The sequence below is a fragment of the Corylus avellana genome, chromosome 5, assembly GCF_965113065.1.
Source record: "Corylus avellana chromosome 5, dhCorAvel1.hap1.2, whole genome shotgun sequence".
Lineage (NCBI taxonomy): Eukaryota > Viridiplantae > Streptophyta > Magnoliopsida > Fagales > Betulaceae > Corylus > Corylus avellana.
The window spans coordinates 22,817,648-22,889,378 of NC_142494.1; the positions used below are offsets into that span (position 1 = coordinate 22,817,648).

The 71,731-nt window shown below is 36.7% G+C and overlaps 4 protein-coding genes and 4 pseudogenes across 10 annotated transcripts; 7 read left to right on the top strand and 1 right to left on the bottom strand.

Annotated features, from left to right (window-relative positions):
- The first annotated feature begins 10,450 nt into the window (after positions 1-10,450).
- Positions 10,451-13,366, top strand: LOC132181438 (glucan endo-1,3-beta-D-glucosidase-like). Its single transcript, XM_059594651.2, has one exon. It carries the CDS (start codon positions 11,122-11,124, stop codon positions 13,189-13,191), a length of 2,070 nt encoding a protein of 689 aa, XP_059450634.2. The 5' UTR covers positions 10,451-11,121; the 3' UTR covers positions 13,192-13,366.
- Positions 13,367-16,968: 3,602 nt separating this feature from the next.
- Positions 16,969-25,405, top strand: LOC132183247 (eukaryotic translation initiation factor SUI1 family protein). Its single transcript, XM_059596650.2, has 9 exons — positions 16,969-17,179; positions 18,250-18,361; positions 19,025-19,215; positions 19,343-19,437; positions 19,522-19,953; positions 20,736-20,844; positions 23,169-23,817; positions 24,332-24,467; positions 25,140-25,405. The coding sequence occupies exons 1-8, from the start codon at positions 17,045-17,047 to the stop codon at positions 24,451-24,453; spliced, it is 1,845 nt and encodes a 614-aa protein (XP_059452633.2). The 5' UTR covers positions 16,969-17,044; the 3' UTR covers positions 24,454-24,467; positions 25,140-25,405.
- Positions 25,406-27,295: 1,890 nt separating this feature from the next.
- Positions 27,296-28,419, top strand: LOC132182967 (putative carboxylesterase 18 pseudogene; annotated as a pseudogene).
- A 3,260-nt stretch (positions 28,420-31,679) lies between these two features.
- On the top strand, positions 31,680-32,914 carry LOC132182738 (putative carboxylesterase 18 pseudogene; annotated as a pseudogene).
- An 8,651-nt stretch (positions 32,915-41,565) lies between these two features.
- LOC132181305 (putative carboxylesterase 18 pseudogene) lies at positions 41,566-42,976 on the top strand (annotated as a pseudogene).
- A 2,768-nt stretch (positions 42,977-45,744) lies between these two features.
- On the top strand, positions 45,745-48,698 carry LOC132181439 (putative carboxylesterase 18 pseudogene; annotated as a pseudogene). The gene is made up of 2 exons (XR_015912152.1): positions 45,745-47,003; positions 48,589-48,698. The product of XR_015912152.1 is annotated as a putative carboxylesterase 18 pseudogene (transcript).
- Positions 48,699-53,690: 4,992 nt separating this feature from the next.
- Positions 53,691-61,943, top strand: ATSPS4F (Sucrose-phosphate synthase family protein). The gene is made up of 14 exons (XM_059593394.2): positions 53,691-54,101; positions 55,212-55,301; positions 56,645-56,865; positions 56,993-57,056; positions 57,221-57,420; positions 57,524-58,004; positions 58,150-58,281; positions 58,464-58,595; positions 58,683-58,859; positions 59,092-59,145; positions 59,300-59,362; positions 59,776-60,618; positions 60,735-60,862; positions 61,039-61,943. The coding sequence occupies exons 1-14, from the start codon at positions 53,892-53,894 to the stop codon at positions 61,313-61,315; spliced, it is 3,072 nt and encodes a 1,023-aa protein (XP_059449377.2). The 5' UTR covers positions 53,691-53,891; the 3' UTR covers positions 61,316-61,943.
- Positions 57,945-68,898, bottom strand: LOC132180528 (uncharacterized). Of its 6 annotated transcripts, none has more exons than XR_009440173.2 (14): positions 68,800-68,898; positions 68,635-68,683; positions 68,451-68,537; positions 67,658-67,791; positions 66,622-66,680; positions 66,485-66,539; positions 66,343-66,393; positions 65,119-65,158; positions 64,610-64,650; positions 64,434-64,538; positions 63,216-63,263; positions 62,713-62,832; positions 62,107-62,270; positions 57,945-58,028 (listed from the first exon to the last, which is right to left on the bottom strand). XR_009440173.2 is itself a non-coding variant. In XM_059593395.2 (13 exons), the coding sequence occupies exons 2-13, from the start codon at positions 68,681-68,683 to the stop codon at positions 62,187-62,189; spliced, it is 873 nt and encodes a 290-aa protein (XP_059449378.2). In that variant the 5' UTR covers positions 68,800-68,898; the 3' UTR covers positions 62,029-62,186. The 6 variants fall into 6 exon arrangements, 3 of the variants coding, with proteins under 3 accessions (XP_059449378.2, XP_088372347.1, XP_088372346.1); XR_009440174.2 differs by having other exon boundaries at positions 57,958-58,022; XM_059593395.2 differs by lacking the exon at positions 57,945-58,028 and having other exon boundaries at positions 62,029-62,270.
- Between the last annotated feature and the right edge of the window lie 2,833 nt (positions 68,899-71,731).

Below are 71,731 nucleotides of genomic sequence, written 5' to 3' on the forward strand. Positions count from 1 at the left end.
CCCAAAATATAAATATTAGGGATAAATTCACTTTATCCCCCTGAAGTTTCAGGGGTTTTTCAATTCGAACCACAATGTTTAAAAATTGGCAATGTACCCCCCTAATGTTTAAAAAAATTTCAATTCAGACCCTCCATTACTAATTTCCGTCTAATTGAATGAAATCATCTCACGTGCGTCTCACGTGAGATTTTGATGTCCTTTATTCCAATTTTGCCCTTATTAAAACCTATGAAACTACGTAATTACCCTCATTAAAACCTATAAAATTTAGGATAATTACGAAATTTTATAGGTTTTAATGAGGGCAAAATTGGAATAGAAGGCATCAAAATCCCACGCGAGACGCACATGGAATGATTTTCGTCAAATTAGACAGAAATTAGTAACGGAGGGTCTTAATTAAAATTTTTTAAAACATTAGGGGGGCACATTGCTAATTTTTAAACATTGAGGTTCGAATTGAAAAATTCCTAAAACTTCAGGGGGGTAAAGTGAATTTTTCCCTAAATATTAAAAGAGTGTTAATTAATAACATGATGTTATAGAGTTGGTTGGTTTGGTTTGTTCGTTTAAGCCCTCACTCAAGAAAACTATTGAAATATTGTAGTAGTTTCGGGCATATTGTAGCCCAAAATTCTTATACTTACATTATTACAAACCTTATCCTTCCTAGCATTGTGTATTAGTTAAATCGGTGACGGTAAGGGTATTTTCACTCACTGAACCCCTAAATTCCCCTAGAATATCCTAAGAGCATCATTCTTAATTAGATAACATCATAAAATTAACAATTAATTGTCTCGATAAAAATGGAACTGGGCCTCCTTAAATAAAAATAAGGAAAAAAAAAAAAAAAAACTCTCTCAACTAACCGCCATTTTTAAAAAAGCCCAATAATGTTTAAAGTGTGCTAAAGTAATACATCAAACTACTAAGGTGTGCTAAAAAACCACTTTGTTTATTATATTCTTATAATACCCTTATTCTCTTAAAAACTAAAATAAAAACTAAACCAAAACTATTTTTTAAACCAAAAATAAAAAATCAAGGGGTGGATAAATTTTTTGGCAACAAATAAAAAATTAGTCATAGTAGTTAGCCTAAATAACAAATTGCTCGTGCCGTATAAAGAAAAAGGAATAAATAAAAAATTATACCATGTATGTGGTCTAAATTATAAATCGCTCTATGTTGTATGAAAGTAAACTCAAAATTCTTGGACATGCTAAAAAAAAAAGCCTTGGGGTTTGCCCGTGTAATGTATTAATGCAATATAATCTTAAATCCTATGATTTGCTCTGTGTATACAAAGTTTTTCCTCTTTAATTATTAAAAAAATCAGCTTTTCAATATTTGTTATGAACAGATATATATATATTCTCAAGAAAATCTAGAGACTAGAGTAATGTTTAAATATATATATTAATATAGAACAACTCTTATACATGTGACACTCTGAAGAGGTTGTAGATTCCAGACAAAATTAGCATTACAAAGTAAAACATGCATTTGTGATTCAAGAACGTATGCTTTTGTTGAGATCATGTACAATTGACATATTAAAAGGGATGCAAATTCTGTAACTAATCATGGTTTGGCTAGAGAAGCCATAAAATATGTCATAAATAATGTTTGACTTAAGGAAATTCCAACTTATACTACATTATTGTAATTAGTGAACAAATTACTTCTGGTTGATGTTTTTTTTTTTTATCAATGAAGAATATATTTATTAAAAAAAAAATGTACTAAAAGAACGTGAGATACCCCGAACAAATTCCATAACTATGGAGAGGTTGTAGAATCCTTTTAACACCAGACAAAATTAGAATCACGAAGTAAAACATGTGTGATTGGGAATATTGGTAGAACATGAATTTCCTCGTGTATTTTTGACGAGCAATGAAGAACATATATTTATACATATAGAACAAGAAATAACCTACTTTTATTATTATTATTTTTATTTAATTGCGTAGTACTGTGTGACAAACTCTATCCTTCCATACTCCATAGGCTGAGTCTATTTAATTCGGACTTTCTTGACCTAAAAGATTAATTAAGACAATATTCCTAATACAATTATACATGTCTTAGGAAACATTAGAACCATTATTGTCTAATACTGATTGGAGCAGTCCGAATAGCATGAATCGACGTGACTTCCCACCTCATGCGAATCTGTGATCACATGAACACCATAATATGAGATTGTTATTTTATTAAAAAAAAAAAAAAAAAAACCCTAAAGTTTGAGTTCCGATAGAAGTCTAACAATTTAAAAATGAAAAACTCAAACTCAAAAAATGATATATAATTTTAAAAAAGGAAAATAATTTTACGAAAATTAATTAAAAAAACCTTTTAAATCAAATCGAAAATATTTTCGGTTGACTATTATTTACCTTCGCACCAAATTAATATTTTCTACAAACCATTTTACTTACGTTGAAACAAACAAAACAAAGGGTGATATGCATGCATGGGAATGAAAATCTCATATATATATATATATATATATATACCTGCAGGCTTGAAGTTGGCAATCTTTGATTTTGCACAATTGTGAGTACAATCAGAGACATGAGAAGTTGGTAAAAATCTGCATTCTATCATGCACAGATCGAAGCAAACGGCGAAGGGAATAGGAGTGATTTTTAGTTTCAAGACACATTTTGCTCCGCATTTGAGAGCGCAATGACCCGTCTTTTTACCGAAAGGCAAATGGAAATGGAGGGAGGCAGTAGGGTGATCAACGGCTTCCACCGCAACAAGCAAAAGCAATATCATCGCAACCACAGCTTTTTTTGCACTGCTTCCCTCCATTTTCTCCTCTATTTTCTTTATTAATTACTCCCACTCGATCTCTCAAGTTTTTTCGGTTGTCTGACGGCTGAATCTGAAAATTACCGCTATTTATAGAGTAATTCGATCTAATCCGTCTATGTCAACATTAATTACGGCTATCAACTCATTTATTATTATTCTTATTTATTTATGGAAATTTGTTGAGTAATATCTACGCCAGATTTATGTATTTTTTAGATTTGGTAAGTTATTAATTTGATTCCTTTTCCCTAGATTCTTGATTCTTGATTCTTGAAGCTTCATTTATTGGGAGATGGCTGGCTCTCCTCCTATTTCAAATTCTTCCATTTTCTTCTATTTTATATATATATATGTCAAAACAATATAAATGTACACGTTTATATAATATATTTGTTAACCTTAATTTAGGTAACATAATAAATCCAGCCAACCGTATTAGAGTTGCCTTGATTTGAGAATTAGAAAGGGAAAGCAAAATTATATCCTAAACTTAGTTGTCTTGATGAGAAAAGGAAGAGCACATTTACAATATCGTTGCAAGATCGTGTTTAGCTGTTTTTTTTTAAGTCCAATTTCAATGAATTTGTACTTGTTGTACGCATGGTTATAAAGTGCAAGCTAATCATTTTATTTCAAAAATAAAGACCACAAATAAATGTTTTTATTTATAGAAATGGTCATTTGATCAATGCTATGGATCATCTTTTTATCATTTTTTTATTTTTTTAAAGTTGATATGACTTTTAACATTACCATTAAATTTTAGATGAATCATCCAATGATGATTTTGACAGCCACATCAACTTTAGGAGGATAAAAAGATGGTCCCTAGCATTACTCTATTATTATTATTATTATATAAATATTTCCGTCTCCAAGGGTAGCTCAATTGGCAAGGAACCACGCATCATGAAACGAAGGTCATTAGTTGAATTCCCATCTTGTGCGAACATATAAAAAAAAAAAAATATTTCCATATATATGATATCCAAAAATAGCTTGTAATTGAAGCATTCATCCTGTATACATTCTCATTAATTTTTGTCACGAATGTGATAAAACATTCACCAATGAACATACTAAAATTAAACTACTTTTATTATTCTTATAGTTACATCATATATATATAATTACATTATTACAAACTTTATCCTTCCTAGCACTAGGTATCACTTAAATTAGTGACCATAAGAGTATCTTCGCTCACCGAACAAAAAAAATTTAGTTAAGTTGGTTAATCAACCGACTTCATGCCAACAGGAATAAATTTTGCAATTATTTCGGTTAACTCAGTGAAGGTTAAATGTCGGTTGGTTAAGTTGTTTAGTAGTTGCCTTTTTATATTGGGCCAAAATGGATAGTTTGGGGCTCAAATTATTTTATTTCGGGCTAAACAAATGTTTATTTGAAATGTTTTTGGGCATAACAAGTTGAACAAAAAATTATTGAGAGTCAGGGTTAGTTAAGTCGATATGTTTCGGTTAACCCACGAAATAAAAATTATATCGCCTACTAAATCAAAACGACATCAAAACAATTTCTTTTATTCTGACTATCGACTACTGAAAGTCGATAAGCGGTTGGTAGATGCCAATCGAATATTTTGTCCACCCTTAATCCTAGGGGCGGCAAAACAGGTTGGTGTGTCGGGTTTGTGTCAACCCGCTTGATCCGCTAACCTATTAAGGGTCAACCCGAATATGACCCATTAAATAAAGGGTTGACACGACATGACCCGTATAACCTCTTTAGCGAACAAGTCATGCCAGGTTGACCTAACCCAACACTACCCATATGACCATTTAGCCAACAATAGACACAAAACATACAAGACAAATCATATTAGCTTTCTAGGTTATGGTATATTCATCAATAGTGCCTTCTATTAAAAAAATATGGAGTAAGAGATATACATACGAGTGAAAGTTGTCCAACAATGGGGATTGGGTTTGGTTCGAAATCAAGCACCCAAGAATCATTCAATACAAAATTAGTTGTACCATTTGAGATTTGGAGGCAGGCCCCCTTCCATAGCCACGAGGCCGTTGGCGAGAGCGTTTCAGAGATATTTGCATTTCAAATTCAGGATATTTTGATGCCTTTGAGCCTCCTCTACAAAGATCTTTCTATCTTCGGCCTTTCATACAAAACGCCAATGCTTCGTTCACTACGCCAAACAGCTATCTTGAGTTAAACTATGATTTCCCAATTAATCTCATTCTAAAAGCGCCATGTTTGCCTTGGATGCCCCTAAGAAATGATAAAAATCATTTTTCGTTTAATTTTCACTTATTTTCGTAAGGTTCACTATTAAATTTATGTGAAATCTACATAAGTCCACAAATTCAATAATGAATCTATTAAAAAAGAGATGATTAAAAAATGTTAAAAGAATTATATGTAACATGTCTCGAACGCCCCTCTGAGACGTCTCCTCCCGAATCACTCCAAGCCTTGTCTTGATGAGAAAAGGAAGAGCATATTTACAATTTCGTTGCAAGATCGTTTTTTTTTTTTTTTTTTTTTCAGTCCAAGTCCATTGAATTTGTTCTTGTACACGTGAAAGACCACAATAGTATATTAAAAAAAAAAAAAAAATCACAATAGTACTATAGTTACATAATTATGTCGATATAAATGCCTTTTATTTATGAAGATGGTTATCTATCATATGTTTCTCAATTATTATATTCGAATTCAAATATTTCCATATATATATATATATATATATATATATAGGTATCATCAATATGTATCTAGTGAGGAATGACTTGTGATTAAGGCTCTGTTTACTTCGACGTAAAATGGTTTCTAAAAAATGATTTCCGTATTTTACGGTGTTTACTTCGACGTAAAATAATAGTCAACGGAAAATATTTTCCTTTTGACTGAAAATTCTTCTTTAATTTTCGAAAAATTGTTTACGATTTTGAAAACTGTAAACCATTTTCCGACTATGAGCATCTCATTCTTAAATCGATGGACCTTCCCAAGACCCGCCAAGAACCTCGCCGAGACTTGATCAAGACCTGCCCGGGGCCTAACCGAAATTTGCCCGGGACCTGCCAGAGACTTGATCGGGACCTGCTCGGTCCCTGACCAGGACTTGCCTGGGACCCGCCTGGGACTTGCCTAGGACCCTCCCAGGGCTTGACCGGGACCTGCCCGGGACCCTCCCGGGACTTGCCCGGGACCTCGGCGGGACCTGCCCGTTACTTGACCGGGACCTAACCGGGACCTGCCTAAGACTTGACCAGGACCTACCCGAGACTTGCTCGGGACCTCGGCGGGACCCTCCCAGGACTTGATTGGGACCCGCCCGAGACTTGACCGGGACTTGCTCGGGACCCGCCAGGGACCTGCCCGAGACCCGCCCGGGACTTGCCGGGGACTTGCTCAGGACCCGCCCGAGACCTGACCGGGACCTGCCTAGGACTTGCCCGGGAGCCAGGCAGGACCCTCCCAAGACTTGACTGGGACCCTCCCGGGACTTGCCCGGGACCTGCCTGGGACCTACCCTGGACTTGATTGAGACCCGCTCAGGACTTGACCAAACCTCTTGGGACCTAACCGGGACCCGTCGGGACTTGACTGAGACCCGCCCAGGACTTGCCTGGGACCCACCCGAGACTTGACAGGACCTGCCTAAGACCTGCCCGAGACTTGCCTGATCGGGTCCCGGGCCGGTCCTAGTCAAGTCCTGGGCAGGTCCCGAGCAAGTCCTAGGCGGGTCCCAGTCATGTCTTGGCGGGTCCCAACGAGGTTCCAGTCAAGTTCCGGCGGGGTCCTGGGTAAGTCCCGGGAGGGTCCCAGGCAAGTCCCTGGCGGGTCCTGATCAAGTCCTAGCGGGGTCGCGGTCAAATCCTGAGCAAGTCCCGGTTAGGTCCCGGTCAGGTCTTGGCGAGGTCCCGGGCAAGTCCCGAGCGGGTCCCGGTCAATTCCCAGTCAAGTCCTGGGCGGGTTCCGGTCAAGTCCCGGGTAGGTCTTGGCGAGGTCCCGGACAAGTCCCGGTTAAGTTCCGGTGAGGTCCCGGGTAGGTCCCTACGGGGTCTCGAACAAGTCCCGTGCATGTCCCAGCGGGGACCTTATTGGAAAAAAAAAATATATAAAAAGATATTAAAAAAAATTATTTTCCGTGTGCAAGGTAAACGCCGTAAAATGTTTTCGACGAAAAATATTTTTAGGGAAAATGGCTTTCCTGAAAATATTTTACGAAGAAAACCATTTTACGTTGAAGTAAACGGAGCCTAAAGCATTCATCCTGGATACATTTTGATTAAGTTTTGTCACCAATGTGACATAAAACATTCACCAATGAACATATTAAAATTAAATTACGTACTTTTATTATTCTTATACACTACAAAAAACTTATTTTTTACTGACTACCCATTTATTAGTGATATTTTTTAAGGCCCAAAAACGTCACTAATGTTTGGTGACGTGTGAGTAGTGATGTACGAGTGTGGCAGGTCAAAAATCAGGGTGTCACTATTAGGACTTTAATGACGTGTATATGTGTGTGTATATATATATACACGTCACTAAAGTCTAAAGTCTCAGTAATTACACCCTAATTCTTGTAAATCTACGCCTAGGCCTGCGTGTGTATATATATATATATATATATATATATATATATATATATATTGGGGTTCCCCATGCAGCCAATAGTGACGTGCCACTTTGGCATGTCACCAAGTGGTGACGTTTCAGTATAACACGTCACCAAGTAGCGACATGTTAGTATGACACTTCACCAAGTTGTGACATGTCATACCGACACGTATGACACAACGTGCCAACATTTGACACATCATAATTTTTATTTATTATTATTTTTTTTCATTTTTTTGGTTTAATTTTCTCCCTCTTGAAAAAAAAATTTAATGATTTTTTTAAATTGGTGACATGTTAATTTTTAACACATCACTAAATAGTGACGTGTTAAAAAAAAAAAAATGTTGATGTAGACACACGTCACTAAAACATCAAATTTTTTGTAGTGGTTTTGTCATTGTTGCCCTAAGTAAGAGGCTCAACGTTCTCAAAGAACAAGTGATCGTGGAAGCCATGGCAGCCTTGGAAGCTGTGGAATTTAGCTAGGACTTGGGTCTACAGGACATTATTCTAGAGGGAGATTCCATTCGGGTCGTCCAAGCCATAAGGGATCAAGCTATAAATTTGAGATCTTACGGCCAGATTGTGGAATAAAATTATCAATTTCCGAAAAAGAATAAAAAATAAAAATAGTTTAATATTTTTAGTATGTTTGATTTCATTGGTGAATGTTTTATGTCACGTTCGTGACAAAATTCAGTATGTATCCACTATCCAGGATAAATGATGTACAAGCCAATTATATTCCTGGATTGATACATGCATATTGAAGATACATGGAAATGCATGGTTTGAAATAAGCTTGCACTTTATAACCATTGGACTTGGACTGATTTATATAAATGAAGCTTCAAGAATATTCCAGGAGGAAGAAAATAAGAGGAAGCAAATTAAGAAGTTACCAGATCTATAAAATACATAAATCTAGCCTAGATATTATTAGGCAACAAATTTCCATAAACAAAAAATAATAATAAATGGGGCAATATCACTAATGATTTGGATATAGACGGATTAGATCGAATTACACTATAAATAGTGGTAATTTTCAGATTCAACCGTCAGATAGCCGGAAAAACTTTAGAGATCGAGTAGTGGGAGTAATTAATATAATTAAGAAAATAGAGGAGAAAATGGAGGGAAGTGGTGCAAAAAAAGGTGTGGTTGCGATGATATTATTGCTTTTGCTTGTTGCGGTGGAAGCCGTTGATCACCCTACTGCCTCCCTCCATTTCCATTTGCCTTTCTTCGGTAGAAAGACGGGTCATTGCGCTCTCAAGTGCGGAGGAAAATGTGTGCTGAAACTAAAAATCACTCCTATTCCCTTTGCCGTTTGCTTCGATCTGTGCATGATAGAATGCAGATTTTTACCAACTTCTCATGTCTCTGATTGTACTCACAATTGTGCAAAATCAAAGATTGCCAACTTCAAGCCTGCAGGTATATATATATATACACATATGAGATTTTCATTCCCATGCATGCATATTACCCTTTGTTTTGTTTGTTTCAACGCAAGTAAAATGGTTTGTAGAAAATATTTGGTGCAAAGGTAAATAATAGTCGACCGAAAACATTTTTGGTTTGATTGAAAAAGTTTCTTTAATTAATTTTCGTAAAATAATTTTTCTTTTTTAAAATCATATATCATTTTTTTTTTCGTAAAATGATTTCTCTTTTTTTAAAACCGTGTATAATTTTTCGAGTTTTTGAGTTTATCATTTTCAAATCGTCAGAGTTCGTAGGACAGCCATCGCACCTCCGTCGGGCCTCTTACTGTCGGAACTCAAACTTTTAAGTTAATTTTTAAAAATATTTTATATTAATATTTTTTTATGTTGCGAATAAAATTAAATTTTATAGATTAATATAATTTAAATGAAAACATTTTCTTACGAAAAACATTTTACATCAAAATAAACGGATCGAGCTTTAATATATTCTTTTTTCTCTCTCAATGGTTTTTATTTTATCATGTAGGTAATTTATGTGTACAAAATTCATGAAACAATTTCAGTAAAATAAGAATCTCATATTGTGGTGTTCATGTGACAGATTTGCATGAAGTGGGAAGTCACGTGGATTCCTGCTATTCAGACTGCTCCAACAAGTATTAGACAATATTGGGAATTAATATTGTCTTAATTAATAATTGTTAGGAGTATGGAATTGGAAGGATACAGTTTGTTATATAGTAGGTAATTAAATAATAATGATAAAAGTACGTTAATTCTTGTACTATTTATATGTTCATTGCTTGTCAAAAAAGACCCAAACGGGAAATTCGTGTTCTACCAATATAACCAACCACACATGTTTTATTTTGTGATGCTGATTTTGTCCTTCGAATGCAAAGGAATCTATAACCTCCCGAGAGTGTCACATGCACAAGAATTGTCTCACATTAATATACATATTTAGACACTACTTTAAGCATTTAATTATTAGAAATTTTGTTCAAAAAATTACATGTTCACGATAATGTGCAGCTTTAACAGACCCTATCAACCGTTCACAAACTAATATTTATAGCGCCATGTTATTAACACTCTTTTAATATTTATATTTTTTTAAATTAACTTAAAGGCTCTATATATATGTGTGATATAGAGCCTTCTCTTCATGTCCAAAAAAAAAAAAATAGAGCCTTTTATTTTGGAAGGATATAGGTTTATGATGTCTCATTAATTAATTAAAAGAAGAATTTAAAAGTGTAATTTTGCTCAGTATATAATGAATGTTTCAATTTGCTTTGGAATCGCAAAACATTATATTATATAAGACGTGGCACTGTTTGTCTGGTTCTCTTTTCGTGTTCAAAAACGGACGAGCCAAGTCGTAGGTTCACTTTTCTAAACGACAATCGCATGTCGTATCCCAGTCAAACGACAGGTCGTCTGATTAATTAAACGCTGTCGTCTTCCTTTTCAATGTGGTCTCACGACCGTTGAAAGCGCACTCCCGCCGTTGGAGACACCCCGTCACTTTTTGTGAAAGAAAGCACTCTACGGCTCCCAAAGCATCAACCAAAAGTCCAAGCCTTCAGACGGGCCACAAAGGTCCCTAACATCATTTATATTTTTTCGTTAAAGTGAAAAACCCAAATTTGACCCGTCCCAAATTCCCATCCATCCTACTGCGCTCTCACCCACCGGCTCTGTGTTTTCTGTTGCTTCGGTTCCGTAGACGAACTGCTCGACGAAATGCCCAGCTCAATCGGGTCAACCTCAACCACTTGGTTTGCAGCTTTTGAATAAGACAGGGCTGCCATCCATTAATAGTTGAGTTAAAATAGATTTCAATTATTTAGAATTAACTTTATTTGAATATTTTATCAAAAAGAAAAAAAAAAAAAGCTTTATTTGAATATTTGATATGTTATATTGTAGGTGTTATCATGGTATCAATTGTAGTCTATTTATAGACTATTTTATTAATGAAAAATAAGAAAATGAATTAGACTATGTCTTTGTGGTTTGTATTCGGCTCAAATTAGATTCACTTGTGAAATGTTTCCGCCCTAATCGGAGTTCATTATCAATACCATTTCCATTCTCATTTCCACCTTCGTCCACTGTTCATCATTTCATCAGAAATTGCCCATCAATAAAACACCTCCCAAGCACGATATATATAAGTCTTCCATTAGTTAGTTCAAAACCTGCAATCATGGCATTATCAATTTGTTTCTTTCTTTTCTTGTCCCTCTCCTTCTGGTGTAATGCATTAGCAGCATCTCATGGACAGCCATCCACTCCATTTCTCTTCCCTGTAACCAAATCAACAGTAGTTCCAAATCCTCTGCGTTTCTTCTCACCCCGTCTGCTCTCGGCTCCTCTTCCGACCAACTCGTTTTTCCAAAACCTTGTTGTCGGAAAAGGTAACGAACCCGAATACATCCACCCATATCTCATCAAATCTGCCTCCTCCTCTCTTTCCCTTTCCTACCCATCTCGTTTGTCCAACTCCTCCCTCATCAGCCAAGTCTTCGTCCCAGATCTCACCATCACTTCCTTGAACAAAACCAGCCGATCTGCCATTCCAAACACAAGGCATAGAATCTCTTCCTACAGTGATCTCAGTGTCACTTTGGATCTTCCTTCCAATAATCTCCGATTCTTCCTCGTTCGAGGAAGCCCTTTCTTGACCTCTAGTACTATCACTCGCAGGACTACACATCTTTCCATTTCAACCATCCATGCCATCCTCTCGTTATCTTCCGATGATTCTCTCACCAAACACACTGTCAACCTCAACAACACCCAGACTTGGCTCTTCTATACTTCAGCGCCTGTAAGTTTCACTCATAGCATATCTCAGATCATTTCCTCCGAGTTCTCTGGAGTCATACGGTTTGCTATCTTGCCGGATTCCAAGGAAAAACACGAGGCAATACTCGATAAATACAGCTCATGTTATCCAATTTCAGGCCATGTGGAATTGACTAAGCCCTTTCGTTTGGAGTACAAATGGAACAGAAAGGGAAAAGGACAGCTGCTGCTGCTTGCACACCCTCTCCATAGCCAACTATTGTCAAGGAACGCTGTCTTAGAGGGTTTCAAGTACAAAAGCATTGATGGTGATCTAGTGGGTGTTATAGGAGATTCATGGGCGTTGAAACTAGAACCAGTTCCAGTGACTTGGCACTCCATTGGAGGAATTAAGAGGGAACACTTTCCTGAAATTGTTTCCGCGCTTCGCGAAGATGTTGATGCACTGAATTCAACAACAATATCAACATCAGCATCATATTATTATGGCAAATCAGTTGCAAGAGCAGCGAGGTTGGCATTGATTGCAGAGGAAGTGAAGTTTCCCAAGGCAATTCCACTGGTGGCGAAGTTCTTGAGAAATGCAATTCAACCTTGGTTAGATGGAAACTATGGTGGCAATGGGTTTTTGTACGAAAGGCAATGGGGCGGTCTTGTCACTAAACTAGGATCCAATAGTTCCTCTGAGGATTTTGGGTTTGGAATATATAATGATCATCATTTTCATTTGGGGTACTTTGTTTATGCAATTGCAGTGCTTGCAAAGATTGACCCTGCATGGGGGAGGCAATATAAGCCACAAGCTTATTCGCTCGTGGCAGATTACATGAACTTAGGCCTGGGATCATCTTCCTACTCGTATTATCCTCAGCTTAGAAATTTTGATCCCTGGAAATTACACTCCTGGGCTGCAGGGCTGTTTAATTTTTCGGACGGCCGAAATCAAGAGAGCACTAGTGAAGCAGTGAATGCATATTATTCTGCTGCATTGTTGGGATTGGCCTATAAAGACAACCATCTTGAGGGCATTGGGTCAACACTTGCTGCTTTGGAAATTCTGTCTGCCCAAACATGGTGGCATGTGAGAAAGGACGACGACATGTATGGGGAAGAATTTACCAGGAAGAATAGGGTGGTGGGCATTTTGTGGGCTAACATGAGGGATACCAAGCTATGGTTTGCTCCGGCTGAGTGGAAAGCCTGCAGGCTTGGAATTCAGGTTCTTCCTATATCACCAATCACAGAGATTTTGTTTCCTGACGCTGGTTTTGTGAGAGAACTTGTTGAGTGGGCATCCCCGTCTTTGAGCTTGAGTGGAGTGGGAGAAAGCTGGAAGGACTTTGTCTATGCTTTGAATGGTATCTACAACTACACAAGTGCTGTAAACAATATCAGGAAGTTGAAGGTACATGATGATGGGAATTCCCTTTCCAACCTTTTATGGTGGATTCACAGTCGAAGGAGGTGAAAATCTGTCTTTAGAGCCTCAAAACAATTTCTTAATTATCTCTCTCCTCCAGCTCCCCTGGATTGTTGTACTTGAGTTCATCAGGTGAAAAAAATAGGTGTCAGCTTCATTATTCATCATTACTGGTTTAGTCAGTTTAAATTGGTTGGCTGTAATGAGATGGAGTTCAATAAAATTGTAGTCAGTTCAAAGCTACAAGTCTTTGTCTATATTGATTATGCTAATCAATTAATTAGCTTGTTTTAGTATTTCAGATGCATGTTGAGTTTTATCAAATCTTTTAGGCATGAAAATTTATTTGCAAAGAAAAAGAAAGAAAAGAAACAAATAGAACTGCAGAATTGTGGTGCCGGGAAAACTTATGAGATCACTTGCTTGATTAATTTAATTTGTTCTCACCCAATTTTTTTCTCAAATTACTCTATTTCCACAAAACATCTTCATTGACTTTTTCTTGGTTTATAGAAAACATTTTACAAGAAGAACTTTTAAAATTCTTATAGGGGAGATCTATCGAACTATCTTCTTGTCTGAGTGCACGTTCTTGTTCTGTGATTCCCAAGCGTCCACCATCTGGCTATATTATAATTCAACAAAGCACACCTTCCAGAGAGTTGACGTAAATATATAAAAGAAATTAATATAATGCTGGCGTAGATGCACTAACCAGCCGGGAATTCTTATTTTGAAAACCAATGAGATAATAAAGCCTAGCTAGTTGCTTCATAGAGAATTGGTCCTTCAAATTATTATGCAAGTTGAAATTAAATTACAATGAATCTAGAGTTGTTAATATTGACTATTGGAGCTCGTTAGAAGCATTTGACTTCAGATTTTGTTAAAGGAACCCTTATTTGACTATCCATCGTCTTTGACCATAACCTAACCTTTTGCTTAAAGGCAAGGCCATGTCGTGTACTTACCTTTGTCGGACAAAACCCGGACCCGTTTTAGACTTTGACTTTGCCGGTGGACCTAGTCCTAAGAAATTGTTTGCACTCAAAGAGATTCAAATTTTATACCAGATGGAGATGCCACCAAGACTAAATTAAGCTCTTACCGCTTAAGCCAACCCTTATGATTAAATAAACTAAATTCAATTTTCTGCCCAACTATATTCAACCCTTCGAATGACATAAGTTGGCTGATCAAATGAATAACTATTTATGTTAAGAGGCCTGATCAGAACTGGAAAAGTCTATTTTTTATTGATAGAGACCATTGATTTTATTGCTATGAAAATCAAGCTACGCCAGCAGATTGGACAGCATAAACAAAATCAATTTTCTATTTTAAGTTTGAATTTTCATATTGAGTAAAAGTCTGATCCTAACGTCAATACAAGCCAATCAGTGCAATCACCGATTCTTTGAGGTGGGTGGCCAAATAATAGTCTGCACAATATAGCTAGTCAGCGTATCAGCATAATATTTTCGGGTCGAATTCCATCATTTTATTTATTTATTTATCTTATTTATTTTTTTTGTGTCAAGGCAATTTTGTAGCCAATTAATGCTAGCCGTTGGATTGTCATCGAAATGCTAGATAGCTATCAAGACAGGTTTCTTTAATGAAATATAAACTGGACAAGTTTCTTTAATTTAAAAGCTGATGGAGTATTTTCAATATAATATTACTGCTGCTAATCTAAACCATCCCTACAGTGATGAATGTGGAGGGAAATTTTTTATGATACGTTTATTTCCTTGTATATTAAGCATTAAGTTGGCGAACACTACTGCTGGAAGATGTCTCCTCTTTCTCTCGTATGTCTGAAGATGGTTAGGAAATCTATTCTATTTCTTAGAAGCAGTGAGAGGCAAAAATTAATTAAGAAGAATGCCAAAAAAAAAAAGCAATCACAAATACAAGATTTATGTGGTTCACCACTAAGAATTACGTCCACAGAATTTCAGTGAAGTTTTACTATTTTCAAGAGAGACAATACAAGAAACGTCAATAATGCTAGAGTATATTTGAATGGCTTTAAAGATAGGGATTTGATTATGATTTGATCACTATAAATTAGGGGATTTGATTAAGATTACATTTATGTGTAAGCTCTATAAATAGAGCATTTTGTATTGTAAACAAATCATTCAATAAGAGCTTAATGTAGCCCTTTGGGCTTTATCTATGAATGTAGGTCGTTGACTGAACCACGTTAAAATCTGTCTCTTATTTATTTTATTTCCGCAATTTATTTATATTTCTATTTCATTATGAATTCTATCAAATAACACATCCGTACGAAATCTCATAGTTAGAAGTGACCATAACTAAAACCCCCAATTGGGTCAACACAACAAAATGTGCCTTCACTCTATGTACTAAGCCTGAAAAAAAAACCCTATTTAAACTGTATGGCTTCCATGTCGAAGCAAGTTGGGTGCGAACCGGGTCTTATACAAAGTCAGGCTCCACATAGCCTAACAAAGACTCCTCGCCTCTTGATGGGTCCCGGTCAGAGTGTATGAAAGACGATGAAGAGAATAATTCAAATAAATTGATAATCTTAGAATGAGAGTAACCATAATACAAATTTCCACTTGGAGTCGGACAAATACAAGAGTATACGACAAAATAATTTCTTACCTCCCTTCAACTATATATAAAATGTAGTTACATAATAACTACTACAACTAACGCATACCACTAACAAGATAACAACCCTCCACATCTTCTATTACAAATTTACAACTACCACAAAAGAAAAGGGATGCAAAACACTTGGGAGTTTTTGGAATTAGGTGCTAATTTGAACGAGGAAAGTCGTTTGAATGCCGTTCAAATGTGCCATGTTAAACTTGATCTAAATTTGCCATTTGAACAAGACACAAACTGTTCGAAAGAAGACATTCTTCATGTAAATTAGATACATCCAAAACGAAAAGCAACGGGATTTAGGGTAGGAAAACCCTAGCCACACCTCATTTCTCACAACGCATTCATCCATAAACCCTAGGAGAGAGAGAGAGAGAGAGAGAGAGAGGAGGTTTTCCACTTGGAGGGCTGTTAGGTGTCCCAAAGATTCTTTCCAAAATCCTTTCCAAATGATGTGGTAAATACTATTTTTCCTTCAAATATTTTCAAAGGAGAGAGAATAAAAATTTTTTAAGGAAAAAAAAAACTTACCACATCATTTGGGAAGTATTTTGGAAAGAATTCATTAGAATGTCTAACATTATCCTTCCCCTTGAAGGAGGGATTTAAGGCTATAAGAATAATATTCCTAAACTCTTATCTTGATTTCATGAAGCTAGCATGATGCACAAGTTCGTTTTCTTTTCGGAATAGTGTGCGTGGGTGTGTTAAAAAGAAACTCTAGCGTGTTTTGGGTTGGTTTTTAGAAGCTTTTGAGAGAGACTTGTTGGACAGACTGAAACATGCTGATTAAATTGCATCGTCTATCATTGTGTTTTCTTCATAAATGACTTATATATATATATTGTAATCAATAATAGTGGTATGACATAGCCACCAGTAAAAAAATGATGAATATGTGCATTCTAGACTAGTTAATTGTAGCACAATAACTTATAACAACAATAATACTAAAAAAGTATTATTTATATGATTAAAAAATTTAATCGGTTAGGAATCACCACGTATCATGAAGGAGGTCGGATCCTCAATTTTCTTCTCCTTATACGATATGTAAAGAAAAAAAAAAAAAAAAAAAAAAAAAAAACTCAATTTACTATGCTTAAACAGTTACAGAGTTTCTTACCAAAAAAAAAAAAAAAAAAAAAAAATTCTCTCTCTAAATTTACACACCGCCATACTTCTTTCCGGAACTTTCCTATCCCTCAACATCCCTACGCACACACAGAGACTGAGAGAGAGAGAGAGAATGTTCAAGAAGGCAGTGGAGGCGAAGTCACACCAAAGACTGTCGGGGGCAGACAGGAAGAAGCTTAGACGAACCGTCAAAGACCTCTTTCGTAGAGCCTCCGATGCCGATATCGACACCTTGCTTCCTCCCAAGGTTTTTTATTTTTGTGGTTGATTAGAATTTTGAATATCCTCTGGTAGTGAGGTTGCGCTTGTTGGATTTGGCATCAACTTTGTTATCTTTTTGAATGCTTACCGTGACTACAAAATGGGATTATTCTGGTTCTGAATACTCATGTTATTATTCAATGTTCGTGCCCATACGGTATGCTAAGTCCAAAAAATTAGGCTACTTGGTTTTGGGTGTTAGTAGTGTATGTAAATCGGATAATTTTGATTCTGGGGTATTCATGTTATTGTTGTTGTTTGTTTGTGCCATGCCGGTGGGTATGTCCGAGCGGAAGTTCATTTTGTTATGGATATTACCATTTCCGTATATGGTGTAATGGGTTTGGCTCAAATTGTGGCTTGTACATTTCTAATGACAATGGGGCATGTCTGGATATGCCATATGAGTTTTATAATATTATGTTAATGAACTCTTAACATATAATTATATGCAATTTTATGTTAAGAATCATTTTTTGGTGCATTTCAAGTAAGCCCATTGTAATTGGATATCCCTGTTGGGTAAAATCCCGAATACACGAACCCGCCCGCAAGAACCATGTATTAGGTAATTGAGGAGACTTGAACAGTTGACCTCTTGGTATTACACCAAACGGGCGACCATTCGAGCTAACCCTGACAAGCTTTTTTTTTTTTTTACGCTTCAAAACATGATATAGTCTTGGTTTCTATGGACTCTAACCGAAGTTATAGAACTTCAGACTCTGAAGAGTATTACTATCTAGATGGACAATGTTTAAATAATTATGTGTCCTGGTCAATGCTATCTTAGCAAAGTAGTAATGCTTTTTCTTCCTGCATATTTGTAGTTGTAGATCCAATTTTTGATTGAAAACATGTTGCCTCAAGAACAAACTCTTTTTTTTTTTTTTTTTGTGTGAAGAGTGAAGGGAAAATGATAATGTTCAAGATTGATTGCCTTTTTTTTTAGCATAGTTTTTTCATGTCTTCAGTTCCCTTTTCTTTATAGGAACTGAAAGAATCTATTAGTTATGTACTAATAACTGTACTTTTTATTTAACAATTATATATCAGGCAGAGATAACTGTTGCAAAGTTTCAAAATCGAGTCCATGTATATGGTGTAGAAGGAGGATTCCCTATGTTTTTTGATGTTGATGGGCGAGGCAAAGAAATATATCCCACAGGTATTTGACCAGTGTCAATAACTGGTTTTGTTTTCTTTCTTTTTGTTTGTTTTTCGAATATCTAACATTACCTCAGTGATCATTTTTCTTGTCCAATATTAGTTTACTAATGACGCAGTTTAAAGTGTAATTGCTCTTATATAATCTGTTTTTCTTGGATGTGCTCATCATTATGATTGCATCAAGTTGTTGGATTTATTGTCTAGAGACATGAGTGACACACTTTTTAGTTGGTGTGCTTTCTCTGTTGCGAACCTTCATTGAATACGGAAAATATGTGCATCTATAGTGAGGTTATATGGTCCTACTTTTAAAGTGTTATGAATTTCACCGGAGAAAGATGGTAAGAAATGAATTGCGTTTATAACCTACTACAAAGTGAAGGATGAGATGGGCTATAGCTATTCATCAAGGAATAATGGTGATGGTTGCTTACTATGAATGAACTACAACTTGGCCACAATTTTTGCTGCTACACCAGAAAATAGGATGCATTATTTTTTACTTGAATAGAATAGTATGTGAACACTGGGAAACATAATCTCCTGCTAAACTCACCAATCGGTGCTGATGAATTGAAGAAGTGTTATGTCAAAGTGATAAAATGTGTAAAATGCTTTTTGAAATATCTCTGCTGAATATTGATGTTTTTGCTGGATGCAGTCTTTGCTCTCTGGAATGTCCCTGAACTCTTGCCTGCTTTCATGCTGAAAGGGGGTGAGGTTTCACGATTTCTCATTGGAGGGGCAGATTTGATGTTTCCTGGTATTAGTGTACCTGCTGAAGGTTTACCTTCATTTCTAGCTGGGGAACCATGGGCAGTTAAAGTCCCTGGAAATCCTGCTCCAATTGCAGTAAGCATTTTTTTTGACTCTTTTTAAATTTTTTTTTGGGAAATTAACAAAATATGCTTTCATACCAGCACCCGGAAAACTCTATCAAAAAGTAAGTTATATTTATATATGATTTATCTTGCTGCAGGTTGGGGTGACCGCTATGAGCAGCACTGAAGCCTTAAAAGCTGGTTTGCGTGGGAAGGCATTAAGAATCACTCACTATTATCATGACTTACTTTGGCAAGTATAGCTGGAATCCTGAATTTGAGACTGATTTAGAATGTAAACGACTTTATGATTGACTTCTTGTGGACTCTTTTGCAGGGAATCAGTTGAGGGCCACTATGTCCCGAATGCTGGCTTCTTAGAAGATGTTGTATTTGAGGATCCTGCTATACTGCAGTCTTGTCAAACTTCTGAGTCATGTGAAGGTGCTATTGATGCTTCTAATGGTCAACGGAATGGCAATGATAACAACGAAGTGGGTGAACCTGTTGATGTAACTGATATCCTGTCCGAACATAATCATCCTTCGAGTTCATCAACACAGATTGATGTTGAGAATGATACTGCTGAAGAAGTAATTGCAGACATTGGTGATTTAAGGGTAGGAAATAATGTTTCTTCTGAGGAATCAAACGATCAACACACTCTATCTACTGAGGATGTGGACAGCCTTTTGGATAAGTGCCTTTTGCAGGCCTTGCATACAACAGTTAAAGACAAAGACCTTCCCATGCCTGGAAGCACACTATGGTATGAAGGATGCATATTTCTTTTTCGTTTTTTTTTGACTTTTTTCTAGGGTTTTTTGGGGGCTTGTTTTTGTTGTTTGGGGGTGGGGGGGAAATGTTTTAGCCAGTGAGTTTAAATTTCTTGCAATCTTGCTATTGGTTGCTACTTTATCATCTGAATGTATAGACTGAACCCACCGTGTGTTAGTTGCAGTTTCCAGTGCAAGCTGTATTTAATTTTGCAGATTAATTCCTTATTTGCCAAATAATTGACGACAACCTCATCACTATGAATCTTATATCACTCGTTTTTTGTTTGTTTGTAATTTTAATGATAGTCTATAGTGCTATGGTCATTTAGGAAAATTCAAATGTGTGGACCACTAGAAATGTATGAAAGGTGGTCTATCCTTTCCACTTTCCAGTGAATTCCAAGTGCAAGGAGTTTGACTCTGCAGGGCTGTAGCCTGGTTTTCATTTCTTAAAAAATTGGTCACTGTATTACCATGTAGATATCATGTCCTCTATGATGGTTGTCTAGAACCTTTTTTTCAACTAAGAAAGGTGGGGAGTGGTAAGAATAAAAACGAATACTTTGGGGTTGGGAGTAAAACAGGCTTAAAATATGGAATTGCCTCATGTGGTACTGGTATATGGCACTTTGCATGTTGTTAATGTATTCTTGTTCTCAAGATCAAAAGTGTTGCCAGATTTCCATATGTAGTTATTACTTCATTAGGTCATTGTTTGTAGTGTATCTCTCCTTAAATATCTAATAGTTGCTGCTGTTTTATTGTGGTGTAGGTCAAACCATGTACTGCCTTGTAGGCCTTCAGGAATCACTTTAGACATCAAGAAATCATCCTACAAGAAATTATCAAAGTGGTTACAAGCTAAATCATCCATGGGACTGGTGTGTCTCCTACTGCTTCCCTTGAGTTATTATTTTTATTTCCTCTTAGAAACAGAGTGCTTATAAGGCAGTTTTAATTATATAAAACTTGGAACTTCATAGTTTGTGTTCAATGATTTTACCAGTGGAGTCATGTGATGTGTTGGGATGAAATTCCAAATCTGTCATTTTGGTTTTGCTAAAGGGGTATGATATCTGAAACGTGAATTAGAATTCTTCTTGATTGCAAAGTCCTATCTACACAATGTGCATGCTTACAGTTGTGGAAGTCAATAATGCGCCAATTATTTGGTCATTTTGTTCCACATCGTAAGAATTTAAAGTACTAGGTGGGAGCTTGTGTAATATTGTCTTTTACCTTGAAGTCTGAGATATTGCTTTTGTAGCTATTTGTTTTGTTGCTGTTGTGAGTGTATGGATTTATGCATAAGTGATACATTTGCAAGTGTGACCCAGCTAAGTTCATTGCTTCTTTGTCATGTGATGATGCATGCATGATGACTTGGTGAGAAGCTGAATTTTTTTCTTCTCCTTTTACTTTCTTTTTGGGTTATTTATTTTTAATTTTTTTGGGGGGGTGGGGCGGGGTGCTTGGATGTGGAAAATTGTAGGTAAGCATTCCTAGTAGCCTTACCAAAATAGCTTTTTGGTGAAGCAAACTGCTGAAAAAAACCAAAAAAAAAACCCCCATCAGCCTCTTCATTTTGCTGAAATTTTTTTCGAGTATGAACAGTTCTCAGCAAATTTGCTAAGCATTGTCTACTCACCAAAAGAATAAAAAAAAAAAAAAAAATTCGTGACGTTCTCTCTCCTTTTTTTTTTTCTCTATTTCGTTTACTCTCTTCTCTCTTTCCTTCTCTCGCATGGAAGAAGCAAGAACACCAAAACCAACCAGTGAAGTCCTCTCGTCCCACACCGTTGTACCAAGCCTTGGGCAGCTACAAAGGCCAGCCACCGACCTCCTAGCCCACCACCACCACCACCACCACTGACAATAACAACAACCCATCAACGTCATCTGGCGCCGGTGCCCGTGCACAAGTGATAGGACCCATGAGTTGCACCATCTACCACAAGACCTTCCCCAACTGGCATGCCTTGGGGGCCCACAAGTGCTGCCACTACGATGGTGGGCATAGCAATATCAAGTTTGACCTTCTCCAAGGGTGGTGGCTCGAGCCATGGGTTTGACCTAAACCTGCCGGCCTTGCTGAGGTTCTGGTCCGAGAGGACAATTCATTGGCTTTCGGTAGTGGAGCAAGAGGTGTTGTCTCTTTTGCCAACAAAGAAGCTCCGTTTGTTCTTGATGAGTCGGGAAGTTATTGGATTCCTCTCAAGATTTATTTCTAGATGATCTGGATCACAAAGCTTTCAATTAATTATTATTATTTTTTTGAATTCTCTTTAAAATAGTTAAAATAGTTTTTGTTTAGAATAAATAAAACATAAAGAAATCTTTGAAAAAAAATATTTAAATGGAATAGTGAAAGTGAATAGCTAAAATGCTTAGGTTGATGGGGGTGCTTTGAAAAAGTGGATAGCTAAAATAGAGAAAGATGATTTCTTTTTTTTTAGCTATTTTGGCTAGTAAATTTGTTGAGACTATTGTGATTTTGTGAATGCTCAAAGAAATAACAAAAATGTAGTGGATAACATGATCAAGATAAAATGGGAAGTGGATGTAGTAGGTAGGGCTTTAGAAGCTACAAGATGTGTGATATGATAGTTATTTACTGGAACCATTAGTATGCAACAATGCAACCACAAATAGGAAGTTTTAGAGGGTATGACATTGTGAACTCTAGATCTCACTTGATACTGGAAACATGTGTAAACAACCAAGTTAAAATGTTAAAAATATATTGTTAGCCTCAACTTTTCACTCTTCTTTTTGAAGAATTGTGCTTGAGATTTTTGTAATAATTTGATAGATCTCTTCCACATTTTGTTGGTTTGATAGTAATAATAAATTTTGGGAGGAAAAGAATTATGGTAAATTGAGCTCAGATAAATATATATATATATGCTGATCTTTATGGCAATATATATTTTTGACGATCTGTTTCTTTTGAGTTTGTAGATGAACCCCATGCTCTTCTCTACTTAACTATTCTCGTCTCAAAAGCCTTCAGTTAGGGGTAAAAGTGGTTGATGACCTTGTTTTGTGAATTAACAGTAAGTGAATCCAAGAGAGAGACAGGGTTCTATATTTTAATATTCGAGGGCCTGTTGTGTGTCATGCTTTCTAGTTATTCTCACTAATAATTGTTTAGTGAACTGTTTACTTATCTCTTTCTTGCTTTATGATGATTCTACATGGTCAGATTTCTGTAAAAGAAGACAAGTACAAAAAGGAAGTTATGCTACTTTCCATTAACCGTAAACATTTGGATTACTCATCCTTCAAGCCTGAGAAACGGCAAGTAGAGAAAAATGATCAGGTCAGTGATCATGCTGCTGCTAATGAAAGCCGGTCAAGTAAAACTCTTGAAGTGGCAGAGATCTATAAACCAAGTGTACATGTCAATCCCATTTTTGCTTCTGTAGGAGCTGATGTGGGAAAACTTTTTAGTGCCTCAGAAGCCACCGAAATTGTCTTCAAATACATTGAGAAAGAAAATCTGGTAAAGCCCACAAACAAGACTATAGTGGTACTCGATGCAATATTGTGTGATGCACTGTTTAAGGGGGCTATTAAAAAAGGATCAACATACCCAACAGAAATTCATAAAAAAGATGTAGGGTCAGCATTTATAAGCCGGATGCAAGCTCACCACGTTGTGACAAGAGGAAGTGAGTCAATTGTTCGTAAAGGTGCTCTGAAAGCAATTCAGATACTGACAGAACGACGGCAAGGTAACAAGAAGGTTACTAAACTTTCCGGGATGGAAACATTTTTGATGGATGCTGAAGCCTTGGCATCTGCGCTTCAGAAAAAGTTTGCTTGCAGTACATCAGTGACAGAATTACCAGGTATCTTATCTTATCAGTCTTGATAATATTGAGAATATCATGTTTGGTGGTGGTTAACACTTTGTAGACAGTGAGATGTTCCATATTCGATTTTCTATTTAAGTGTTTTTGTTCATTTGGGGCAGAATTCGGCACAAAGCATTTTAAGGAACTATATAAACTTGTAATTTTGTGGAAATCTGTTATTAAACCTTATAGTGCTTCCACTTTCTCTTCTCTTTGAACTTATCAAAAATAAATAAAAAATTCTATTCTCTTTGAAAGAATTAAGACAAACTTCTTTTTATGTGCAAAATTTAGTGACTTGATTTTTCTTTATATCCAGTCACTACAGCTCATCAATATTGTGTCCTAATATTTGATCTTGTAATTCTCAGTGCCTTCATCTTTTTTTGTTTCACCTCAGGAAGAATTAGAGACTTGTTTCTTGACTTCTCATCTTATGTGGCAAATGCATTCAAATGAATACATATTTTGGTTGACCTTAATTTGGACAAATTTTCTCTCTTTTCAGGTAAGAAAGGTCATGAGGTTTTGGTGCAAGGCGGCGTGATTGATGACCTAGCAAAACATCTGATTGAACAGTATGGAATCCCAAAGAGATACATTGAAGTTCTAGATAAAACCAGGAAATGAGATGTTGACAAATGGTTAGTTTTCTATGTTATCATCCAAGTTTACGTGCGCATAATCAAATGGATTTCTTGTGTTGCAATTGATTTCTCTCCATAACAGAATGCTGTGGTGACAAGCTTGATCTTGGGTTCTTGTGCTGCATGCATGATGCTATCTATTATTTTTATGCATATGTTGTTTCAATTCTATAGTTGGCATTTGTCAATCAATATAGATCAATGATTCTACTCAAAATCGTCATTACCCTTTGGTTTATATGTACCATCATCAGTAGAAAGGTCTAATTATAAAATACTGGTAGCCTTGTATGCCTAATAATGTTAGAATCTCTTAGTAGGATATCTTTTGTTTACCGGCATTGGCTGTGCTGGTAGTTTGACACTCATAAGATGATGCCTTTCTTCCAAGCTAGTTTCATTGCGATTCTTCTAAGAATTTTGTACAAGTGTCTATGTGCTTGCTTGAATCTAATTCTTACATCCATTGTTGTGTAAACCTTACAGTTAGTGAAATGGTTGGTTGTTTTGTAGTGCAATGAATTGTCTGTTGTTTGTGTGGTAAGCATTTCCCAGATATTTGATATCTTTTAATATTCATGTAAAAGAATTAGTACCGGATATGTCCTACAGAACAACATTCTTAAAAGGTAAATGTATTGATTCAAAATTTGAACATTTTTCTTTCAGGTGAAAAAGTGAGGTGGTGATTGGGAGTGTGTGATGTGATAATCTGACACTGCCTAGTAAATGTTTTATGTTTTTCTTTATGCTTGCTGCCATACAAAAGAAGAGAGGAAAATGAAGAGTAAGAGGTGTACAAGGTAATTTGCAAGAGTTCTATCATGCCAAAGGTTTAGGAGGTAGCACATTTTGAAGCTAATAAGCCATATCTCATTATGTTAATACTCAATAGTTTTATTCTCTTGGTGAGTAGTAGCAACTTTTTTGCATTAGCTCGCTTTCCATTAACAACCAATCCCAAAAAGAAAAAGTTTTAATAAAGTTTCAATAAAGTTTTACGTTACTTGTTAAAAAAAAAAAAAAAAAAAAAAGCATCTGGCCTCCTTATTCGTCTCTTCCTGACTTGGAAAAGAAAATAAAATGGACAAGCGAAAAAGCCCAGCAAGTAATATTCCCAATCGACTTGAAGCTGGTTGGGTAAAAGCATTTTCTTTAAGAACTTTTCTTGAAAAACATTTAATTCAGAATGACGAAAATATTCTTGAAATATTTCTTTATAAAATTGAACATAAGATAATCTCTTCTTCTAATGGAGGGCTGTGTACGATTTGTTGTTAGCTTTGTAAAGTGAGTTTGTGGTTTCAAACAATAGAGATGAGAGAAAATAGGGTTTATGTGATTGGTATCCGATTAGGACGTGTCGGGACCTAACCGAGACTTGACTAGGACCATGTTGGGACTTGGTTAGAACATCATTGGGACCTGGTTGGGATTTTGTCAGGACTCGGTTGGGACCTCGTCGAGACTCGACCTGGACATAGCCAGGACTTGGTTGAGACCTTGTTGAGACCTGATCAGGACTCGCGGGACCTGGCCTGGTCACTGTCGAGACTTAGTCGGAATATTTTCATAATTTAAAGTTTAATATGATTGAATGAAAATATATATAAATTGGTTTTTCGTACGTTCCAAACATTGGAAAATGTTTTTCGCTGAAAACATTTATTGTCGAAAAACATTTTACGTTGAAAAACATTTTCATCAGAAGATTTTTGAGAAGGGAAAAGTGAAAGAAGGGAATAAGTATAATTTTTATGGGAAATGAAAGGAGCATAAGTATATGGCGTCCTAGGTTGAACAAGGTTGTACGCTTGATACCCTAGGTCAAGCAGAGTTGTATGCTTGGTACCAACGCTTGATGTCCTAGGTTGAGCGTGGTTGTACATCAACATGCCCAAGCCGAATGAAGATTGTTTATTCGACAAAGGTCCCATGAAAGGAAGTAGAACAAATTACACAATTGATCATCGCTTTCGGTATCAATTATATGTTTATATATAGTAGAGTGGTATAGCATGACATGTTTTCAGTATATTGTTTCATTATCACTTTACCAAGCAAATGAATTGATATATTGATATATGTACATATTTACATGATTGAATATATGGGATTATGATAGTATCAAAGCTAGTACTGGGTTTTAGTTTGATATTTCAAGTGAGAAAAAAGTCTTTTTCTTATTTTGTTTTCACAGAAAAATGATTTTTACCTAAACACTTCCGCAAAGCGTTTTATTGTATTAAGTTAATTTGAACTCATAATTTCACCTGTAAAATTATTTGATTTTACCGTCATAATCATACAAGACGCCAAAGAACCCGAAGACATCGACTCATATATTTCAGATAGAGGCCGAGTATTTTGAGGCTATCTAAACTAGGCAATAATAATAGCGCAACCTTATTAATAAAGTAATGTTGATAAACATATGAAATTGAGCATTTATCTGAGTGAGACGTTACAATTACAATTTTTTTTTTTTGACATGTCCACAAAAAAGTGAGGAGAAGGATTCGAACTAGTAACTTCTACTTCATTACGCGTGAATTACATTACCGATTACCCGTTAAACAATAAAGAAAAATACTTCAACTATATTATTAAAATTTCAATAAAAATATTTCAAACTGCATTATTTAATTTATCTCACCTGTGACCTGTCATATGAAGACAATTATAGGACCCATTTTGCAAAATAATAATACAATAATTATCGGCATATTTTTCAGCCTCGAACACGCATTGACAATAAGAAAAAACACCCACCAGATGCTCCTTAGCTGCATTTGTCAACACACACAGAGAGACAGAGACAGAGACAGAGACAGAGAGATGTCCCGTGGCGACGAAAATGTCGAACAAAGAGCAAACCCAAAACCAAACATCCCATGGAAGTTGAAGCTCTTCACGGGAGCATTTTCGGGGATCCTCAACGCCTCATTCCGCCTCAACGTGAGCGTCAACCGTCGCCTCCTCAACTTCATCGACTTCAAAGTCCCTCCCTCTCCCTCCCCCAATCCCCCTCATGGCGTTGCCTCCTCCGACACCACCGTTGACTCTTCTCGCAACCTCTGGTTCCGCCTCTACGACCCCACCCCCACTGGCGGCGAACCAAACGACGTCGTCCGCATGCCCGTCATCGTGTTCTTCCACGGTGGCGGCTTCGTCTTCGGCAACGCCAACTCGAATTGGGTGGATAAACAGGCGCGACAGCTCGCCCGAGAACTCCGCGCCATCGTCGTCTCCGTCAACTACCGGCTGGCGCCGGAGCATAGGTTCCCGTGCCAGTACGAAGACGGGTTCGACGCGCTGCGATTCATCGACGAAATGGACGGACGCGACATGCCGGCAAATGCTGATCTTAATCGTTGCTTTCTAGCCGGAGAGAGTGCCGGAGGGAACCTGGCCCACCACGTAGCGGTCAGAGCCGGCGAGTACGGGTTCAAGAGGGTGAAGCTCCTCGGGCTCATAGCAGTACAACCGTTTTTCGGTGGGGAGGAGCGGGTCGAGTCCGAGATTCGATTTTCCCGCGGCCCGATTTTGAGTCTGGACATGACGGACTGGTTCTGGAGAGCTTTTTTGCCAGACGGGTCGGTCAGGAACCACCCGGGGGCGAATGTGTTCGGGTCGAAAGCTGATGAAATCTCTAGCGTGAGGTTCCCGTCTACGCTTGTTTTCACTGGAGGGTTCGACCCGTTACGTGATTGGGACATGAGGTACTACGAGGGGCTGAAAAGATCCGGAAAAGAAGTATTCCTGGTGGATTATCCGAATGCGGCCCACGGGTTCTGGAGCCTGGGCGTGAGACCCGAATGTTGTTTGTTTATAGAGGAAATGAGGGAGTTCATGCAAAAGCAAATGGACAAATGAAATGAGGTACTAGCCTGACGCGTGTGAGCAACAAGGTTCAAATAATTTTCATTATCATTTCTGCACGTGTAAACATGCGTTTATTTTCTTAAATCGTTTTAAGAGGAAATAATTTTAGGTTTTACGTAAGAATAGATATTATTGTATAATGATATAATTAATAGCTTGAAACATATCACTCATTCCCTCCTCGCGTGCTTTAACAACTACATTGGAATCCTATGGGGTTGAGCGTGACATGGTGCGCCTGATCAGTTGGGTCCAAGGCGGAACCAGAAGCTAGCGGTGTCAAATCATATTATAATATATATATTTGATTAAATTATCTTTTCTATATGAACTTAAGCTTTTGTAATGATTAGCGGTGATTTAACATAGTATTAGAGCATACGCCATGAGTTCAAATCCTGAGGAAATGTTAGAATATTTGATTAAATGATCTCTTTCTATGAACTTAAGTTTTTTGAAACAATTAGTATATGTGGTGATTTAAGTTTTAACATGGCATTAGAGCCAATTTGGACCCTATCAATTCTATTTTTGGTATGTTTGCTTATTATATATCCATCTGGGTTGTAATTTTGGAATTGAAATTTTGGGTATTTGTGATTTTTATCGCAAGAAGAGGCGGTATGCATATGTTTTTATGGCAGTTAAGAAGAATCTTTCATTTCTCAAGGCTGTTATTTATAATTTTATCGTGACAAGGGCTCGAATTGTGCAAATTGTCGGGGCAAAAGCCAAACCCCGGCAATTCCATACCAATGCCTTCATTGAGGAGGTGGGCGCAAGAAAAAACCCACCACCCTATTAGAGAGAGAGTCACCGGTGGATGAAAACATCCTTCCTTAACACCAAAAGCCCCATCGGCACTAACAAAAGGTGGGAGATAAGGACCTAATTTAGGTTTTTTAGGAGGTAAAGGACCAGGTCTGTAAGTGGGAGAGGAAGAGCTAATTTGTTTGGTGTATGGATGGAAGTGTTTTCTGGGAAGAGGACCAGAGGGGTATTTTGGGAGTTTAGATAAGGAAGACAAGGTGGGGTTTCTAGAAGAGGAAATCAATGTAACATCAGAAATGGATTCAATAAAAGGAGTCAATATATGTGGCAGAATGGAAGTATGGGTTTTTGGGGAACTAGTTATAAGAGAACTAGAAAAGTTAGAAGTGGAGGAATGAACATATATAATCATCATGTAGAGAACACGTGGGAGCAGGTGAGTTGGAAGTTAAAGCCCACGAGTTGTTGGAAAATTGGAGTTGGAGGCTATTGAGATTGGGGACTTTCGAAAGCATTAATGAGGAAGGGATTGGGCTCAGCTGAAAGTTGACAAGATGAGCCTTTCCAATTAATACAGCCGTAAAGGAAGGGCAGGAATTGGCCCCCAAGATAGAAATGGGGCTCAACACAAGTGAGTTGGTGGGGATGGGATAGGTTAGCTGGGTTGGAGGATCATCCAGAGGGAGAAGAACACGGATTCTCAGGAAACTTTTCCGGCAAGGCTTCAAACTGACTTATTCACTTCTATTAGCCGCCCTAGACTTTCGGCAATAATAGCGGCATTGGCAATACTCATACGATCCCAGGGAAGTCCCTAAACTTGGACCTAGATGGACGCTTTCACAAACTCAATCTCATCAAAGGTTTCATCATTACCCCAATGCTTCAAGAATAAGAGAGTACCTTTAATATTCCAATGAGTTATTCAAAACCCTAGTAAGGTCTTCCATATCTCTAAAGATGAACACCATCTTGGTGTCTTCTTTGTCTTCAATGGTAAGGGACTTCAAGAATTGCCAAGCTTGAAGAATGTTGTTTTTGATAACGGATTTGGAAAAATGGTGGATTTGGGTTGTGAAAAAGGCACCCACAAATTATAGTTGGGTGGCCACGACGTGCATGTTGAAAAGAGCTTGCCAAATTAGAGTCATATACACAATTTTGATTATTATAACAAAAGTTAAGCCAAGTTTACTATTATGTGCAGGGCAGTGATATACTGCACATCTGACGTGTATCAACAGTGATGCACGCCGGGCATAATTTTTTTTTATTATTATTATTTTTTAAAAAAAAAAAATTATGTCCGGCGTGCAGTATATCATTACCCTTATGTGCAATATTGCCGTAATTGACTTAAGCGGTGAGGCTCATAAAAGTTGAAAATCTAACTTAAGCCTTGGGAAAGATTTGGAGTTCAAAACTTCCATTCGAATGAGAGTTAAATGCCACATGTCAAATAGGGGTTGATATCGTTACTCATGACCCACTGATGTGATTGTTTTTTACATCGTACTTATAAAAGTTTATTGGACATGTTTATATTTTTTGCTCTTATTGATGTAATATGGGGAAAATATACTTAAATCACTTGAACTAACAATCATTTTTAAAAGAGCTCCACAAATCTTAGTTACTGTTGATTATTAGAATTGATGAAAAATTGGTCATGTGCCTTGCATATAATTAATATGATCAAAATTCAATAATAATTAATTGCAAATTAATAATAATTTAAAAGCAACATAATTTTTGAAAAAACATAAAAATAACACAAAAGTAATTTCTAGCGTTCCCGTTCAGCCACGCAAGTTGCTTCGCTTGATCTAGTGACAGAACCAGATGCTCTCAACGTGTGGTGCCTTTGCAATTTCTTTTTTTCTTTCTCTCTCTCTCTCTCAAGCTTACCTTTCTCTTTATTATTTTGGTGGATCCTGGCCGTTAGTCTACTGCCGCATTTATAGTATTGTGTTTTTTTTTTTGAACAGTCATTTATAGCGTTGTTACTGTAACAAAGTCGTATCCTTTTCCTTTGGAAAAGGGTACTTGACTTCAGTATCCTCCATAATTGCTCCAGCCTACAGCACACCTATATACTTTCTCAGCACACTTTTTTACTTGATGAATTGTTGCCTCATAATAACAACTCCATTACTTAATCCTCACCATGCGATTTTCTTAACTTAATCCTCGCCCTCCAAACTCTTGGGGTTCACTTTTCGACTGTTGAATATCTGAATCTCCCGATGTCTCCCATGTTTTCCTTCATTTATCCTTCCGGCCACCATGACCAGCTACAGCTACAGCCTACAGATGTGGTTTTGGCTTTCTACTGTGATACTGTGATATTGAGTAAAGAAGAATTATATTATTAAATATTCAAAAATATTTATGGTTGATCTCACCGTTATAGGATGAGGACCGATTATACATTAAATTGTCTCTCAATGGAGTCTCAAGAATGGGTCCACATATTGAAGGCAAATGTTTCGGTTTCACCCACCCCCATTGAAGATAAGAAAAAGCTTTACACCAGCAATTTTTTTCCGAGTCCCCAAAGAGAGGAGAGAGGGAGAGATATCTCGCAGCGACGAAAATGTCTGCACAAACTGCAAACCCCAAACCAAACATCCCATGGAATGTGAAGCTCTACAGGGCATCAATTTCGTGGATCTTGGACGCCGCATTACGCCCCAACGGGACCATCAACCGCGGCCTCATCAACTTCTTCGACTTCAAAGCCTCTCCCTCTCCCAAACCCCTCGATGGCGTTTCCTCCTCCGACATCACCGTCGATTCTTCTCGCGACCTCTGGTTCCGCATCTACAACCCAGCCCCCACCCCCACTGGCGGCGATCCGAACGACGTTGTCGGCATGCCCGTCATCGTGTTCTTCCACGGCGGCGGCTTCGCCATTGCCCAAGCCAACTCGATTTCGGTGGACAAACAGGCGCGCCAGTTCGCCCAAGAGCTCCGCGCCATCGTCTTCTCCGTCAACTACCGGCTGGCGCCGGAGCATCGGTTCCCTTCCCAGTACGAAGAAGGGTTCGACGTGCTGAGATTCATCGACGAAATGGACGGACGCGATCTGCCACCCAATGCTGATCTTAACCGTTGCTTTATCGCCGGAGAAAGTGCCGGAGGGAACTTGGCCCACTTCGTAGCGGTCAGAGCCGGCGAGTACGGCTTCAAGAGAGTGAACCTCCTCGGGCTCATAGCAGTACAGCCGTTTTTCGGAGGGGAGGAGCGGGTCGAGTCCGAGAACCAATTATTCTGGGGCCCGACTCTGAGACTGGACAGGACGGACTGGTATTGGAGAGCTTTTTTGCCGGAAGGATCGAACAGGGACCACCCGGCGGCGAATGTGTTCGGGCCGAATGCGGGTGAAATATTGGGCGGGAGGTTCCCGGCTACGCTTGTTGTAATTGGAGGGTTCGACCTGTTAAGGGATTGGGACCTGAGGTACTACGATGGTCTGAAAAGATCCGGAAAAGAGGTACACCTGGTGGATTATCCGACTGCGATCCACGGGTTCTGGAATTTCGGCGTGATGCCCGAATATAGTTTGTTCATAGAGGAAGTGAGGGCGTTCATGCAAAAGCAAATGGGCAAATGAAATAATTAATTAAGCTACTCCCATTCTCCAACCCTTCAAATTAGTTAATATGCTTTTATATTTTTATTATTAAATCTTTTTTAAGAGGATTTAAGATTCTCATATTCTATGTTAGAGTCAGTAAGACGCAAGTGGGTTTTGCGTTGTAGAATACGGTATTTATAACAATACAATCCCGCCATTGAAGAGCTATCGTTATTGGTTTGTTCATTGGCCTGGGTGATCCTATTTATTTTCACTTTTCTATTCTAAATATTATTATTATTATTTATCTATTTTTTCTATTCCCAAATTATTAATATAAATAAGAATTTGTTGAACACGATGCATTAAAATCTTCTTAGCTGACATCCATTTATTTGTAGGTTTCTCATCTGGTGTATTGTTTTAACTCATGATTGATTGCAATCAACTGAATTTATTGCGAAGACCAACAAATTTTTTACATTCAACGGAAACATATGACCGTTCTCTGAATTTAGGAACCACCGGAAAGTTTTCAGTGATTTATATTTGAAAGGCATTTTTGTTTTTTCAAAAAGTGAAATAACAAAAACATCCTTAAAATATAATGAACAAGATGCTCTCCAATTCAAATGAATTAGAGAGGATCTAGTTCAATTCCCAACTCAGTCAATTGTTTCATTAATGTAAGGAAGTGAGAAAAAAAAATATAACCCTTCTAACCAAGAAACCAACTAACTAAAACCAATAAAAAAAATAGAATTTAAATAAAGTAGAGAAATATTTAGAACTTCTTGTGTGATGCTTTTAGGAAGTAGATGTAACACCCCACTTCAAAAACATGAATTAAAAATGTAAAAATAAGTATAATAATGATAAAATTTGATAGATATGTGTGGTACGATCGAATTGGTACATGAAGGGGATGATTTTTTTTTTTTTTTTTTTCTAATTCATGAAGGGGATGATTATTAGAGCAATTAAGGTATTGAAGTTAAAAATATATTTTCTAAAAACAGCTGAAAAACACTGAAATATTAATTTGGAGGGGAAGACAATTGATTTTGAGCTCAAAAAGAGATTAATGGTTGGGACGTACATTTTGAAAAGTGTTTTCCAAATTGAGGTCATATGTGTGACCTAAAACTTGTAGCCAAAGTTTTTTTTTATTTTTTTTTTGGTCACGGTATGTTGCGTGATCTTACCCCAATTGCACGTAATATGCATACTAGGGTTGTACGTTTGATGCTCTAAGTTGAGTGGGGTTATACGCTTGATGCTTTAGGTCAAGCGGAATTTTATGCGCACCACAAGTTAGTTCGAGCGGAGTTGTATGCTTGATGCCTTAGGTTGAGTAGAGTTGTATGCTTGATGCTTGAATAAGAAATGGGCTTATGAGAATATCAAAAGCTAATATTGAGTTTCTAGATATTTTAAGCGAGAAGAAAAGTTTCTATTGTTTTGTTTTCCCGAAAATTGTATTTTAGCTTAACACTTCTACAAAGTGCTTTATAGCATTAAGTTTTTTCAAAACCTGTACATATCTTTACAAAAGTTTACCTTCATTTTAGGAATCAATTTGTATTTAAATGATTTTTATCAAACAAAAGAAAGAAAAGTTTTAAAGTAAAACGGGGGCTCATGTCACATGGTCATGGTTAGATGCGCATGGAATTAGGATCTCTGAAACGACAAAAATATCCTAAAGTATAACTAATCAGAGAGAGGATCATGTTCCATGCCCATATGAATGAAGTTATGTTTAATGCTCTAATTAATGTTATAATTTCTTTTAGGAGAAAGCCTATATACTCTCCTCAAACTACGAGTAATTCTAGAAGTCTCTTTTGTATCTTTCCAAGAATAATGGGACTATTAAAATCACCATTTGATCAAAATCTAATAATGATAAATCACAAGCTCAATGGTAATTTTAATAGCCACATCATTCTTAGATAGACTTCTAGAATTACTCGAAAACTACCATCCAATTGAGAATGTCTCCCCTCCCCCCAAACAACCAATGGTAATTTTATAAAAATGAAATTTTATTTTTATTTTTAAATTTGGACACCACTTGGATATATATATATATATATATATATATATATATATATATATATATATATATATATATATATACTTGAATCAATCCACTAAAACTATAAAAATTCATAAGTTTTTTTTTTTTTTTTTTTAGATTTTTTACTTTCTAGGTCAATCGAAATGCCAAATAAATCCCTACCGTTAAATTTTCTCAAATTTATGTAATGCCCGTTAGTCCCAATCAAAACGCACCATTTTACCACGTCAGTATAATAATTTTTTTTATTAATTTAATTTAAAATTTATTTAAAAAAAAATTGAAGGGGTAGCTCTGTTTTTGGGTTTTTAATTTTCGCATGGTTATGTGAGCATTTGTGGTCGTTTTGGATCTGATTTTGACGGGTATTTCTCATTTTGGTGAATGGTCGTTTTGCTTTCTGGGTGTTTGATATTTTTAGTATTCTCTGTTTGGTTGCTGAGACTATGTTGGGAAAGAGACCAAAGCATATGTTTATGTTGTTTTGGATTGGTCAAATGTTATACTGTATATCTGAGTGGCAATTTACTGATTTTTGTTTCCTTGGGCTGGTGTTTGGACAGGTGATGGCTTGGATGGTAGAGGTAGACGATGATGAAGAGGCCAAGGGTGCAGAGACGATGAAAGGCTTCAAAGAGAAAAAAGAAAGTGATGGTAGCGGGTGTTGGGTGACAGCATCTGAAACCTTTTCTGAATACAATCTCTTCTTCCCACTGAGAGAGGGACTCCAAAGAGCTTCACAGTAGTATTCTTTTCCTCATTTGAAGCCACCAGAGCCGGCTTACCAAGGCTTAGGCTGCAGCTTTTAGCCCCATGAACGCCCACATAATTAACAGCACTTTGCATTTGGCATGAAGAATCCAACTCTATGAGGAGCAGCAGTAAAATCACCGCTTCTTTGCTCAAACGGCGCCGGTTTTACATGGTTTTGAATGAAGTAGATGATGTCGTTGTATCGATTCTTCATGTGGGCGAGCTCCGACAGTTGCATGAAGTTTTTTCTTCTCAGTCGTTGGTTGTTTTCCATCAGTCTCAGATGATATGGCAATCCTGCCTATGTCTATTACCATTTTCTTTTCGTCTCCACTCACTTTCGGTAATAATACACATATGTTTCCAATCCCCATATCAATTTCCCGCATCTCCTCTCATCCTATACTCAGAGACGAAATAAAACAGAATAATACCTGCCAGTCTGGCACAAGAGCAGGCACAGTAGCACCAAGCTTGCTGGTCAGCTTCCTTTTCAAACCCTCAATTTCTGTAATCACATAAAGTAAACAGAAGAAAGAAAAAACTTCATACTAAGAAATTCATGAAGCAGGGAGAAAAACAAGAAGAAAACTCAGGCCCTGTGATAATTATAACAGAGGAAATATCATACCATTCTCTCCTGGCTTCAAAAGCCCACCAGGAAGTTTGCAGAAAGTGTTCCCAATTTGCAGAAGAAGTATGTGGGGATGATTATGTTCCTGCACCTGCCAGATACAGCCATAGAATGAGCCAAGAAAAAGTAAGCATCTAGACGTGTAGAATGAAGAAACTTATGTCCAATTCTTGTCCTTCCAAGAAATACCATGGACAAGAACTTGGAAGGAAGAGGGCTAGCAGCATGTTGAGCATAAGAAAAGGCAACAAAACTAAAATATAAAATAACTGTCTAAGAAACGTTTGTGATTCTTATTAGCGGCAGAAAACAAAGAATCACAATTTCAGCAAAAATAACCATTTTGCACTGTGAGCGAATTTGAATTCCTCTTCTAATATATATGGTATCATAGCAGTGAAGAATTGTTGGGGTTATCCCACATCGGTTGTGGAAGGGACTGGTAGTCAGTTTATAAGTGTGAGGGAAAACCTCATTTCTTGAGCTAACTTTTGGGGTTAAGATAGGCCCAAGACCACCCAACAAGAATGACTTACATTGTCACCCAACACCTACTACCATCCCTTTCTTTTTCTCTTTGAAGCCTTTCATCGAACATCATCTCTAGACCGTTGGCCTCTTCATCATCATCTGCCTCTACCATCCAAGCCATCACCGGTCCAAACACCCGCCCAACTACCCCTTGGGGGTGGCTTGCTAGCCACCCGGCCTCAAATTTTTTTTTTTAATTTTTTTAAATTAAATTAATAAAAAAATTATTATGCTGACGTGACAAAGCGGTGCGTTTTGATTGGGACTAATGAGCATTACATATATTTGAGAAAATTTAACAGTGGAAATTTATTTCGCATTTTGATTAACCCAGAAAGTAAAAACTCTCAAAAAAAAAAAAAAAAAAAAAAACCTTAAGAATTTTACAATTTTGACGAATTGACTAATGAATTTATAATATATTTACCTTTAAAACAATCAAGAAACTCAATTATATTATTAAATATTCAAAAATATTTCAACTGCATTATTGAGAGAGTAATTAAAAAGAAATGCTGCACATAGGAGTGATCAAATTTTTTAAATTTTTAATGAACTCTGATCGGCCCGTGGGACTTCCAAGTTGTCTCTCCTGTCATAAGAACACAATTATAGGACAGATTTTTTAATGCTTTTTATTATTTTTATTATTTTTTTAGCATGTCTACACAAGGAAAGAGGAGAGGGGATTCGAATTAGTGACCTCCGCTTCACTAGGCGTAGTTCACAACCGATTAAATTACCTTTACCGACGATATTTTTAATGCTTTTATTCTAATTTTTCAGTCTCGACTCTAAGCTACTATTTAGCCTTGTAGCTACAATTGTCTTCTGGATCTTCGCTCTGTAGCTCTAATATTTGGCTTACCCCCCAACAGTGACGGAGCCAGCCATTTTATATTGGGGGTGCTGCTAAAATTTTTTTGGCGTCTTAAAAATTTTCTCCACCCTAACAATTTAGTAATTCACACAATATATACATCACAAAAAATATCTATAAAAGTTCATAAATATGTGCTCAAATTGCCCTGGTTAAATGGGGGTGCAGATGAAGGGTTGCTGTGTCTTGAAAAATGGGTAGGTAAAATTGTAAAAAGATTTTTTTTTTTAACCCAAGGGTGCCTTGGGTTAAAAAAAAAAAAAAATTAAAAATTAAAAATCCACGGCACCCCCAAGGTGTAACGTGGCTCCGCCACTGCCCCCCAACAGAGAGAGAGAGAGAGACCCAACTTGGTATGGTCGTAGCATAGGGTATTTATAATAATAGAATCCTGTTTGATGCTAGAGTACTTTTTGGTGGGGTGGGTACTAAGGTATACTTCTATTAGGGGGTGTTTGGCAAATGGGATGACCTAAATACTGTAGTTGATGTAGATTGATGTGAAAAAAAGTAAGAATGTTTGGTATAAAAAAAATGAAAAAGTGGTATGGAAAAGTGAAAAAGTTTTGTTTTGTAGTGATTTTTTTATTTGAATAATAATAAAAAGTGAATGATTTGATATTAAAAGTGAAAAAGTTAGAATGTTTTGATGTTGATTTTTTTGGGAAATGGTGATGAACAGTGTTTAGGCCAACCCCATCCCCATTACCAAACAAAGCCTAGTCTTGAGAAAGCGAATGCAGTTTTTATCGTCTAAACTTCTCTTGAGTGATGTTTTCAAACATGTGTTACTATCGTTTCAACAGTATAGAATAGCACATTGATGGATTCATCTTGCCTTTTGAATTTAAAAAAAAAAAAAAAAAAAATCTGACTTCTCTCTGCCTGGACAACAAGATATGACCAGAAATTCCCCACATCATAACGAATTAATTAATAGCAAAATTAATGAAATAAGTTAAAAATTGAAATCTATTTGAAAACTGATAGATATCGTTAATTGTTGATTTTAAAAAAGGGTTATACAAGAATGGCCTTGACCGAGAACCGTAGCGGAATTACCGATTATGAAGCTTCTTTGGTCTAACAGGATATTATTGTAAATTCGTCAAGAATTACGGAATAATTGTTGCTCCGCTTGCAACGTTACTAATTAGAAACTGAAAGTTCGGACGATACCAACAAAGCAGAGGACAAATAAAAGCCAAAGTAAATTAGGAATTTGAAGATCGTTAAAGAGTTGATTAAATGAAATTTATCTTTTCCTATTAAGCTTTAGTTTTTGGAACAAGTGTTTGTTTAATATGATATAAGAGCCAACTGTCTTCAGTTAGAACCTTAACCACATCAATTTACCCTTATTTAAATTAAATTTTCACGCCTCACCTATTAAAAATGAGTTTGATCCCACACGTTAAAAGAGTTTTAAAATGTTGATTAAATAATTAAATTTACCTAAAAAAGATAATACGAAACAAAATAACAAATGAGCTAAGAAAGTTTTGATGAGTAAAAAAGTAACTTAAAAATTAGTAACTTGGAGGAAAAACGGTGGATTCGGGGACGAAAAAGGCACTCACCAAGTAGAAAATCGAATATTAACTGGTAAGTTTGTGGAAATCTGTAATTAAACCTTCCACTTTCTTTTGTCTTTGAAAGAATTAAGATGTACTTCTTTTTATGTACAAAATTAATGACTTGATTTTTGTTTATATCTAGTCATTGTAGCTCATCTATTTGATCTGTAATTCTTAGTGCATGGCTTCATCTTTCTTTTTTCCTTTTTTTTTTTTTTTCGTTTCACCCCAGGAATTAGAGACGTGTTTCTGTGACTTCTCATCTTATGTGGCAAATGCATTCATAATGGTTAGTTTTTTCTCAAAAACTCAAAGCAAATTACACTTTGACGCCATTAATTAAGGGGAAGGCGAAAATACCTCCCCATATCTTCTTCTTCTTCTTCTTCTTCTTGGCTATTGGATTCAGCAATTAAGGACCATCAAACTCTGATACAAACCCATGCCAGATATCTCATAGTATAAAAAGAGTTAGAACCCGTCTTCGTTGCTTCAAGGCTCATGATAGTTTTACGTTTCCAATGGTAAATCACGTTGTTTCAACGCTTTAGAGGGATGTAATATTTGGGGAGATGGTGTGTTCTATCTCAATAAGGATGGGTTTTGTATATTTTTGCTATACGATGATTGAAGAATATGTGGAATGCGGTTATGTAATTTATGCTCGTAACATGTTTGCTAAAATGTCGAACAAAGATCTCCAGGAAATGAGGGTAGAGTTTGAACCCAATGTAAGGATTAAGTGTTGCAGGGGTGTTGTGCCGGTGGAAGTTTGATCCAGCTGGGGAGGCAACTTCGCAATCAAGAACGGAATCTTGAGATGGGTTTGTACAAAATTCAGAGTTTTTGAAAATGTTAATTAAGAAAGGCAGTGTTGAGGAAGTTTAAAGTTTTTTTTTTTTTTTTTTTTTTTTAAGAGAAATTCATTTCGATTTCATTCATGAATAATCAAAGCAATGTTGAGGAAGTTTAAAGTATTTTGATTTGTTGTGGAACAAAAGAAAATTCAACAGAAAAAATGTTTCCGTTAGTTTTTGGGTTAATAATGTATTGATCAAATCTCGACCATCCGAGTAAACTACAATAAATGTGCAGTAATTTGCACTACCGCATAGAAGCCAAATCCCAAGATACAAACCGCTTTCCTTTCTCAAGCCATGAGCCACCTCATCTATGTATCTTATCAACCGACATAATCACCATGACACCATGACACCATGTAATTAATGTCTTCACCTACTCCATAGACTTGAACAATTTCCCAATTCTTCGTGATCTAGATTATGCTTTGCGTTTCCATGCCGAACAAACATTAAAATCTCGCAAACTAGCAACATTTATGTTGGAAAAATCCCACTCAACCAGCTCATCAAATCCCGAGTTTCAACACTAATGATAGGTCCACAGAGCGTATCCACTACCTGGATAGCAAAACTTTCGGGATTGGCATATCTCGAGAGGATATGAAGAATACCCGGGAGTCACTCCCTGACAAATATCTCTGGGAGGATGTAGAGCATATTAAGATCAAGTCTTAGGAGAGGACTTATCCCAGGACCTAGAGTCATCCATTACACACAAGTCCAGGGACAAACACCTCCTGGGATATTCAGACATTCACTTCAATATAGAAGGTTTAAGAGATCTTTATCCCCTAATATAAGGAAAACACCATTGGAGTATGAGTCTATCCATATCCAATTAAAACTCTCAACACTCCCACTCCCACGTCAAGTTGAAATATGAGATTTAGTCAATGTCTAACTCAATTTCTCTCCCTATAAATAGGCCCTACACTAGATACCAAAGACCACGGAAATCTTGTGCTTCACATTCCAATAAATTGATTTAGGCATCGAAGTTTACCCGATAATGAAAGCCTTTTGAAGAAGAAAGAAGAGTGTATTAAAGATGAGAACGCTTGAAGAAAAGAACATGATGTTCACACCGAACCAAGGAGAAGAGGAAGACAAGGACAAGAAGCATGAGTAGGAAGATCGGAGGAGGGGCAAAAATGGTTGTATCTCTTCTCCATAATTGCTCCACCACACCTTTCTACTTTCTCAGGATATTTTTCTACTGGAATAATTGTTGCCAGTACACTACACTTTCTCTCCCTTTCCCAAAACACTTTCTACCACATAATTTTTTACTCCAAACTGATCTTGAGTTAACTTTTCAGCTATTAATACATTTAACAACAACCAATACATGCGAACTGAGGTAAACAGTAAACTGTATTAATCATATTACAAATATGAGTAATACCAAATGATATTCAAATGTCATCGTGTGTTTTTAAAGTTGATGTAATATTTTAAATTATTATTGAAGATAATAATCAGGAAAAATACTTCAACTGCATTATTAGATATTCAGAGTAATATTGGTCGCCCTGAATAATTATTGTAGGACCGATTCTGCATCAAATTGTCTCTCAATGGAATCTCAAGAATGGGTCCACACGTTGAAGGCAAATGTTTTCACGTTGAAGATAACAAAAAGCTTTCCACAAGCAATTATTTTCCGAGTCCCCAAAGAGAGGAGAGAGGAGAGAGGGAGAGATATCTCGACGAAAATGTCTGCACAAACTGCAAACCCCAAACCAAACATCCCATGGAATGTGAAGCTCTTTAGGGCATCAACTTCGTGGATCTTCGATGCCGCATTACGTCCCAACGGGACCATCAACCGCGGCCTCATCAACTTCTTCGACTTCAAAGCTCCTCCCTCTTTCAAACCCCTCGATGGCGTTTCCTCCTCCGACATCACCGTCGATCCTTCTCGCGACCTCTGGTTCCGAATCTACAACCCAGCCCCCTCCCCCACTGGCAGCGATCCAAACGATGTTGTCGGCATGCCCGTCATCGTGTTCTTCCACGGCGGCGGCTACATCATCGGCCAAGCCAACTCGATTTCGGTGGACAAACAGGCGCGCAAGTTCGCCCGAGAGCTCCGCGCCATCGTCTTCTCCGTCAACTACCGGCTGGCGCCGGAGCATCGGTTTCCGTCCCAGTACGAAGAAGGGTTCGACGCGCTGAGATTCATCGACGAAATGGACGGACGCGATCTGCCACCCAATGCTGATCTTAACCGTTGCTTTATCGCCGGAGAAAGTGCCGGAGGGAACTTGGCCCACTTCGTAGCGGTCAGAGCCGGCGAGTACGGCTTCAAGAGGGTGAACCTCCTCGGGCTCATAGCAGTACAGCCGTTTTTCGGAGGGGAGGAGCGGGTCGAGTCCGAGAAACGATTATTCTGGGGCCCGACTCTGAGACTGGACGGGACGGACTGGTATTGGAGAGCTTTTTTGCCGGAAGGATCGAACAGGGACCACCCGGCGGCGAATGTGTTCGGGCCGAATGCGGGTGAAATATCGGGCGTGAGGTTCCCGGCTACGCTTGTTGTAATTGGAGGGTTCGACCTGTTACGGGATTGGGACCTGAGGTACTACGATGGTCTGAAAAGATCCGGAAAAGAGGTACACCTGGTGGATTATCCGACTGCGATCCACGGGTTCTGGAATTTCGGCGTGATGCCCGAATATGGTTCGTTAATAGAGGAAGTGAGGGCGTTCATGCAAAAGCAAATGGGCAAATGAAATAATTAAGGTACTCCCATTCTCCAACCCTTTCTGCGTGTCAGCTGCATATATAATTAGTCTTCAAATTAATTAATATGCTTTTATATTTTTATTATTAAATCTTTTTTAAGAGGATTTGAGATTCTGATCATATTCTATGTAAGACGCAAGTGGGTGTTTTGCGTTGTAGAATACGGTATTTATAATAATACAATCCTTGAAGAGCGTTATTGCCTTATCGGTTTGTTCATCGTCTCGGGTGATGCTAGAGTCCTTGGTGGTTGTGTTTAGTTATGGTGAGTTGTAATCTAATGTTATCGTTTATGCATAATGGCATTAATAGTAGTAATTAAGCAGAAAAGGAGGTATTTGGAATCTTGGATCCTCCTTTATTGTTGTAATTATTTGATTACTTCCACCAAACGGAAGTAATTCTAGTCCTTGAACACCAACTCCGTCAAAATTGATCGTGCTTTGCATTCAACGGAGAAAATATACGCTGATGGAGATCGGTTGGCCATTGAAATCCAAGCAAGGGGTTTGGTTTGTCAGAAACAATGGATTATTTTTTTGGGCTCCGATCGGGAACTGGCTGAAGACGGTAGCTGAACTGACTGAGGCTGGTGTGAAGACTGACAGCAAACACTGCGGAAGAAGCGGCAGCAGCGGCCAACAACAGCGCAAGGGCCTAAAAGCAAAAATTGGGCCGACTTGAGCTAAATCAACAAATGAGCCCACTTGAACAGTTATTAAATCGACTAACTCGAATCCGACACACGTGAAGCGTGTGAGCTGGCCCACTTGGGTGGTTAATGGGGTTAACGAATTGGCTTATCTAAATTTGTCTTGAAAAGGGTTGACTTGGGCCAAAAACCATAAGGGGCCCAACTTAGACTGGAAACCGACAAAAAATGAGCCGACTTAAGTGGTTATCGAGTCAGCGCATCGAACTCAACTTGTGCATGGTGGACGTGATGTGGTCCAAGTAGTGGTCCACTTGCACCAGTTATCGGGCTTCTTCTTCTTCCGTTAGTATCTTCTTCTTCTTGGACTGGTTATCGGACTTCTTCACAATTTGTCTCTTTTCATCACTTGACATTGTTAATATCTTCTACGTTCTTTTTTTTTTTTTTTTTTTTTTTTTTCACAATTTGTCTTTGTCTTCTTCTCTTCCTCTTAAAAGCTTAAGATCTCAAAGACATACTGTAGCATTAACTTGAACATAACAAATGCATGAGTTTAAAACTTTATAGAATTTAAATGCGAAAATGAAAGATCATAAAAAATAGCATAACAAGAGTTTTTGAAAATCTCTCTTTTTCCTCTTAGTCACTTCATGAAAATAAGATGAAAAAAAATGGTCTCCAAGAGGTAGCTCAATCAGTTGGGACCACGTCTAATGAAGCGAAAGTCACTAGTTCGAATATAATGGATAAACGAAAAAGCTTTGCAAGCAACATTCCCAACTAGTTCGAAACCGGTGGGATTAAAACATTTCTTTAAAAACTTCTCTTGAAAAACATTTAATTTAGCATAACAAAAAATTGTTTTAAAATATTTATTTTGTAAAACCGAGCTTAAGAAAATCTCTTCTTATTTTCTAAGGCTTTTGCATATCGTTATGTTGTTTGTATAGAATTACACAATTTACATGAATTACCAACCTTTGAACATCATAAAACTATTTAGGGTGGACGTGCTCTCTGATCAGCTAAGTAACTTTTAAGTACATTCAACGTGACAAACATGATGATGGGCCAAGGTTTCACATAAACGTTGCATATGTTGCGCTCTGTCGCATTCTCTTTCTCTTAAGCCAAATAAGTACATAAAGTGTTCCTCTCATCATATGCTTTGAACTTTTTTCTTTTTTAAACTATTATCTCATAATTTTAGGAGTTGTCCTCAAAAGGTAGCTCAATCGGCTAGGACCACGCTTAATAAAATAGAGGTCACTAGTTCAAATCTCCCTCCCTCCTTTTATGCGGACATGTCAAAATAATAATAATAATAATCTTAGGAGTTAGGGCAATATAAAAGAGGTTTTTCTCTCTTTCAAAATCTTTTATTTCTTAGGAACATAAAGGTACCACGTGTGTTGGTGCACTTTTGGATTAGGCCCGGGTTCATTGGCTGTGTTTGCCCCCAGCCAGGGCCGGTACTGTAGCTGGAACGGCACTGTTCCAGCTACAGTACCAGCTGATTATTGGTTTTTGCAAGTCAAAAAAATCATCCCAACTTTCAAAAACAAGTCTTTTTCTATTCAATTCCCAACCGATAATTCCAACTATATATATATATATATATATATATATATATATATATATATTTTAAAGAAAATGAAAAATATTATTAAAAAAAAAAAAAAATCGGAGAACCATCGGGGTGGCTCCTTGGCCAACATGGGGTGGCCGAACCACCCCATTTTTGGCCAAGGGGGTGGCTCCAGCCACCCCCATGGCCGGTATGGGGGTAGTTCGACCACCCCTTTAGCCAAAAAAAAAAAAAAAAAGGGACCCGGTGCATTTGGGGGTGGCCGGACCACCCCCAAGGGGCTGGGGGTGGTCCGGCCACCTCATTTTGGCCAAGGGGTGGCTGGAACCACCCCCATCTTTCTCCTCATTTTTTTTTTTTTTTTTTTTTAATTTAATATTTTACTTAAAAAAAAAAAAAAATTAAGTGAAAAGTCAATTTTTGCTGTTGCTGCCGGCCCCGGCTGTTGCGAAGCATAGCCATTGTTAGTTGAGAGAGTCAAGTCCAACCTACTATTGAGAGAGTCAAGTCCAACCTACTATATTAATGAGATAATTAATAATAGTAGCCTCATTTGTATTAATACATTAAAAAACATTTATCTAGGCAAGACGTTAGAATTACCAAACCGATTAACCGTCAAACAATCCCAAGAAAAATACTTCAACTATATTATTAAATATTGAAAAATATTTAAACTGCATTATTTATAGATTGTCAGAGTAATGTTTATCTCACCTGTCGTAATCATCGGGACCGACATGAATCAAATTGTCTTCAACGGAGTCTTGAAGGCTGAATCTGCTCAGCTCTCCTACGGAAGAAGTGAAATGAATACTTTTCTCCAACTCGCATTCATGTTGACCCGCTGTTTCAGTCTCACCCACCCCCATTGAATATAAGAAAAAGCTTGACAACGACAACTGTCTTCCGAGTCCCCAAAGAGATCGGAGGGAGAGAGATATCTCGTAGCGACCGAAATGTCTGAACAAAGCGCAAACCCCAAACCAAATATCCCATGGACGGTGAAGCTCGCCGCGGGAGCTCTTTCCTGGGTCTTCGACGCCTCATTACGCCCCAACGTGAGCATCAACCGTCGCCTCCTCAACTTCTTCGACTACATGGTCCCTCCCTCTCCCAATCCCCCCGACGGCGTTGCCTACTCCGACATTACGGTTGACCCTTCTCGCAATCTATGGTTCCGCCTCTACAACCCAACCCCCACCTCCATTGGCGCCGATCCAAACGACGCTGTCGGCATGCCCGTCATCGTGTTCTTCCACGGCGGCGGCTTCGTTGGCGGCTACGCCAACTCGATTTTGATTCACAACGCGGTGCGCCAGCTCGCTCAAGACCTCCACGCCATCGTCATCTCCGTCAACTACCGGCTGGCGCCGGAGCATCGGTTCCCGTGCCAGTTCGAAGACGGATTCGACGCGCTGAGATTCGTCGACGAAATGGACGGACCCGATCTGCCGGTCAACGCTGATCTTAACCGTTGTTTTCTCGCCGGAGAGAGCGCAGGCGGGAACCTGGCCCACCACGTAGCGCTCAGAGCCGGCGAGCACAGCTTCAAGAGGGTGAACCTCCTCGGGCTCATAGCAGTACAGCCGTTTTTCGGAGGGGAGGAGCGGGTCGAGTCCGAGATTCGATTTTCCCGCGGCCCGATATTGAAACAGGACCAGACGGACTGGTTCTGGAGAGCTTTTTTGCCGGACGGGTCGGACAGGGACCACCCGGCGGCGAATGTGTTCGGACCGAATGCTGGTGAAATCTCGGGCGTGAGGTTCCCAGCAGCGCTTGTTTTCATTGGAGGGTTCGACCCGTTACGGGATTGGTGCATGAGGTACTACGAGGGGCTGAAAAGATCCGGAAAAGAAGTATACCTGGTGGATTATCCGAATGCGATCCACGGGTTCTGGAGCCTGGGCGTGAGGCCCGAATGTGGTTTGTTTATAGAGGAAGTGAGGGAGTTCATGCAAAAACAAATGGCCAAATAAAATGAGGTACTCCAAAGTCCAATCTTCAGATGTGCATTTTATTTTATTATTAAATCATCTTTCAAGAGCATTTGAGATTCTCAATAATATTTCTATGTAATAAAGACGCCGTTAGTGGGTTTTGCGTAAGGGAGATATGTTTGTATGATTACAAGCCAAACCTATTATTAATAAGATCTGATGATGATTTCTCTCTACCTACCTGCACAACGCACAAATTCCCCACATTATAAATTAATTAATTAAATTAAAAATTGAAACATATCATAGCTATTAGCTAGCTTACATAGAATAGCCTTGTAGGAGGAGACACGTAAGTCTTGTGCATGACGTGTAAGCACAAGAACTAGATGGAGATTGGGGATAAGACTTAAAAGTGCAACGTGGGAATCACGGGAACCCCAGATGGAGATAGCAAAATGCTATGGGGAAACGATTTCATGCTTGTGGATAACTAGAAGTACTTGTTATTTGAAATATTTGAGTGTTGCTGGGGATAATATAATTTCTAGTGATAACAATTGTCTTATCGTGTGTTTTCAGTTGTGCAAGTGTTATCACGTTGTAACTGATGTTATTGAGCGTGTGTAACATTAATGCCATTTGGTCTGTGTAATTCCCCATCTGCCTTTCAAGCTACAATGAACGCAATATTTCCGGCCAACTCCTGAAAACATTCCAAAACTCCACATTTTTCATCACTTTTCAATCAAGATTGTCGGTATACTTGTACATTAAAACGACACTATAATTATAATCACTACTTTATGGATAGAGCGAGCGGGAGTTTTATAACTTCCAAGACTTGCTTTGTGAGCACATCCTATATATATTCTTTCATTACCACCTCACCTCACTCTTACACTTAAACTCGCAGAGTATTGCTACCTCACATATATTTTCACTAACTTCCTCATGTATTCCCTTAATGCATGTTTTCGATACATGTAATTTGAAAATGTTATCTTTCATCCTTTATATAGACTAGAAGTTGGTGTTACTGTAGCCCGCCCAGTCAGTTGCTTGACATGTGGCTCGGTCGAGCAAGCCTATTTTTGGTCGACCGAGACATCATAATATGAGTCAAATTGTGTCGGGCTTGTATAAGCTCAATTGGTTTTGGCAGAGCTTAATTGGTCTTGGCCAATCAAGTGTGTCACTTGTCAGTTGATTTTCTTGCCAAAGCTTGGGTTTTGACATGTGTCATTTCCTCAGTCGATCGAGCTTTGTAGAGTAATCTCTAATTTCACGTTTTTGACTCCGTTTTTCATTATGTTTCATCATATCTCTATCGAGTCCTTCCATACTCTATTTTATAGCTAGTGACCTTAGTGTGTATTTTATGCTAATAACCAAAGAATAATAGCTTCAAAGCACTTCAGAAATGTTATCAAACAGCAAATTAAACAAATTTATAGTAATAAAATATTTGCACAAAACTCTACAGACAAAAGTTTTAAATTACCCACAAAAATATCAAACAAGCTCTTAATCATGTGATGATGTGAGTGTTACATCTATTGATTCAAAGTAGAGTTGCATTATTAATAGGCATCTACCCTTCATTCATTCATTGTTGCTGTTAAACCAGATTGTTCAAAGAAACGCAATTGCATTTGGTCACCCAGGAGGTACGGATCCCTTCATGCTGTCAAAGACTTTTTTCAGTGCGGTCAATCTCTCTCACTCTCTCTCTCTCTCTCTCTCAAAAAAAAAAAAAAAAAAAAAACCTGAAATAACTGATCACTTCAAGAATATGTTCTAATAATGCCTTTTTCTTTAGTGATTGTAACATATTGCTGCCAATATTTTGCTTTTTGGTCTCTTACAATGCCATTATTCCTCTAGGCCTTGTTTGGTAAAAGGGTCGGTTGGCCTAGATACTATTCATCACCATTTCCCAAAAAAATTAACATCAAAACATTCTTACTTTTTAATTTTTTATATCAAATAATTCACTTTTTATTATTATTCAAATAAAAAAATCACTAGAAAACAAATTTTTTTTTCACTTTTTCATTTTTTTTTTATACCAAACATTCTTTTTTTTTTTTTTTTACATCAATCTACATCAACTACAGTAACTAGGCCAACCCATTTACCAAACACCACCTAAGGGGATGTTTGGCAAATGGGATGACCTAAACACTGTAGTTGATGTAGATTGATGTGAAAAAAAAGTAAAAATGTTTGGTATAAAAAAAATGAAAAAGTGATATGGAAAAGTGAAAAAGTTTTGTTTTGTAGTAATTTTTTTATTTGAATAATAATAAAAAGTGAATGATTTGATATTAAAAGTGAAAAAATTAGAATGTTTTGATGTTGATTTTTTTGAAAAATGGTGATGAACAGTATTTGGGCCAACCCCATCCCCCTTACCAAACAAAGCCTTAGATGAGGGGTTTGACTTAATTAGTAGCTAGTTGTACGTGTCACATCTCTGATCAATGGTTGAAATTTTCTGAATAAAAAAGTGAAGGCAAGGAACAGTGTCCATCATATATAGTTGCTTCAAATATTCGTACACTTCTATGTTGTTGTTGTTGAGGATTTTTTTTTTTTTTAAAAAAAAAGAGAAAGAAAAGAAAAGGTGCAGAACCTATATATATATATATATATATATATATATATATATATATATATATATATATAAGGAGAGAGGAATAAAAGGGCTTACTGAACTTAGATTCTTATACCTTTATAGTGGCCTAAGCACTGATCGATGAGAATTCTGCATTTTGTGGGCATCCATATATATTGATGTACGTGTAGATATATACATTATTTTTATGGATTGGAGATCTGATATATGCATACTGGAATCTCTTTCACGTACTGACGAGCTAATTAATTAAGGAATATTAGGGCTTAATTATTTGAACAAAGTTGAGCAAGATTCGCCAATAATGTCTGTCTTGATTACGATCAAGACCAAAGATATTATCAGTTAATTAATGGGTTATACCAAGTATTCAGCTTGAAAATAGTATTTTCATCCAAACATGGCTGCAAAGACCTAATCGCATTTTCATACAACAGAAGCCCAAAACTATATAATGGTATTTTCATCCAAACATGGCTGCATAGACCTAATCGCATTTTCATACAACAGAAGCCCAAAACTATATATATTTTTTAATATTTTCTTCTTTTTTCCTTTCATTTTTCTTTAATTATATTCTGTAAGAGTGTCATCGATCCCTTTATATATGTGCATTAATGGAGATACATCAAATTAGTCCTTTTTGCAAGTGTTGCAACAAGTGTCATCAAATTAATTGTAGTCCTTTAATTTATTCCTAGCTAGTATTATCCTTGTGATCTAGAACAACATTTTAATTAACTCCTAATTAATGATATTCTTGTGATCTTTAATTTAAAGTTTCAATCTTGGTGACCATGAAGAGGTCACTAGATCAAATCTCTCATCCCCCTTCTCTTATGTGTACATGTAAAAAAAAAAAAAAAAAAAAAGATAATGATGACAATTAATGCGATATTTGTGTTAATTAATTATTATTATTATTATTATTATTTTTGTATATTCATTGAGCTGTACTACTCACGATATCCAACAAAATTTGAAATCCCAAGGGTGTACTGCGTACTATTAGGGCTGTCAATTTTTGACACAAACCCAACACGAAATTAAACCGTTTAATTAAATGAGTCGGGTTAGGATTGATCTATATAGTCTTATACCCATGCTTCGACAACGACTTGAACCCAACACGTGACATAATGATAAGCAATTGTTGACATGACCTGCGAACCCGACACAAATCCAATACAAAATTAGAGGATTATGGTCTATAAATTTGACCAGTTTAATAAAACAAATCGAGTTAGAATTGACCTATATAATTTTATACACATGTTTCGACACGATCCAAACCCAACACGCAAACATGAATTGCGACGCTATTAATACCATCAAGAAGATAGAATTTTCAATGATGTTAAAGGGTGACAATTAAGCATTTAAAATGGGAGGGAGTTTAGATCATTTGGGTGGCCTAGATGCACTATTGGGAAGATTGACTTAGTGCATTACCTACACGGCATCAATGGTGGGGCACAACTCGACCATATTGAAAAAGACTAAAAAACTAATTCATGATATATATATATATATATCATGAAACCCAATTTAATTAAGTGGCTATAATTAGAGAAAGTGAAAGTGGCATATAATTCATGGGAAGTTTGGAGGTGAGGGAGGAAGATAAAAAAAGAGAGGAAAAAGATGGAGTCGAATGGCCACAATTGTGATAGAGTCCTAAGCAAATGGGATATTCGTTGAAATATCCCAAGGCTTCTTCCCCTTTCCCTCTCAGCCTTAGAATGTATAGCAGCTCATGCATGCTGCCCACTTGATTTATTTGTTCTATGCAATATCTCATGATGTAACCTTCCCAACTCCCTTGTCCATACACTACATCTCCTTCTATAGCCTTTGATTTTCCTTTTTCTTTTCTACACTACTATATATATATATATATCCCATCGTTTAGATTGATTATTAATGCCTCTTTTCTCTCTTCTTGATTGATTGATTAATTAATTAAGATTCTTTACTTGTTTCTCTTACAATATATACAATCCTTTTGTGGTGGTGTTCACATTGTCAGCCAAGTGGATTATGCTATTGTGACTATATATTGTCCTTAAAAGTATCTGATGCCGCCAATAAGTGTTGAAAGGCTGTTCAATTAACCATGTACATTTGGCACCCAGAGAGCATGCATGCATGCAATTATCACTTGTTGATTTTCTTCTTTCTTTTTTTTTTTTTTTTTTTTTTTTTTTTTTTCACCTAGTAAAATCTCACTTGGACCCATTAAATATTTCATTTCAATTATATATATAAATCCTATAGAATTAATAATTTTAGTGGACGAAAGAGAAAAACTGATTGAATATTTTTCCCAGCTAAGCCGTCCTAAAGTTACTTTTTTCCAAAAAATGATCAGACGTGTCGTGACGAATGAATAAAGACCAATTGAAAAAAAAAGAAAAAAAAAAAAGACCAATTGAAAACGAAAGTCCAATTATTTTGATGTCCTTTTAGCACATTATTCACTTCCGCTTAGCAAATTTTCTCTTCATTTTAATTTTTTTTTTTAAAAAATACTTTTTCCTATTTTAGTTACTTAATTTTTTAAAGCACTTATATTCATATTCTCTATTTTAACTATCAATTTTTTATTATTTTGTTTAAAATATTATTATTTTTTATTTATTTTTACTATTCTTAAAGGAAAAAGAGAATAAAATTGATTTTTTTTTTAAAAAAAATGCATTATCGAGCTTTAGTCCCGGGCAAATTTTCTAAACAACGGAATGGCTAGTCCATTTTTTTATTTTTAAGCTTAAATGAGATGAAACTACCTTTTTTTTTTTTTCTTTTTTTTTTTTTTGTCTATTTTTCCTACGAGAATGCTCTTAAGTCTTAAACGTAAGCTTTGACAAATTGGAGAGGCGACAGCTGTGATTGCAACAAGAACATCGAGACAATGACTGTAGAGGAATCAGACCTATTGACATCGGAAAGATTTGTCTGTTTTGAGGATGAAGACAACAAGTGCTTAATGAGAGTGTTTCTACGTGCATAATGCAAATAAAGCTTTTTTTTTTTTTTTTTTTTTTAAAAAAAGAGAATTCTTTCATCTTCATTTCATAATAAAATATCCAAAGCGTAAAACTCTTACAAAGAAACATAGCAAAAAACTATGAAAAGTACAACATCGTAGATACACTAAAAATCTAACAATCAAAAACGTATTTACCTCCTCCGATCCAACCAATGTATACACTTCATTTAAGGGGCATATATGCTTTGTGTAGATTAGATTTAAATATATGGGTAGGTCTTATTCCTAAAGAAACAATCTTTATTGACCGGCCGTGAGACAAACCCCTCACACCGAAACTATCTCTCATCAGCTCAATGGCCAGGATAACACAACAAAACAGAAACAAAACAAAGAAAACCTGCATCAATGACAAGATCCAGCTAGAAAATGACATAGAAAACCCAGAACGTGAGGCTCACATGCAAAGTGTGTGAGATCCACACGATCTACACTCCAACTCGCACGAATCACATCCTGCCATGCTAAAAAGAAGAGAGAAAAAGTCTAGTGTCTATAGGGCACAATGACACTGGGGAGAAGCGTGTAGTGGCTCGTACGAGCTTGGGTCAGCGGCAAAAGAGTAGATCGGCAACACAGGATTGTGCATATATATATATATATATATATATATATATATATATATATATATAATTAGTATTCTTGTTAATTAATTGCTAAAATTAATAACCTTTTTCTTCTAATAAAATCATTTTTATAGATTTTATACATAATTGAAGATTATAATCATAATTTAAAAAATGTTAATTAGGATGGAAAAGAATATGTAGTTTGTATATTAAAAATGGATTCTCCATGTAGGATTAAAATAAAATTTAGGGCGTGAGTGAAGAATAATATATAAAAGAATAAGGATGTTTAGGTAATATGCTTCGTAAAAGAAGGAGAGAGAATCAAAGCCACCCAATCCATCTTATCATCGAATTGATTGATTTATTATTCTTTTGAAAAAGTGTCGTAAAAACTAAAACTCGAGAGGTCTTTTTAAGGGCTTGGATCCTTTGTACAACTCGTTTTCAAAGTGCCAAGGGATTTTAGAAAGAAAGAAGAAAAACACCATCAAACTTCAAAGCTTTCCACTCATTTCTCAATGCTCTTTTAGAAGCTTAAACTGATGATGTAAATTCACTCATCTCTCTCTTCCCTGACATACCTAGAGAAGCTTCTACTTCTCTCTCTCTCTCTTCCAAATTCCTTGTACAAAGAAGCTGAAACAGGGAGACTAAATCAAGTGAAAGAGATGGCAAGAAACGAGTGGATTAATGGGTACTTGGAGGCGATTTTGGACGCGGGAAGTAACACAAGGAAAAGGCAGGATGGGAAACAGAGTGTTATTCCAAAGTTTGAAGAGAAAGAGAAGGAGGAAAAGTTATTCAGCCCCACAAAGTACTTCGTGCAAGAAGTCGTTAATAGCTTTGATGAGTCTGAGCTCCACAGAACTTGGATCAAGGTTCGTAGCTAGCCTTAATTAGCCTTTGCTGAAGAGTGTGAATTAATTAATTAAGGCTAGATTAATGCATTTTCAAATTTTTTTTTCTAATTTAATCACCCAGTAATTCCTAGCTACGTACTTTCTAGCATGCATTGAAAATTTTCGAACTTGCTACTATATTTTTACAATATTCATGCATCGTATATTGTTTGTAAAGCATTTTAAACAGATTTGACACTCTTATTTTCTTCCCTTTTTTTTTTCCCGGTTGTTGTAGTATTATAGTAATCACACAATTTAATGAACGTAGCTCCAAAAGGAAAGAAAATAAGTTTAGCATATATCCCAATTCCCAAGTTTGCGTGGCAATTTTTGCACCAAAATTGTTTCTTCTAGGTGGGCCCCACGAGCAATTGGAACATTAGATGGGGACCACGCTCAAATAAACCTATTTTTCTTTTCTCAATTTTTATGGTTGTCTTGCTAAGATGAGCCCAAAACAATAATATATAATACTATGTTAATTAATATCTCACAAATATCTTATTATGCGGACGTGATAAAAATTTAGTAGTCTTTAATTTTTTTTTTCTTTTCTTTTTACGTTAGTATAATGAGATATTGATGTGTAAGATTTCTCAATCTAAAATGGTTCCTTTTAATTACAGTCACTCACTTTTATATATTGTCACGGACACCACGCAAGAAGTGGCATATAGATGCCCTCTATACATGACCAACTTGTGATTTCCAGTGCGGCCTAAAAGATTTTGTTCGATATATATGTGGACTAAAAAAATTATGGTTTTGTTTGAAAAAAAGTGGAACTCTGTGAGCCCAAAGTGACCCAAATACTAAAATAACATTCAAGAACCGTGCACATATTAGCCCTGTGAACTTTTGAAAAAAAAAAAAAAAAAGTGATCGAAAATACGAAAAAATACAAAAGAAATTAATGTCCTTTTTTTTTTTTTGACGAACATATCTTTAATATCTTTGTTTAATTACTTGTACATTTATTTTCATTTTATTTACGTATAGTGTAGGGTGTTTTTCTCTTATTTTATTGTGGTAAGAGAAAAGTAGACAAATGATAACTTGTGATTGACGGTGAGGTGTTAATTACAGGTTATAGCAACAAGGAATACACGTGATCGCAGTAACAGGCTCGAGAATATGTGCTGGCGCATTTGGCATCTCGCTCGGAAAAAGAAGCAGGTGAGAGGGTAGTGAAAATTAAGATCTAGAGCCCAAGCTATTATTGATTAGATTTAGATTAATAAAGTTAATAAATTTAAAGGCAAACACCACAAATATCAGTACAAAAATTAAAGCAAGCATGAAAGAAATAATCAACATATAAATTTTGGTAACAAAAATTGAAATATTAAAGTAAAATGGTTCTCATTCCAATTAATTTTAAAGGCATCAACTATAAAAGACTTATGTTACAGATTATTTTTATTTACGAATCCTTTGTAACTCCGAAGACCCAATCTTACAATTCTGGCAAATGATCTATTCACCTTTTGCCACAGTGAATTCAAAACTTTTGGCCTTCTGTTACACGGATTACATTCACATATTAACCTCGTTTGCTTCAATCCAAAACTCTAGTAGCTACCCTCCCCTATAGCCTTTTTCCTTATTCAATTAAAAAAAAAAAAAAACTCTAGTAGCTATAGTATTTTATATGGTTTGAATGAGGAGTATTAACTTAAAGAAGGTTTGAATCTGTTTAGGCTCAAGAGCATCAAAAAACCTATGGCCAAAAAAAAAAAAAAAAAAACAAAGATGCTACCCTTCAAGGTGTATAGAAGTTGAGAAAACTTAGGTTTTTAGGCTAAGTCAGCTAGGTTAAAACATGCAGTTTATTGCAGTTGCGTTCGAACAAGCTTGAAAACGTAGAATTATGTCCAAATCTCGTTTGAACGACTTTCAACCAGATTGCAACTGGGGGCATTTTGTTCAGATTTTCATACTTCTATTGACATACTGTTTTGACCTAGTAAACATCGAAATTGTGTCTTGGGTCAATGCAACAACACAATTGATATTCTCTTGAACTACTTTGTGAAACTGCCATAAATATGATGTGTAGTCCCTTGCTATTCTTATTACAAGCATTTAATTCATCCTTAGACTATGTGTCAATACTTGTAGCAGGTTTAGTCCAACCCTTTTCAATGGAGATCCAAACTCGTTCATCTAGAGACTTAAGAAACGCTCTTGTGTATACATTCCAAATTTCCAATAAACATAATTGTTGCCATCAAAGTAAGGGGAACAATTAGAGATTGTGATTGTTCCATGACAACTGAGGTTAAGGATATCATTCATGAAATTAATCCAACAAAGTAAACATAGGCTCGGATACCAATTGACTAGGACGAAACAGAGTTGCGTATGTGACAAAAAATCCAAACTGGTAGATCTTAATTAACTCATTCGGTTATATTAATATAAGAAGCTAATCATACTCAATTCGTTTCATTCAGTTTTCTTTACCCCAAAGTCTTCCCCCTACTTTGGGGTAGAAATAATATTACATACACCTGCAGATAGCATGGGATGATGCAAAGAAACTAGCAAAACGGCGTATAGAGCGTGAACAAGGCCGTAATGATGCCGCAGATGACCTTTCTGAGCTCTCAGAAGGTGAGAAAGAGAAAGGCGACGCCAACCTCTCAGAACCCATCAAGGAGATATCCAGGATCAACTCCGAGATGCATATTTGGTCAGATGATGATAAGTCTAGGCGACTTTACATTGTGCTCATCAGGTATATAATATTTTCTGCATTCTCACCATCACCTTATGATTTCTAATTAAAGGGTTGTGTACGTACTTTGCACGAAACATGTGCTGTAACTTTCGGTTTTTCATAGTATAATATTTTGTTCTTGCAGTCTTCATGGGTTGGTGCGAGGAGAAAATATGGAACTTGGAAGAGATTCTGATACCGGTGGTCAGGTGGTTATTTCATGACTGCCCCTACTTGTGTTTAATAATCCTTTAAGGAATTCTCAGGCCCACTAAAGGCCTTGACTCAACCACGGCTAGCTCCTACCAAATCAATCTTAAATATTAATATTTTTCACATCTAAAAATATTGCTCTATGATTTTGCATGTTCAGGTGAAATATGTTGTCGAACTTGCTCGAGCTCTGGCCAACACAAAAGGTGTCCATCGCGTTGATCTCCTAACTAGACAAATTGCCTCACCAGAAGTAGACTACAGCTATGGTGAGCCCATTGAGATGCTGTCATGCCCATCGGATGCAAGTGGTAGCTGTGGAGCCTACATTATCCGCCTACCATGTGGGCCACGCGATAAGTAATTATACTATTGAAAAATGCTATTTAATTAACTGTTATAGGTTTAATCTTATCAGCAAAGGAAAAATGAGTTTAATAAATATAAACAATCTGTGTCACAGGTACATACCAAAAGAGTCACTTTGGCCTCATATACCTGAATTTGTTGATGGGGCTCTAAACCATATAGTCAACATGGCAAGAGCTCTGGGTGAACAAGCCAATGGGGGGAAGCCAACTTGGCCTTATGTGATTCACGGCCACTATGCTGATGCCGGAGAGGTGGCGGCACATTTGTCTGGGGCCTTAAACGTGCCGATGGTGCTAACAGGCCACTCATTGGGGCGTAACAAGTTTGAGCAACTGCTTAAGCAAGCGAGGCTTTCTAGGCAGGACATAAATGCAACCTACAGAATAATGAGGAGGATTGAGGCTGAAGAACTGAGTCTGGATGCTGCGGAAATGGTGGTGACTAGCACAAGGCAAGAGATTGAAGAGCAATGGGGTTTGTACGATGGATTCGATCTGAAGCTGGAGAGGAAGCTTAGGGTTAGGCGACGGCGTGGAGTTAGTTGTTATGGACGAAACATGCCAAGGATGGTGGTATGCACATTCTCCTTCCTGCAACTGAAAGAATCACTCAGATTTTTGCAATGCAGATAATGCAATTTTTCATGAAAAACTTTTGCAATGGAGTTAGTTTTTAATGGACATAAATTAATGCATACTAATTACTATGCGGCATTAGGTTATACCACCGGGAATGGACTTCAGCTATGTCACAGCACAAGATACTGTGGAAGGTGATGGCGATCTCAAGTCATTGATTGGCTCAGAGAAGCTTCAAAACAAAAGGCATCTGCCTCCAATATGGTCCGAGGTTGAAATTCTTCTCTTATTCTTCCTTATTTAGTTGTGGACGTGTCTGTGTCCCCTGAAAATGAATCTACTGTGTTCTCTAGAGAATTTTTCTTTGGAAAGAGGAGGAAAAATGGAGAGAGGGAAAGAAAATTGAAGTCATTGCACAACACATTGCTCTTATAACTGGACTTTGCAATGCAGGTAATGCGATTTTTCACGAACCCTCACAAGCCCATGATACTTGCACTGTCCCGTCCTGACCCCAAGAAAAACGTCACCACATTGCTGAAGGCTTTTGGGGAATGCCAACATCTCCGGGAGCTAGCTAACTTGGTAATTTTGAATTTCAGTCAATTTGTAACACAAATAATATAATGCAGAGCTAATTAATTTATTTGTGGTTGGGTGCTACTATTGCAGACACTAATACTTGGCAACAGAGATGACATTGAAGAAATGCCTAGTAGCAGCTCGGTTGTTCTCACAACAGTACTGAAGCTCATTGACAAGTACGATTTGTATGGTCAGGTGGCCTATCCCAAACATCACAAGCAATCAGAAGTCCCTGACATTTACCGTCTGGCTGCAAAAACAAAGGTACATTGTTTGATGAAAGATCTAATAATCATCTGACACCTGGGATGGTCATTACCAAGGATTTTTGCTAATATACTATACATGAGAACGAATGTCCTAATTCTTAAACATTGCCACCATTTGTAGGCCTAAACTATTGTCTTAAAAGTACTATGCCACACTTAACCTCGTTTTCTCCCTTGCAACATTAAAATTTGCTAACAGTAAGACTTGGCGGCTTTGTCTCTTGAAGGGAGTTTTCATCAACCCGGCTCTCGTGGAACCTTTCGGTCTCACACTCATTGAGGTAAGCCTCGGTGAACTCAAAGCTCTAGCGGGCTCAATTTCAATGACATTAATCAGCGGCAACATATATTATATGCTAAAGATTTTGATCCTAAATGAAATATTATTTACATACACGTTGCTTATGCTTTATATTTCTATGTAAAATGTTGCAGGCAACTGCTTATGGTTTACCTTTCGTCGCCACCAAAAACGGAGGGCCTGTTGATATTCTGAAGGTAATGAACTACCATATGTCTCATCTCCAAGCTGCTGGAATTATATGTACTCTTGTTTCTTATTCAAAATTTGCTTACTAAAGCCCTTCAGTATTCCACCCAAAAGCTCGAAGAGTAGGCTGATAAATTAGTAAATTTTGACTTTTAAAACTGAACAATGTTTTGGGACAGCCTAAAATGAAATGTACATACATTATGAAATTAATACTTTTTTTCATGAAGACCTTTGATACATGGGCTACCAAATTAGGATTTTCTTTTTTCTTTTTTCTTAAGCAATTTAATGGAATGAGAAGATTGCGTGGTTCTTCACTATATTTTGGTCAAGTAGCTAGCATACTGTCAAACCTAACGATTCTTTGACAATGGAATGGTACATTTCACCAAACTAATGGAGGTCTCTGTTCTACCAGGCTCTAAACAACGGACTCCTTGTTGACCCACATGACCACAAAGCCGTAGCAGATGCGCTACTAAAGCTTGTTGCAGACAAAAATCTTTGGCAAGAATGCCGAAAGAATGGCCTAAAGAATATCCACCGTTTTTCATGGCCAGAACACTGTCGAAACTACCTCTCCCATGTTGAGCACTGTCGGAATCGCCACCCCACCACTCGTCTCCAGATCATGCCAATTCCTGAAGAACCGATGAGTGACTCTCTAAAGGATGTGGAAGATGTTTCTTTGAGATTCTCTATAGAAGGAGACGTAAAGATCAATGGAGAGCCTGATGCAGCAACCAGACAAAAGCAACTCATCGAAGCCATAACCAGAATGGCTTCCTCCAATGGCAAACCAGGTGTCAATTACTGCCCTGGTAGAAGGCAGTGGCTGTTTGTAATAGCCGTCGATTGTTATAACAGCACCGGAGATTGCACTGAAACCTTTCAGGCAATCATCAAGAATGTTATGCAAGCCGCACGCTCAGGTCTAGGCTTGGGTCGGATAGGCTTTGTATTGTTAACCGGTTTGACTTTACAAGAGACCATAGAAGCATTGAAAGGCTGCCAAGTGAACATAGAAGATTTTGATGCATTGGTGTGTAAAAGCGGAAGTGAGATGTATTACCCATGGAGAGACATGGTAGCTGATGTGGACTATGAAACCCACGTGGAGTATAGATGGCCTGGTGAGAATCTGAAGTCGATAGTGACAAGGCTTGCCAGGATAGAAGGTGAGCCTGAGGATGACATCGTTGAGTATGTGGATGCATGCAGCTCTAGGTGCTACTCTTATAATGTGAGACCAGGAGCCAAGGTGAGAAAACTTCTGATGAAGGAAACTTCCTAATAAATGGAAGGTATTACCTCAAATAAGTGTTTTTTTTATCTCATAATATTTCTAACTATGATTCCAATGTATATTAATGGCAGACTCGAAGGATAGATGACCTCCGCCAGAGGCTGCGAATGAGAGGCTTCCGATGCAATCTTGTCTATATACGCGCAGCATCGAGGTTAAATGTGGTGCCATTGTTTGCAACAAGAATACAAGCACTAAGGTCAGCCCCCCGTTACTGTACTAGATAATGTAGAACATGTGTATATATATATATATGTGTGTGTACATCGTAATGGCCTTCTATAAAATATAGATAAATCCACTTAACAAAAAGTTTGCATTACCAAAATTAAAATCAAAAGAAAAAAACTTCCCATCATGCTTGTACATGTGCAGGTACCTTTCAGTTAGATGGGGAATTGATCTTTCCAAAGTTGTTCTGTTTGCGGGCGAAAGAGGGGATACAGATTACGAGCACCTACTTGCTGGCCTCCACAAGACCCTTATTCTAAAAGGCTCCGTGGAGTATGGCAGTGAGAAGCTTCTTCGCAGTGAAGACAGTTTTAAAAGAGAAGATGTAGGTCCACAAGATAGCCCTCACATCACCTTTGTAGGGGAGTGTTGTGGAGTCCATGATATCTCAGCAGCTCTAGAAGCTCTAGGGATCAACTGAATAATTTTTCCCTTTTTTTACCTTGTTTTCACTATCATCATTACTACTATTATTTTATACGGTCTTTTAAGCATATTCGTATAGATAACTCAAAGGTGAGAATGTGAATAGTGCACACCATATACAAGTGGAATATATATCTCAATGTTATGTTAAAAAGTTTCATCTTCTGTAAGAATATACATGTGAGCTTTCCAAAAAAAAATCATCTTATGCATATGACATGGTCTTTGATTTGATTCATAGATGTAACGACAAAGTCACCAGCAAATCAAATACTCTCCACAAGACATTTATATGCATCATAGATTTGCTTTCGTGTGTACAGCTTTTTGGTCATTTTGGGCACTGAATGCAAGATGTATCACATATAATCTTTCATAATCTAGGGTCATAAATTTAGGATAGCTAATGTCTACTTATGGTGAATGGATCAGTCATCAGTGGCTGTGTGCATGTGAACCAATGTTTCTGCGTTTTATCAATGAGATGACAAATTTTTCACTTCCCAGCAGTTAAGGAAAAAATTACCACCTTACAATATAAAAACATTTTTATAAGTTGAACTTGAACTATTGAATTGTATTGGCCACCAATGTGTACACCTTAAAAGAAAGGCATTCCCTTTGTTCAGTTTCACAAAGAAACTATTCAAATTACTAAAACCTTGTTTTTTTTTTATTGGTAAAATTATTTAAACCCAATCTTGAACAAATCTCTAATAGTTTCATCAGATTCATGTTGCAATATTAGTCTTAAAAAATTAAATTCTTCTCTGTTTGTAGGATTACCTGTATAGAAAGTCACATATTCTAGCTAGTCCACTATTGATTCTTTCCTAATCCTTCCAAGTTCTCCAAGGTTCAAACACTTAGTTCATGTTTTGTCGCACACAAAGGTCCACACAGACCTTGTATTCTTCTCCGCAAGCACATTTAACAGGAAGAGAAATTCCCTGGAACAAGCAGAGGCTTTCATGAATGGAAGGGCAATTATATATGGAAAATGCAAATTGAGTCATGAATCGCACAAAAAATGATTCATCCAAAAAAAAAAAAAACAAATGATGGTGACTAATCTGACAGTCAAGCTGGACACTCCATTCTTTTAAATTATCATTAATATTCAGAGCCTTGACATTTCCAAGAAAGCACACATTTTTAAGTAATAATAAAAAAGAAAGAAAGTTGCAACCCAGTACACAGAAAATGCAAGAATGCATAATGTGCTAGATCCTAGATTAGTCCTATCTTAACCCTTAATCAAGTAAGAATCCTTCCATCTCTGGACGCAGCTTTGGCAACATTTATAGGCCATTTTGCCAAATTATCAAATAGTTGCTAAAGAACTGCCTAATTTCAGTAAAATAAAAAGCAAAAGCTAATCACTCTATTTACCTTCAGTTTTTCAATTTGGTCCAGCAGAGACTGCAAGTACTCAGTTTCTCCAGCTTTATCTGATAAAAGGGCATTGTGTTCCTCTTCCAGGGTCTTTATATCCATTTCTCTTAGCTCTGGCTGTAGTCATCCACACATTGAGAAAAAAGGCTATAGTTGTGAACTTGCATTAGTATAAGAAAATATGAATATAGGAAGGATTAAGTGCCACTATTCAATTGACTTTACTTAAAAGGTTCAAATGCTCATCAAGTTTCAAAGAACCTTTTGTTGAACATTCCAAATTACTCCATAACACAAAACAACTTATAAGCTGGTGCAGAAACAAAACGATGGTGGCATCTTCTGAGATCCAACATCTAGGAATCAAATAGTTACATTCTACAAACATTTCTGCACTCCTGGGACAAAAGAAGATATAGATATTTCTGATGAACTACCATGTAACTAAATGGTGTCCGACACACAGTTGCACCCCTGTTTGTGCTGAGAAGACAACTGACCTTAAAGTCACTTGCCTTGCACTTCACTTGCTCAAGAAACTGCTTCGCCTGAAACACAAAAGAATGCTCTTGCAAAGATTCAAAATGATTGGCTTTTAGTGAATAAGATTACTATAGGAAATATCCGCTTCCCTCTGAAATATTCTTCCTGCTATACTCTCTCTCTTTTTTTTTTTTTTTTCTTTCCTTTTGTAGGAGGGTGGAGTTGGAGGGACTGCACAATGCTAAAATATGACTGGAAATCCTATATATTTGCAGACATTATACACCTTTTCTTCCACTAGAAAAAACAGAAAGCTCATATATATTTGCAGATATTATACATTTTCTTTCTTTTTTTGAAGTGGTATTATACATCTTCTATTCAACAAGAAAAAAGAATAAATTGCTCATGCTCTGAAAAATTCTATTTGCAGAAAATAACTAAAACTAAAACTAGGGAATCAGAAATAGGCACAACTTTTTGAATCATAAAGAAACAGTCTCTTTTACTTTCTCTCCAGATATTGAAAGCAGAAGATAGTTGAACTCCCGAAGGTGATCCCGATCCGCTTTGACTCAAATTGATCGTCGCAAATACAAATCAAATTAACTGAGTGACTTCAAACCTCCTGAATGCCACACCAGGATATATTGACTATATCTAAAGTCTGGCACATGAGGAATCAATTTTCTTTAAAGCAAAACTATGTTGAATTGATGAATTGTTAGAAATAAAAAGTTGCTTTTAGGTAAGCAATTAACTCACATGTGAGAAAAGACAGTAAATTTGAAAAAAAATTCAAATCACCTTGACTCAAATAATGTAATTTATAGACAGCTCATTCCCATATAGCAGAAATTAATGAAAATATTTACATGCTTGATAGAAATTACTATACTTAGTGAAATTATACAGTCAGCATATGCACCACAAATGAAAAAATCCGTATAGATCTGAATTCGGTAGACTAATAGGCATATAAACAGGTAACCTTCCTGTTCTCCATAATAAGTTCGAATTTCATTCGTGAAATCTCATCAAGGTTGGCTTTAGCCAAGTTTAATTTCACCATCAGGTTCTTCTTTGCTCCATTAGCAGAAATTAATGAAAATATTTACATGCTTGATAGAAATTACTATACTTAGTGAAATTATACAGTCAGTATATGCACCATCAACTTAAAAAATCAGTATAGATCTGAATTCAGTAGACTAATAGGCATATAAACAGGTAACCTTGCTGTTCTCCATAATAAGTTGGAATTTCATTCGTGAAATCTCATCGAGGTTGGCTTTAGCAGAGTTTAATTTCACCATCAGGTTCTTCTTTGCTCCATTCCCCTATTACTCCAAAGATAAAGTTATAACCTGCATCCCCATAAATATTATGATCGGTGGAAGGAGTGTTGTACCAGATTGTCCATAATGAGGTCTCTGTCAATGCTAGCCTTCCCTGCAAGAGAACCCCAATATAAGAGGAAGATGAGGATGTCATATTCTAAGTAAAAACAATATCCTTCAGTGCTCCAGCCCCCCCTCCCCAAATAAGAATAAGGCGAAGGGTGGAACCACGGTTTCAGTTTCATAACCCATTGATGTGCGAGTAAATTACCAATCAAATACAAACGAAAAAGAAAAAAGAATACGGTGCTCCTTTACTCTTAGGAAAAAATCAACGGCTCGCATTTTTATGGATCTAGGTGCAATATATATATATAAAATTACCAACTAATGTTTTAGAAGAGTTTCAATGAAAGAGATCAATTTTAGCTAACTGATTACAATCCCTGCTGACCATTTTACATTGAGGGGAACTTCAAAGGCCAGAACAAAATAAAAGTGGGCTGCACGTCCCCATTGGGGCGGGGCTGTAAGAAGTCCACAACTACCTTAACTACATTAAGAACTCCAAGAGCCATACCTTCAGTTTGACCTGTTTCCTCATCAATTCTAACATTGACCTGTATAAAGTCCAATTAGTAGTCTATATTGTGACTTGTTATCTATAAGAACATTAAAAACTCTTTCATGAAAGACAATCCAAGAAAGATAATTGAACAAAGCAAAAAAACCTAAAAATAGTATCATTAACAAACAACACTTCATGTAGTTTAAGGGAAAATTATTAGAGAGGTCTATGGGATTCAACCTTTTTCAAAATGCTCCCAAGGGTTTAAAACTTGTTAAATCATTCCTTTAAGGTAAACGCCGTTATCAAATCACTCACTCTGTACACACTTTGTTAGGGTTTTTAATGGAGAACTATAACAAGTTTGTGGCCACATCAAAGCAAGTAATTTATTGACATGTGTACATATTGTTGAGTCAGTACCAGTTAACTTCTTTATAATATTTAAAAAATATCACTTCAGAAAAAAAAAAGAAAAAAAAAAAACAATCAAAACAAAACAAAAAGAGAGAGAGAGAGAGAGATACTAGATCTAAGTAAAAATCAATATCCATATTCCACAAAAGTGCATTCAGGAGAGGACTTAGGGCCTGTTTGGGATTGCATTTGAGGGGCCTATTAACACCCAAAAAGTCCGTTTGAAGAAAAAAATATTGATTTGATAAAAAAATTAAAAGTGCTTTTAAGTGTCCAAAAAACCTAAAAATGGCCAAAACACACTTTTGGCAAAAGCTTAAAAATAAAGCTTTTGCCCAAAAGCGCTTTTTGACTTAAAAGCTCTATTTCTCAAATGCAATCCCAAACAGATTCTTAGTAAAATGAACAATTTAGGACAAGATACCAGGGAAATCAAGAACAGGCATTCAGTAAATACAGAATCACAAGATTTTGTAGGCTTGTGGATACAACTATAGATGCACAGACACACACAGAGATCAGATACCGCCAGGTATCACCTAAAGGATGTCTATTTAGTAGTACTATTTCAATGGTGGGAAATAATTCCTCAGCCTAGTCTTCAATTTAAGCTTTCCCAAAAATCAAAAAGTGAGGCAGACTGTACAAAATGCTACTAAAGCAATTTAGAAAGAACTCCAACAAACATACTTCAGCTCTTTATTGCCTTCTGCTGAGTCCAATTGGGCTCATAGAGGCCAGCTGACAGCTATCACAGATATTTTATAAAAGAGAAAGCGGGAAAAAGAAGGGAAAAAAGTCTGATGTAGAGGAAAGTACCAAATCATGCTCTTCCAGTTCTCTGCTAGGTTTTTTAGACTCGACCCAATCCTAACAAAAATTTAAGGAGACCATCAATTGAAGGTTGGAGTGTTGAAATAGAACATTAAAACTTACAAGAAGAGAACTATCAGAATCAAACCTGTTGTTGCTGTAATTTGGCATTCATATCCTCTGCAACCTTGGTGTAGTAAGTGCTGTTATTGTGAACAAATTGCATTGATAATTGTTAACAATATTTCATGCACTTCAATTGCCGCAGGTTGTGCTTCGAATTACCTCTTCTCCATTAATTTGGTAGATAAGTTGGCTCTTTGTTGTTGAATGAGCTCAAATGTCTGTTTATTAATGAATCAGGGTTAAAACCAAGAAAATAGCACATAGGTACCAAACTGTTTGTCCAGTGACTAATTAATCTTGTGAAATACATCCTTATTTGTCAAAAAAAAAAAAAAAAAAAAAACTGTATGTGGTATCCCTTATATGCAAACCATTTCTACCTCTCAAAGCCTAGTATAAGGTTATTGAGTCGTTAAGGATCATGATTCTCAAATCAGTTTCTCTTGTTTAACACCCCCATTTACCCCTCTCGAGGTAGTCCACTGAAAAGTAACAAAGTAACCTTCAGTGAAACATGTTTATTTTTCACTTACTTACAAGTTAATTTTGGGCTTTAGAATGCCTTGAGTGGCGGGTTGTCCTTCTCATACAAAATTAAAGGATCTCTTTTCTTTTTTTTCTTTGTTCTTTTTTCTTTTTGTACAATTGTTAAGTTCTACGGTACTCAAATGAACCTTTTGCTCAGATTATACAATTCACAGCTAATTATTAACTCTTGAGTATCTGTACTACAAAGAATCTAACTATGTACAGAAGAAGCAAATAATGAAATAATGACATTAAGAAGTAGAATATTACACTTGCATAAACATACCAGGTAAAAAAGGAAGTATTATTATGACAATCTTTCTTCTGACTACCAATCTATGAACATCTTATTGTACAGTTGGTACATTGAAGGAAGGGTAGCTATTGAGCAGGTGCCTATGTTGCTAGGCGTATTAGCTCTCCGTGTATAAGCATGGCACAGATATTAAGCAAGTTAGTGTGTACACAAAATGGACAGCATCCCTAGAATGCTAAGCATCACTTTTTCCCAGAAAAGAGACAAGTACGTCATCACAAAATAAGAGGCTTTCTTTCAAATATTAATTACTTCTTTGTATATGTTTCTGAGCTATCTTGAGCAACACATGTATTTACAACTAGAGGCTTGAACATAGACATGTGTGCGCGCACACAGGGGAGGGGGCACCTGCGTAAGCGAGGATGAATCAGACTCCAGAGAGGCAAACTTTCTCTGTTTTTCCAAAATCTTTGAGCATATTTGACCCTTCGCCTTCATCATTAGCTCAGTATCTTCTTTAAGTTGCTTTGTTTCAGATTTTGCTGCAAAATAATGATAAAAAGCTTAGAATGTTAGCAAACAAGGATAAAAATTAGACAGCTTTAACAAAGAGATGCATTTCATATGCTTTTCATTCCAGAATTCAATAAATTTATCTAACTCGAATGCTGAAATAAAGAATGCAGAATAACAACAATAATATTGATGATGATAATAATAGCAACAACAACAACAACAATAAATACAATATTAACAGTAATAAGAATCGGAAACAACTGCAAAATTATAAAAACGAAAAATAGTACTCATTCCAAACTACTCTGTAAATAATCATGGCTTGAAAACCTTAATCATTGAGAAATAAAACAAGAAGAAAAATAAAATAGCACGCAGAGAGTACAGAATCAAGAAGGCCTCTAACAGTTCCAAAGAAATTAAACCTCTCCGTTACTCCGTATACTCTAGATTAAACAAGCCAAAGGAAGAGATATAGGCCACTGGCAAATTTATGTTTATTTTTCAAGATCCATAATATTCCTTACAAATCTTCATTCATTTAACCAGACGAAATACTACAATATGTTCAGCCTAATATGCATCAGAATTTTTCAGAAAAATCAGTATGAAAAACTTGCACATACATTGACACTGTAGTACATACATGTAGGAAAACAATGTGAAGATAATTAAGCAGGCTAACCAGAATTGAGATCGTTTTCCATGGTTTGAATAGTGGTTAACTGCATTTGCTCTTCGACAGAAATCTTCGCCGCTTGATCCTCCACATCTGTCAATATTCATTTCAGTCATTGTTACAAATCGCTGTAACTCTATCGAATCCTCTTAATTACTCTTCTGATTTTGAGAGAGAGAGAGAGAGGTACCGTTCATCTGAGAGCGCAAAGTCTTCATGTACTGCAAGTACTCGTCCATCTGCGAATTCACAGAGAAATGCAATTCAGATCAAAATTCTGTTCTTTGAATTGGAACCAAAATAGGTTTTACTGAGAGAGAAAGGGAAATATTCTATTTAATTTAATCAAACCAACCTTACGATTGCTCCAGAGAGAGAGAGAGAGAGAGGTTTTAGCCTTCTAGGTCTTTGGGAAATGAGTAAATAGAAGACTGGAGAAACTTTTGGAGGGAAAAAGCAGTTATAGTAGATTCACCACCGCTGCGTTGTATGGGTTACCGCTCTCAACGAAGTATGATATGGGAACAATGACTGTGGGCTGAGCAACAGGCTTCCATAAGTACCGCATCCGTTGGGCCATAAGCCTTCAACAATAGCACATCATCTGGGCCGCAAGCTCCAAGTGGGATGGTTCAAAAGTGCGTAGGCGTCTCAGCAACAGACTTCCTTTGATCATTTTTATAAGAGAAATTATCGCGGTTAATATTTTCATTTTTAGAGAATATTTTTAATTTCTTACACTGACTTCAATATTGTATCTAAAACCTTTTGATTCGGGATCCCCTATGTTAACCATAATGTTGTAAATGATGCTACAGTTGAAGCTATAATCTTGTCCTCACCCAAAATAAGAGAAGCTAAGCCAAAAGATAAGATAAAGCCAGAGAATAACATTGATCATTAGATTATTTTACTTTTCACAAACATGATCCATATACATAGTCTGGTAAGTAATTCATAAAATAAATTTTAGTCTCTATAATTAGGAATCTCGACAATTTTCTTAGATTTTGTATGGGTAGGGGACTGATCGAGTTCCTTTTACAACCTCCTATATTCTCGTGCACTTGCAACTTAATTTGGAGGAGATTTCGTTCAATCTACTCTAATAAGTGACAAGTATCATTTAACATTTTTAGGTTTTTAAAAAATTAATGTTTGAATTTTTAAATTAGTGAAATGACAATAAATAACTGTTAAAAAATTAAAGAAAACATATAAGACATGTATCTCGGCACTTATTAAAGTAAATTAGAAGAAATTGAAACCAGTTTAAAGGTTATGCTGCTTTCTTATCAAGCAAAGAATCTTCTTAGAAGTCATTAAACATCCTCAAAACATGGAGCAAACTTGCCTTTTCATTTTATTTCCTTGTCTCTATATCTTAACTTGCCTTTTCATTTTATTTCCTTGTCTCTATATCTTTTCATGTGCGCTTCTCCTTGTATCTTTCCCCTTTTGTATATCTCTTTTCGTCCACCCGTTCCTTCTAATAATCTTCTTGTTAGTCTGTTAGATATATTACGAGATGTTTTTTTTTCTGTTCTTTTTTGGTTTGTTTTATTGTATCTTTTATTCAAACATCCAGTGGTCACCTTGGACTTTGTAGAAATTTGGACTTATATACAAATAGACGTTTATTCCTACAGGTTTTTATCTTCCTTATCTCGTCAATTCAAAATCCCTTGTTTAAAGGAGTTACTGATATGATTGAATATATATATATATATATATATATATATATATATAAAGCCTGGCATGACTCAGCTTTTGTCCATGAAGCTTGGTTCCCTCCGCCCCCAAAGTTTCTTGAAAGCTAATTTTGATGTTGTCATTCGCCCATGCTCAGTGTTGCATTTGTGGTCGTTAGTGATCACACGGGTCTAATCATGGCTGCACGTACCAAGAAGTTACTCCATCTAGATGCCATGGCAGGGGAAGCCAATGTTGCCCTCTTGGCAAGTACTTTTGCTGCTAAATTTGATTGTTCCTCTATTATCTTTGAAGGGAATTTTTAGCTCTTCATCATTGTCATCAATAAAGATATTCTCTTTTAGGATTGGCTATGTGCCCTGAGAATAGCTGATATTGGCTTGCATCTTCTGCTGTTTACTAGTTAGACTGCATCGAAAGTTTTAAGATGTGCTAACTCGAGAACATACTCGGTTGCTAAATGAATTGCTTTCTATAATGTGTTTTGAAGCATTCTCGTTTGTTTTTCTTTTCTCTCCTCCATTAGGATTAAGAGTGGGAGGGACCCCCCTTTGTAATCCTTTTTCCTTTTCTTCATTTGATTAGGATATGTATGTTATGTGTTTTTATAGTGTTCTCATCATTATAAGTAGATATTATTTAAAAGAAAAAAAAAAAAAAAAAAAAAAAAAAAAAAAAACTGGTTCTTATTCTCTCATCGGATTTTAAAAAAAATAATATATACCTAATATACCTAGGACCAGTAAAATACCTAACAATTCCCATATATATATATATATATATACACACAAGTGAAACACTATAGGCCACCCACTCTCCGAGTAATGCTAATAGCTCCCAAATTTGACTTAATCTTCTGCAAGCCATTGTCATTGTCAATCGAATTAATCTTCTGCAAGCCAATTAATTTTGTGTCCTGCATTCGACGACATATCGTGTGTTCTGTGATTGTCCTTCCAATTAATTTACTACCAAATCCCATCGCAATAACCACCCCACCCCCCCCACCCCCCCCCCCCCCCCCCCCCAAAAAAAAAAAAAAAAGGACATGCATTTTTAGTCCATATGGTTCGAAGTTTTACTAAAAAAAAAAAAAAAAAGACCTGACATGTGTCACATACCATAAAAAATGAAAATAGTATTAAAAGTCTTAAAAAATCTAATATAAAATTTCTATGCAAATTTATGATTTAGTTATTTATAACTAGATTAATTTTTAAAATTTAAAATTCAGGACTTGAGTTTGAGTTCAACTCCAAATAAGGCAAGTTTCTTTTTTTCTTTTTCTTTTTCTTTTAAGGGAAAATCAATCTAATTTCATTAATAATATTCAAGAGCATAAAAACTCTTACAATCACAGAACATACAGTTCTACAAGATCATAACCGAAGCTAAAAGATTACACGTCAAAAAATCAAAAACATAATAGATCTTGCAATGAAAAAGCAATTTATGACGTCAAATATTCGCTATCACAGCCTGATCTTCAGATTATAGAACAAATCTACTAACACAAACTCCTTCAGGGAGCACAGGAAGCCATTTTCCAGGTATGAGCAAAAAACTCACACCCA

Bases quoted from the DNA above. Each gene is read 5' to 3' on its own strand.
- LOC132183247 (XM_059596650.2), top strand. From the start codon at position 17,045: ATGTTCAAGAAGGCAGTGGAGGCGAAGTCACACCAAAGACTGTCGGGG. The intron at 17,180-18,249 runs GTTTTTTATTTT...ATTATATATCAG, and splicing joins ACACCTTGCTTCCTCCCAAG to GCAGAGATAACTGTTGCAAA. The intron at 18,362-19,024 runs GTATTTGACCAG...TGCTGGATGCAG, and splicing joins CAAAGAAATATATCCCACAG to TCTTTGCTCTCTGGAATGTC.
- LOC132181438 (XM_059594651.2), top strand. From the start codon at position 11,122: ATGGCATTATCAATTTGTTTCTTTCTTTTCTTGTCCCTCTCCTTCTGG.
- ATSPS4F (XM_059593394.2), top strand. From the start codon at position 53,892: ATGGCAAGAAACGAGTGGATTAATGGGTACTTGGAGGCGATTTTGGAC. The intron at 57,421-57,523 runs GTAATTATACTA...TCTGTGTCACAG, and splicing joins CCATGTGGGCCACGCGATAA to GTACATACCAAAAGAGTCAC. The intron at 59,363-59,775 runs GTAATGAACTAC...CTGTTCTACCAG, and splicing joins GGCCTGTTGATATTCTGAAG to GCTCTAAACAACGGACTCCT.
- LOC132180528 (XM_059593395.2), bottom strand. From the start codon at position 68,683: ATGGACGAGTACTTGCAGTACATGAAGACTTTGCGCTCTCAGATGAAC. The intron at 64,651-65,118 runs GTATGGCTCTTG...GTTCTCTTGCAG, and splicing joins GGAAACAGGTCAAACTGAAG to GGAAGGCTAGCATTGACAGA. The intron at 62,271-62,712 runs GTAAATAGAGTG...TGCTTGTTCCAG, and splicing joins ACCAAATTGAAAAACTGAAG to GGAATTTCTCTTCCTGTTAA.